The sequence below is a fragment of the Choloepus didactylus genome, chromosome X (genome assembly GCF_015220235.1).
Source record: "Choloepus didactylus isolate mChoDid1 chromosome X, mChoDid1.pri, whole genome shotgun sequence".
NCBI classification, from domain to species: Eukaryota; Metazoa; Chordata; class Mammalia; order Pilosa; family Megalonychidae; genus Choloepus; species Choloepus didactylus.
In genome coordinates this window covers 32,808,106-32,880,194 of record NC_051334.1, presented here as the reverse complement: position 1 = coordinate 32,880,194, position 72,089 = coordinate 32,808,106, and positions in this window count along the sequence as shown.

Sequence of the window (72,089 nt, the reverse complement as noted above, 5' to 3'; positions counted from 1 at the left end):
GTAAAAAGTTTAAGGTTTGCATCTAGATTCATTTGTTTGAATGTAGATGTCTAGTTGTTCCAGCACCATTTGTTGAAAAAACTATCCTTTCTCCATTGAAATGCCTTTGTTCCTTTGTCAAAGATCAATGGAATGTATTTGTGTGGGCCTATTTCTGGACTCTCATTTCTGTTTCATTGATTTGTTTGTCTGTTTCTTTCATCAATATCATACTGTTTTGAATACTGAAGCTTTATAGTAAGTCTTAAAGTGGGGTGGTGCCAGTCTTCCTCCTTTTTCTTCAGCTTTGTGTTGACTATTTTTCTTTTTAATTTGGCAGTCATTTTTCTCAAATATTTTAGCTCTTCACCCCTCCTTTCCATTGAGTATTCAAAATACACATCTATTAGGTTATTTTAAGCTGTCCAATCATTCACTGGTGTTGACATGCTTCTTGGGTAGAGCCTGGACTTCTAAAGTGAGAGAAAGAGATAGGTAAAAGCTTTGATAAAAGGTGATAAGGTTGTTGACTTTCTACAGTAATCCAGATATTGTGGGATCAAAGAAACTTGGAAACAGTGAGGAAATATCTGTGAGGAGACTATCTTAATGAATCTCACCTAATTTGTGAACATACCTAGAGAACTAAATACTGTGGAATTATCTGAGTGGGAATGACTGATGAATTTCTAGAAAGAGTGATGTTTTGTTTTTATTTTCTTTCTGTGAAAATTATCCTATCTTACTTTAAAATTAACATTAAATTATGTAATACACCTGGGACTCTCATTAGCATATTGGAATGAGGGAAATAAAGTTGTATCCAAGTGGAGTGCAATGAACTGGAAAGAGGAGATGGTACCTGTAGAAGCTAGAGATGATATTTAGAAACAGCCGGGAATATAGAGAAAGGTTTAATTGGACTGGCTTGGGTGAAATAGAAGCTTTGTCAAAAACCTCTGATGGCTTAGAATCTTACAGAGTACAGGCATATATACTCCACATTCAATAATAATATCATCTTGATCATAACCAAAGTGAAATTATTAAATTAGGGATCATTTTAAACCAGTCCAGCATAAATGTTTCAAACATTCTCCTTCAAAATATGTCCCTTAGAATTTTATGCATTTCTTTCACTGATGTGACAATTACTCAGTATTTCTGGAATTCCTTTACCGAAACTATTTTTGGAATAATTTTGATCTATATAAGATAAATATTCTTTACTATATAATTACATTGACTATTTATATCACCTCACTTCATCATTTGTGTTCTTCAGTAATCTTTGATTTTTGTCTTTTCCAGTTACAGTCTATCCTTAATGGGTGAATGTTTGGGGCTGTTAGTAATCAGAAGGCAAATAAAGATAAATTCTTTTTTAAAATGTTTGAATTAGACCAAAAGAGTTGAAAACTGTCAATGATTTTCCTACTTTTTTTCTGCACAGTATACCTCATAGAATTTAGAAGTGAACATAACATATACTATTATGTTTACTATTCTATTATGTTCACTATTCTAATTCTGTGTTCACTCTTCTATTATGTTCACTGTTCTACTGAACTATTATGTTCACTATACTATTATGCTCACTTCTATATTCTTTCTCATAGTATTTAGAAGTGAACATAACATACTGTTTTAGGACTTTAAGATCCTGTCACACAGTGGGCATAAAACTTGAATAAAACTCCACTGAAGTTATGTGTTTTGTCTTAAAAAATATCATATGCAATTTTCAATTTATTCTATACCACATTGTTTATTTTAACATATATAACAATGATTTAGATTATACACCTTTTAAAGCAGTAGGGTCGGTTTTCTATGTATACCAACTAGGCCAAAATTTTGATCAACTTTTCACATCGTATAGTTTTAATATAAAGTTTTAAAGTTCCCCAGTGGAAAATCAAATTATCAAATAATTGAATATCTTTAAGGATACATATATTTAGAAACTCCAGGCTTTGAGCATCCCTGATATGGGAAGATAAAACACATGTACCTCTTTGTAGCTTGCTACATAGTACACATTGTAGAATATAGAGTACCAAAGTGACAAATTTGAATGGGGGAAAACTCTGTGTATGTGTTTGGTGATGTTTTTTAGTTCTTAGGGATTTTTTTTAGAAAATAGCACAGTTTTATATTTCAACTTTGTGGTTATTTTTAATATATTTTAATTTTAAAAATGAGTATTAAACTTTATGTATACCTTGAGGGAATGCCTGAAATACTGAAGTTTCAGAACTAATTAATTAAGTTTATAATCAGTTGAAAATATTCAAGAAAATATTCCAAGGGGACTGTCCTACATTCAGAGGATTTACGGAGGTAGATTATGTGGTAGTCTCACCTGACATTATGTGGGATTTCTGAAGAATATCAATCCCTGAAATATGAGTTGTAAAAATGGTACTACCTGGCAGAGATTGTGTAGAAAAGTTGAGGATATTTACTTAACCTAATTATACACTTATGCTAATCAAGGTTGCTACTAAAAACTATAAGAAATCATATTTCTCTTGGAAGGAAACCGTTTATAACACATTATATTTCCTTTTATATTTTAATATATTGATTTTAATTTATATAATAATTCTTAAGGTTATGAAATCTGAGTATGAATACAGTGCAGAACTGGAAAATGAGACATTTGGTTTGCTATTAAGCAAGTAGGGATGCTGTCTTTAACATAAGATTTTTTCTCCTTGCTCAGTGTTTCTGATGTTAACTGACATTGAATTCTGCTTTTCTTCCTCAGTTTGAGTAAGTCTTTCATAGTGGTTTTCAAAGAGAATTCTGAAAACTGTCAAATTCTTTCTAGGTAATTCATAATAATTATATTTTGGCATTGTTAGAGATAAATAATTTATATTGTATCCGCATTTTAAAGTAAATAATTTCTGCTATTTACCCATGCGCAGATATAACCATTTTGGCACAGATATTGCAAAGCATAGTTTTTTTCTCATTAGTAATGCTATATCATTAAAGTAATGAGGCATGAAACTGGAAACCACACTCCAAATAATGGCCTAGGATCTCCACTCAAATAATAGATAAATCACTCCTTGACCTGCTAGCAAACTCCCTAACAGCACAAGCTGCCAGCTCTTGATTTACTTCAAAGGAGAAATGTACAGTTGGAACAAACCACAAAATACTCTCTCTATATTAGAAATTTCCTTGTAGAAAATATATGCATAGGACATTAAATAATTTGAACAAGTATTGCCAGTTTGGGATTTTCTAAAGAGTATTTTTGTTTCTAGATTGCCTGATTTTATATTGAGAGCTGCAGAAATTCAAAATTGATGGAAAATTATGTTATTCAAGCTGAATACATACATTGTTTTCTGCAAGATGGAACTCATTCACATTTAATAAGAAGTTAAAAAGATTGGGTTCCTGTTTAAAATAGTGGGCAGTTACAGATAGGGACTTCTGCTTGCCAGTCTTAAGAAATATAGAATATAATAAAGAAAAGGGAGATACATAAAATAATTCCATAAAATCCTTGTCCAGAAGGATCATCAAGACGGACTTTCCTATTCTTTTTTTTTTTTCCCCTGAGGGAAAAGGATCACCCCAGTGCCCTTTGTTGTAATGGATGAGACAAGATGGGCAGAGAGTAAAGAATGATAGCTGCCCTGAGGAATCCTGACATTTCATCTAATTTATCCCAAAGGCAACCCCAAGTGTGTTGTTTAAAACAAGATTATAAATAGATTTTGGCTTGACTTTCTTTATCCTAGAAATGATGTTCAAAGAAACCTAGTTGTGATAGAATATTGTATGTCATTTCCAAAAATGTGTGAACATAGATAGGCCATAGAGAACACTTAGAAGTAAATCTGGCAATGTTTTCTGGGTATCCATTACTGCATAAGAAACCATCTTCGAATTAGTAGTATAAAACAACAATTTATTGTTATTTGTCACAGTTCTGTGGGTGGACAAGACTCTCTTGGTTGCCTCTAAGAAGGGTAACTCATTCAGTTGTACTTGATGATTGTGATGAGACGTATGGAAAGGTACTGAGAAGAACTCGGGAAACTCTCACTTGGAAAGGTGTCTATTAAGCTGGTCAAGATTAGCAAAGTCAATCATCCACAGTCTCTGGAGACTGAGCAAAAGGCTTACTACAAATTGAGGAGCATTTATTAAACAAAATCTATGGAAGCTGGGTAAGAACAGTGAGAGTCCTTGGCATGCAAACTGTACTATACCTCTGCAAGTTTGCTTTACAGAATTGCTGTTGCCATGAACTTGGTGGCCAAGTGGCAGTTCCAATCCCCAAGCATCTTGGGGTGGAAGAGCTATTCTGAGTGGTTTCAGTAGTCGCTGAATATTAGCAGATCCCATTTTCACATCTTTGTGTTGGAGGAGCCCTATTTTGAGTAGCTAGTAACAGCTGGGCAGCTCCCAGTCCTCCAACCCAGCTCTGGCTATGTAGGATGGATTTGAGCAGGGAAGCTAGTGAACAGAAAAGATCCATGTCCCATATAGCTCTCGTTGCAGGAGAGCTGCTCCAGAGACCATCTCTCCCAGCTTTCTATGATTGAAAAAGCATTTCAAGTAGATTAGGTGAACATCAGCAGATGCCATACTCTGTGGCTTTTGGCCATGGAAGATCTGTACTGGATTGTGGTAGCAACCAGTGACACCATCCCCACCCACCCACCCCCGGCACACACATGGCTGTTGCTCTATGGGGAAGACCTTGGTGGGGCAGTTGGTGAAAAACAAGTTTCCCATCTTCCATCCTTCCCACCCCATCTGGCTCTATAGCACACAGATCTCTTTTGGAGAGGGTTTGAGCAAGTCTCAAAGGCTCCCTGCCCTGGTCAAATGGCTGGAATTAAATGCGGAGCAATTTATGCCTGAGGACATTGTTGAAAACCTTAGAGCAATTGGCAATTAGTGAAGACTATTATCTGGGTGTGGAAAACTAGCCCGGGAACTTAACAGATGATCAAGGAAAGAGATAAAGGAGCCTAGTTAAAATCAGACTCATCCCTGTTGGTCTGGAAGACTGTGCCCAAAGATTGCCTGCTGCCTGCTGCCTGGGGTGGGGGGTGATTGTCTTAGTTTTTCAAGCTACTGAAGTGGATATCACATAGTGGGTTGGCTTAGTACCAGGAATTTATTAGCTTTTGGTTTCTGAAGCTAGGAGGTTAGATGCCTCATTGGTCAGGGATGGTGTTCCTGGTGGATCAGCAATCCTTGTGTTCTTTGGCTTTCCAGTCACATGAAGATGTTCTTTTATTTCTCTTCTGGGTTCTGTTGATGTCTAGCTTCTCCCTATGACTTACTCTCTCTATGTCTGCTATTCATTCTGCTTATAAAGGACTTCAGTAACCCAGATTAAGACTCTAGCTCAATTCATTTTACCACACTTTAACTAAAATAAATCTCCAGGAGATGCTATTTGCAATGAGTTCTACCCACAGGAATGGAGGTCAAGAGTAAAAACATACATACTCTTGGGGAACATAATTCGATCTACCACCTGGGTAAAGGAAGAAATCACAAAGTAAACTGGACAGAAATACGTAATTCGACTTACCACCTGGGTAAAAGAAGAAATCACAAAGTAAGCTAGACAAAAACACACTTTGAGGTGAACAAAGACAAAAACACAGCATACCAAAATTTATGGGATGCAAATAAACAGTGCTTAGAGAGCAATTTATAGCTAAAAACATTTGTAGTAAAAAAGAAGAAAGAAAGCAAATCAATAACCTAACCTTCTTCCTTAAGACACTGGGAAAATAAGAGCAGATTAAATCCAAAGCAAGTGGAAGGAAGGAAGAAAGAGATTAGAGTACTGATAAATGAAATATATAATGGAAACACAATGCAGAAAAATCAACACCTCCAAAATTTGTTCTGTGAAAAGATGTATGAAATTGACAAACTTTTCTCTAGACTGACCAAGAAAAAAGGAGAGAAGATGAAGATTATTAAAATCAGGAATGAAAGAGGGACCATCACCCTTGACCTTACAAATATAAAAATACTTATTATGGCATAATACTAACAACTGTATGCCAATAAATACAATATTTGGATGTAGTAGACAAATTGCTAGAAAGACACAGGCAATTGGCACCAACTCAGGAAAAAAGAATTAACCTATAACAAATGGAGAGATTGAATTAGTAATTAAATACCCTACACAAAAAGAAAAGGCCCAGATGGCTTCACTGGTAAATTCTACTGAACATTTAAAGAACAATTAATACTAATCTTTTGTAAACTTTTTTCAAAAGATAGAAGATGTGGGAATACTTCTTGTTCTGGTTTGCTAAGGCTGCCATTATGCAAAATACCAGAAACGGATTGGATTTTATAAAGGGGGTTTATTAGGTTACAAATTTATAGTATGAAGGTCATGAAAATTTCCATACTAAGTCATCAACACGAATATACCTTCACCAAAGGAAGGCCAATGTTAGAAAAACCTCTGTTAGCTGGGAAGGCATGTGGCTGGAATCTGCTGATCCCGGGTTGTGTTCCAGCTCTCCTCTCAGTTCCTATGCATTCTTCAAAATGTTGCTCTTGGGGTGTTTTGTCCTCTCTTAGCTTTTCCAGAGTAAACTCTCTGGCTAGCATAAGTCTGCTTTCACCAGCCATCTCCAAAATGTCTCTCTCAGCTTCTCTCCAAAATGTCACCCACAGCTGCTCTGATTTCCTTCTGTTTGTCAGCTCTTCTATATGGCTCCAGTGATTTAATTAAGACCTACCCAAAATGGGTGGGGTAACACCTCCATGGAAATTATCCAATCAAAGGTCTGCCCACAGTTGATTGAGTCACATCTCCATGGAAACACTCAATCAAAGATTCCAACCTAATCAACACTAATATGTCTGCCCCCACAAGATTACATCAAGGAACATGGCATTTGGGGGGACATAATACATCCAAACCGGCATACTTTTTCCTACTCAGTACATTAGGCTGACATTACCCGATACCAAAATCAGACAAAGATACCACAAGAAAAACACAGGCCAATACACCTTATGAATATAGAAGCAAAAATCCTAGACTAAGTACTAGCAAACCAATCCAGCAACATATAAAAGGAAGCTGTATACATCATAACCTCATGACCAAGTGGGAAAAACTACATGATCCATGATATTCTCAGTGGAAACAGGAAAACATTTGAAAATATTCAACTCCTTTTCATGATAAAATCACCAAACAACCTGGGAATAGAAGGGAACTTCCTCAACTTTGTAGAGGTTGTCTAAGAAACGCTAACAGGTAACATCATACTTGATGATTAAAGAGTCAGTGCTTTTCCCTTATTATCAGGACCAAGATGTCCACTCATTCCAAGGTGGTTTGGCATAAGAAACAAAATGCATCTTTACTTGAATGGAAGAAGTAAAACTATGTTTTCAGATGGCATGATATTGTATATAGTTAACCCTAATGAGTCCACTACAGATCTTTTAAAACTAATAAATAAGTTCAGCAAAATTGCAGTTTACAAGATTAATATAAAAAATTGTATTTATTTACATTAGCAAGAATATTATCCTCAAAAAATAATAAAATACTTAGGAATAAACTTAAAAGGAGTGCAAAACTTACACTAAAACCTACAAAACATTGTTGAAATAGAAACTATCTAAATAAATGGAAAACATGCCATGTTCTTGTATTGGGAGACTTAATATGATTAAGATAAGACTTAATATATTTAATATGACATGACTTCCCAAAGTAATCTACAGATTCAGTGCAATCCCTCTCAAAGTCCCTGCTTCCTTTTTTGCAGGAATTGAAAAGCTGATCCTAAAATTAATATGGCCTTGCATGGGATGCAGAGTAATGAAAATAATCTTGAAAAGGCATAGACTTGGAGAACTTATACCTCCCAATTTATTAAGAAAGAACTTATTAAAAAGATACGGTATTCAGAGAATGTGGCACTATATAGACTTATATGACTTATATGCCACTGGAATTGAATTGAATGTCCAGAAATAAGCCCCTACATTTTGGTCAATAGACTTTGACAAACGTTCCAAGACTATTTAATTGGGAAAGAATTTTCTTGTTAAAGAATACTGCTGAGACATTTGGATATCCACATTGAAAATGATGACGTTAGAACCCTACTGTGCTGGTTTGAATCTATTATGTACCCCAGAAAAGCCTATGTTCTTTTAATCCAATCTTGTGGGGGCAGACCTATCATGGGTGGAACATTTGATTAGGTTGTTTCCATGGAGATGTGACATCAGCCATTCAAGGTGGGTCTTAATCTCCTTGCTGGAGTCCTAAATGAGAGGATAAAAGGCAGAGACATTTTTGAGATTGCTAAGAGATGTAATCCAGAGTTTGTCCCTGGGATAAGCAAGAAGGACCCACAGGAGAAGCTGAGAAGCTGAGACAGAAGCCCAAAGATATTTTGGAGAAAGATACTGAAACCAGAAGCTAAATCCGGGAGAGAAATCAGCAGAACCAGCCATGTGCCCTCCCATGTAACAGGAACCCCAGATGCCATTGCCCTTTCTTCAGAGAATGTATTGTCCTGTTGATGCCTTATTTGGGACATTTTCATGGCCTTATAACTGTAAATTTATGAACTAATAACCCCCCATTGTAAAAGTGAATCCATTTCTGGTATATTGCATTCCAGCAGCTTTATGAAACCAAAACACATACCCCAAAGTTTATGCAGAAATTAACTCTAAAAGTATCATAGACCAAAGTAAGAGACAAAACTATAAAACTCAGAAGAAAACATAACAGAAAATATTTGTGGCCTTGGGTGAGACAATGGTTTCTTAGATATGATACTAAAAGCAAAAATAACAAAACAGAAAATAGACAAATTAATCTTTATCAAAATAATTTTTTGCTTCAAAGATTATCTTTACAGAGTGGGAGAAAATATTTGCAAATCATTTTTCTGATAAGGGATTTGTATACAGAATATGTAAAGAAATCTTACAACTCAACAGAAACAACTCAACAGAAAAAAGACAGTAATCCAACTGAAAAGTGGACAAAATATATGAAGAGATTTTTCCCCAAAGAGGATACACAAATTGCCATGAGCATTTGAAATAATGTTCAAAATCATGATTATTGAGGGAAATGCAATGTAAAACATGAGAAACCTCTTCACACCACCTACTAGGAAAGTTATAATAAAAATGAAGGACAGGTGTTGGTGAAGATGAGGAGATATCAGAACCCCTAAACAAGTCATTTGTGGGAATGCAAAAATGGTTAAGCTGCTTTGGAAAACAGTTAGACAGTTCCTCAAAATGTTAATCATGTAGTTACCATATATCTCAGCAATCCCACTCCTAGGTATATAGCCAGGAGAAATGAAAACTTGTCCACAAAAAAAAGAACTTGTACATGAATGTTTATAGAAGCAGCATTCATACTAACCCAAATGTGGAAACAACACAGTATCTATCAACTAATGAATGGATAAACAAAATGTGTTATATCCAAACAATGGAATGTTATTTGGCAGTAAAATAGTAATGAAGTACCGATATCTACTCCAGTATAGATGAATCACGAAAACATCATGCTTAGGGAGAGAAGCTAGTTACAGGACCACATGTTGTATGTCCCCATTGATAGGAAATGCCCAGAAGAGGTAAAGGTATAGCAACAGAAAGTATATTAGTGATTTCCTAAACCTGGGAGTAGAGGGAGGAATGGGGAGTGACTGCCAATGGGTCCAGGGTTTCTTTTGGGGTAATGAAAACGTTGTAAAATTTGATTGTGATGATGGTTGCAGAACCACTGAATTGAACACTTTAAAGTGGGTGAATTTTATGGTTTATTAATTATATCTGAATAAAACCATTCTTTTAAAAAATGAAATACCAGAAGAAGCAACACCATAAAAGATGATGCAACTGGATGTTCTGTCTTGAATATTGGATTTTTCTTGGCTCTCCTTCCCTGGCTGATAGTGTATGAGACATCCTTCTGTACCCTGTGGCTGCTTAACTGCCTTTGGCCTTAACTGCTTTTCTTTGCTGATTCACTGGTTCTTGACACCTGGCTCAGCAGATCTGTTAGCTGACCCCAGAAGGTAGCAAGACACCTGCACTGTTGCCAGGAAAGACCCCACTGCCTTTTGGTGCCAGAAGAAGATAGATGAGACTCAGGGAGGATGGCTGAACATCCCTTAATTGTACCGTTTGGCATTTGACAGCATCAGTCTTTCCACCGTTAGACCAGCTTGCAGAGTTTTATGAGTGAATCGTAAAAATGGATTAGAATCTGAAACTTGATGTATGTCTTTTATCATCCAAATATCTGTCCCCCTCTGTGGTATCTAATTTGTTTCTAATTTTGAAGGGAGATGGGGTAGTAGGGGAATCATTTAGCAATTTAATAAAAAAGAATGGAAAAAATGTAGGGGTTAGGGCTAGAAACATAGGAAGACTAGACAAGGCAGAATGTCCAAGATGGTTACTACACATTTGTGATGTTGATGCTGTCCATCAGCTGAAAACTCCACTATGGCTGTCAACAAGAACACCTACTCGTGGAGTCTCTATTTAGCTTGAGCTTCTCACGGCAGCCTGGTGACACATCTACCCATCTGTCTGCATGCATATTATCTACTCACAGTGATGTGTCTATTCTCCTCTACCTTTGGTCTGGTTCAATCAATCTCAGTCTCTCTCTCTCTTTCCTTTCCCAACCTCCCATCCCAAGTCATTCTTACCACTATAAAATAAGCTCTCTGACAAAATAAAGAAACATTTTCTTATATCCCACTCTAGCTATTGCCCTATTTTCTCTCCATCTCAGTTCCTCTTCTAAGTGTATCTTATAAAATTAAATTTATGTTTTTATCTTAGCATAATATAACTCTTTGTAATAAAGTATCTGGAGTCTGACCACATATACTTCTATGCTTTCAACCAGTAACCAATACTTCATGACTTGAGGTGAGTCAATTCAATTGTATATATATGGTTTACTTTTCTCACCTGTTAAATGGTGACAATGGTTAGTACATGATTCATTGCTTTGCTGTGAGTATCAAATGCATTAATGCATGTAAAGTACTTAGAATGTTTCCTGACACTTAGTAAGTGTACAATAAATTATATTTGTGTTTTAGTTTGTAATGTTAAATAGTGATGAAAAGGCATTTGACAAATAGTTATTTTTCCCCGTCTGCTGCTTCTCCTCCTTTTCCCTCCATTCTACTTCCCAGAGGCAATCATTTGTTTCCTTTAATTTTGTTTTTTTAGGTAGTTACATCTACATTGTTAAATTTTTTTTAAAAAGTATGCTAGTTGCTCTTGATCATTTCTTTTACATATTTTTCTTGATTTCCGGTAATTGTATATGAGGATTTCATCTATCTTTTACCCACCACCTTCTCTCTGTCCATCTTCCCTATTTAATTACATGACACTAAAGAGTTAAATCCATATCCAGTAGTTTATCATTATTATATGATTATTTTCCCTGTTGTGCCAAGTTGTTTATGATGATTTTATTCCTTATTGTCAAAATTTAATTTTCCCTTAAGTTAATAATAGCTCCACTTTAACAACTGGTTTTCTTCAAATTTCTGGATAAATATTTTCTAACCTCACATATGTTCTTACAATACCATGGAGAAGCTGTGTAAAAAGTTTCATTATATAAGTTTTCTTTGGATTTAATCTGCTAAATTACCAATGCCATTCTTTTCATAAATACTTCTCTCTTGAAGCTCTCTATTTTTTAGCATATAGATTTTCTAGTATAATAGCATTGTCTTTACTTTTTTTGTCTTTATCCTATTTGGTATCTGCAATTACTTAAAGTTTGAAATAAAAAAAAACCACATTTGTTACCAACTAAGGATTAATTTCTCTAACAATATCTACTAAACCATCCATTCTCTTGCCAGTTGATTTGTAGTGTCATGTATATAATAAATTGACTAGCCTTAGATACATGGATCTGTCTTTGGTCTTTATTTCTTTAAAGAAACACTTTCTATTTGAAATATTTATACACTCACAGAAGTTGCAAAAGTAGTATATAGAGTCCAGTCTATTCTTTTCCCAGGCATCCCTTGGAGCTTTCTCTTTTGTTTCATTAGTATTTTACCTGTTCCTGTGCCAGTATCATACTGTGTACTAAGTAAAATTCTAGATTATTTATAGATTGTTGCTTTTGTAAGTGGTATCCTATTTTCTTTTATACTTTATTTGGTTTTACTAATGTAGAGGATTATTAATTTTTTTGAATTGATTATACATATAGCAGCTTCACTGAGCTCTCTTAGTAATGCTGGTTTCTTGTCTGTATCTTTTGCAGTTTTCTATGTACATGATTGTAACTTACACAAGGATCACAGATCCTTACCTTCAAATCCTTACATTTCTATTCTTTTTTTTTTGTATCTTATATCAGAGGTTAGGAACGTAAGTACTATGCATTTTAGTTTCCAAGGCTGCTTAAAGCAGATACCATGAAATATGTTCACTTAAAGCAACGTGGATTGGTTAGCTTCCAGTTTTGATGCCATGAGACTGTCCTAATCAAGGAATCAACAAACTGAAGATAGGCTGCCGGAGATCCTTGGCTCCTCTGCCACATAGCAAGGCACATGACGGTATCCATTGATCTCTCTCTTCTCTTTCGCATTGTGTTGCTTTCAGCTTCTTCATTCCATGGGTTTCTTTCTCTCTGTTTATTCATCTGTCTATAAAGGACTCCAGTAATAGGATTAAGTCCCATCTTGAATGAGGTGAGCCACACCTTAACTGAAGTAGCCTCACCAAAAGATACTACTTACAAGGGGTTTACACTCAAAGGAATCGATTAGATTTAAGAACATGCTTTTCTGGAATACATGCAGCTTCAAACCAACGTACTATGTTAAAGAATAATGATGATAGAAATTATCCTTGACTTGTTCCTGACTTAAAGAGAAAGAATCTAAAGTTTATTAAGCATGAGTCTTGCTAGATGTTTTCTTGTAATTCAATTTTATTGAGATATATTCACATACCATACAATCATCCAAAGTGTAAATCAGTTGTTCACAGTGTGAACTTATAGTTGTGTATTTATCACAACATCAGTTTCTTGAGCATTTTCTTTACTCCAAGAAATAAAAATGAAAATAAGAATAAAAATAAAAGTATGAAAGAACACTCAAAACATCTCCTACTCCCCCCCATATTATTCATTTATTTTTTGTCCCCATTTTTTCTACTCATTTGTCCATATACTGGATAAAGGGAGTATGAGCCACAATGTTTTCACAATCACACAGTCACACCATATAAGCTATATAGTTAGACAATCATCTCCAAGAATCAAGGATACTGGATTACAGTTCAGCAGTTTCAGGTATTTCCTTCTAGCTCTTCTAATAAACTAATAACTAAAAAGGGATATCTATAAAATACATAAGAATAATCTCCAGAATGACCGCTCGGCTCCATTTGAAGTCACTCAGCCACTGAAACTTTATTTTGTTTCCTTTCTCTTCCCCCTTTTGGTCAAGAAGGCTTTCTCCATCCCATGATGCCAGGTCCAGGCTCATCCCCAGGAGTCATTTCCCTGGTTGCTAGGGAGATTTACACCCCTGAGAGTCATATCCCACATAGGGGGGAGGGTAATGAGTTTATCTTCAGTGTTGGCTTAGACAGAGAGACCACATCTGAGCAACAAAAGAGGTTCTCTGGGGATGACTCTTAGCCACAATTATAAGTAGGCTTAGCCTCTCCTTTGCAGTAATAATGGTAGTCCCCAGTGCTTGCGAGAATATCAGGAATTCCCCAGGTGAGGAAGCTGAACATTTCCAATTTTTCCCAAGTGCCTCAAGGGGGCTTGCAAATACATTTTTATTCTCTGCCCAAATCACTCTGAGATGTATTGGGGCTTCATGCTAAACTGTACAAACCAACTAGATCTCACACTCTGCTCAAGGTTCCATGTAATTATGGTGTTGGAATAAACTGACCATACAAGTTGAATTATATCGCATGCTACAGAAAATATAGCTTTTCCACCAAATAAACATATCTTCCTTTCGTCTCGCACAGATGTAGAAGTTTTAAAACACAGCCAATATCATCTTCTTCCCTTTAATCTGGTTTACCTTGGTCCTAATCAAGTCCATTTTGTTCATATCTCTAATTATAGTCTGATCTCTTTTTCAGCTTCTTTAACATTTGCTGTATGGGGTAATGCTGATATTCATAGCTGCTGAACTCTGGCTCTGAGTCTCAGGTGTTACACAGATACCCGGAGTTCCAAGGACTGACCAGGTTATAGAGAAACAGCTTATCTCAGAATTTAGAAATAACCATTATAACTCATGAATAGCTGTGGCTACTCTAAGAGCTTACAATCTAGGAACCTTTACCATATGCCTTCCCCTGATAACCTATGCTCTCAGATTCAATTCTTAGAGTTTGCAATTATACTTAGTCCATATTAGTGAGTGTTATAATATTTATCTTTTTGAATCTGGCTTACTTCACTCAACATACTGTCCTCAAGGTCCGTTCATCTAGTTGCATATCTCACAACTGCATTTCTTCTTGCCACTGCTAAGTATTCCATTGAATGTATATACCACAGTTCACCATTCCATTTATCAGTTGATATACCATTCAGTCACCTCCATCTGTTATGAATCATGAATACTGCTGCCATAAACACCAGTGTACAATGTCCATTCATGTCCCTACTCTCAGTTCTTCCAAGTGTATACCCAATATATGTGGCAACCCAGTAGTTAGCATCCTGTGGAACCACCACACTGCCCTCCAGATGGGCTGCACTATTCTACTTCCCTACCAACAGGGAATAGGTACATCCTTCTCTCCACATTTTCTCCAGCACTTGTATCCCTCTGTTTATTTTTTAAACAGTTTTATTCACACATCATACAATCCATTCTAAGTAAACAATCAGTGATTCCCAGTATAGTCACATAGTTATGCATTCACCTCCACAAACCATATGAGGACATTTCCATTTCTTCCAAAAAGAAAGAGGAAAAGGAGAAAAAAATGAAGAATAAAAATATAAAAGATAGAAGAAAATAAAAAATAAAGTAAAATACAATGAAAAGGTCAGACAACCACACCACCACCAAGAGTCCCATATCACTCCCTTATAACCCCCTCTAATAGACATTTAGCTTTGGTATATTGCCTTTGTTAAAATTAATGGAAGCACCTTACAATATTACCATTAACTATAGACTCTAGTTTGCATTGATTGTATTTTTTCCCTTGTACCATCCAATTTTCAACACCCTGCAATGTTGCCATTCATTTTTTCTCCCTCTTTTGAAAAGACATTTATATTTGTGCATTTAATCACCATCATTGACCACTCTAGGCTTCACTAAGTTATACAATCCCTGTGTGTATCTTCTATCTTTCCTTCTGGTGTAATACATGTCCCTAGCCTTCCTCTTTCTACTGTACTCACACTCATCTTTGTTCAGAGTATTTACAACATTGTGTTGCAATCGCACATTATTATGCTACCCATTTCTAGATCTATAGTCAATCCTTTTTATCCTTATGTACTGCTTCAACATCAAATGCCCAATTTCTAACCTCTTTCTATCTCCTGATAACCTGTGTTCCCAACTTTACATCTCAAATTTTGCTCATCAATGTTAGTTGATATTAGTGAGTCCATACAGTACCTGTCCTTTTGCTTCTGGCTAATTTCACTCAGTGTAATGTCTACTCTACTGTATACTATTTTGAATTTTGGAATTTTATGTCATATTTTATTTTATTTTCCCCCTCTCTCTTTTTACTCTCACTGATGGTCTTCATTTCTACTCCTTTCTCCAAACCTCTCTCTTCTGTCTTTTCTTACCTGCTTGTATTGGTCCCTTCACTATTTCTTTTAGAGCAGATCTCTTATTCACAAACTCAGTGGCTGTTTGTCTGAAAATATATTTTAAACTCTCCCTCATATTTGAAGGACAGTTTTTCCAGATATAGGATTCTTGGTTGGTGGTTTTTCTCTTTCAGTATCTTAAATATATCACCCCACTTCCTTCTTGCCTACATGGTTTCTGCCGAGAAATCTGCACATAGTCTTATCAAGCTTCCTTTGTATGTGATGGATCACTTTTCTTTTGCTGCTTTCAGAATTTTCCCTTTATCTTTGACATTTGATAATCTGATTATTAATTGTCTTGGCATAGGCCTATTTGGATCTATTCTGTTTGGGGTATGCTGCACTTCTTGGATCTGTAATTTTATGTCTTTCATAAGAGATGGGAAATAGTCATTGATTATTTCTTCTATTATTGCTGCTGCCCCTTTTCCCTTCTCTTCTCCTTCTGGGACACTGATGACACGTATATTGTTGCTTTTCATTTTGTCCTTCAGTTCCTGGGGACATTGATCATATTTTTCCATTCTTTTCCCTATCTGTTCTTTTGTGTGTAGGATTTCAGATGTCCTGTCCTCCAGTTCATGAATCCTTTCTTCTGCCTCTTCAAATCTGCTTTTGTATTATCTCCATTGTGATTTTCATCTCTTGTATTGTGCCTTTCATTCTCATAAGTTCTGCCAATTGTTTTTTCAAACTTTTGAGTTCTTCATTATGTTCAGCCAGTGTCTTCTTTATGTCCTTCATCTCTTTTGCCGTATCTTCCCTCAACTCATTTATTTGATTCTTGAATTGATTCAGCATATTAGTTTGAAGATCTTTAATTAGTTGTTTCAACTCTTGTATATCATTTGAAGTGTAAGTTTGTTCCTTTGACTGGGTCGTATCTGAATTTTTCTAGTGTGAATCATAAGTTTTTGTTGTCTAGGCATCTGGTTTCTTTTATTACCCCAATCAGATTTCCCCAGACCAGATAGGCCCAGGTCTCAGGAAGAAGTTGTAATCCATATCAAGTTTCCTTGAGGATGAGACCCAGAAAGTTGTCAGACTTTCCTGTGAGTCCTGTAGATGCTGTGCTTTTTCATTCCTGCTTAGCAGGTGGCACTTGTCAGCCCACTGCTCCCCACTGGCATAAAGAAGTGTTGCCTTTAATTCTCAATAGACCCTGCCCCTTCCAGGGGCTGAGAGTGTCAGGAGCCAAGCTTAAGCTGTTTTTTTTTTTTCCTCCGAGGCCCTATGGTCAGAGTTCTCTGAGGGAGGGTCGACACTTGAGCTGGGCCCTGCCTCCCCTTTTTCTTAGGGTAGGTAAGCCCTTTAGGAAATTATCTTCTATACTTTAATTTTTCCTTTGACTCTAACAATCTTATCTCCACCCTTGACTGTGTTATGGTTCACAATTGAAAATGCTGATGCTTTCTCTAATGAGCTACTTAGAATGAGAGGGTAAGAAAAGGGAAAGAGAAAGAAATTCCCTTTCCAGAGCCAGTCCCCAGACCCCCAGTTCTCAGTCAAGAGCCAGAGTTGATGCCCAGTTCTGTGTGCCCCTTTTCTTGGGACACAGCCCTTTTTCAGTATTCTGAGCTCAGGTGATTTTAAAAGCCTCTGTTTTTATTTATGTATGTATCTTTTTTCCATCAGCCCTGCCTCCTCTCTGCCAGGAGAAACCTCCAGGTTCCTTTCCTGCTTGCTCTGGGTTTATCTGTGCTCCTAGCTTGTATTCAGTAGTCCAGATTCGTTAACGAAAACCTCAGTTGGAGTTTGGTTGAGCTACCTTCCCTTTCTCTTAGTAGACTTCTTTCTCCCACAGGGATGAGTTTTAGCTCAGCCTGCTATGCCCGTGGGGGAGGAGCACCAGCTCCACAGTTTGGGGAGCTTTACTTACAGTTTGTGCTATGATCTCAGCCATTCCACCCATTCCAGACAAGTGTACGATGTTTGTTCAGTCATAGATGGCCCTCAATAGTTCCAGAAAATGTACTAGTTGTTCTTGGCTATATGCTAGTTGTTCCAGAGGACTAACTAAATTCCACACCTCCCAAAGCCTCCATCTTGCCCCGCTTCAGAACTATGTTTCTTCTAGAAGTTTTTAGTATGTAACCATCAGATTAAGCAAGTTCTCCTTGATCCAAATTATTAGATTTTTTTTCTATTGGGATAGTATTGCTATTTCTTCTTTAGTCTCTAATATGTTGAATTATATTTATAGTTTTCATGTTGCAAGTATATAGATTTTCTTACGCATTCCTGAGAAAATCTGGATTTGAAATTATATTTCTTCAATTTTATCATTGGATTCAGTTAAGTAAGATATTTTTTCTGTGTTTATGAGTAAAGTAAGCCTATACTTTTAAAATTGTCTTTATAGTGTTTCAGAACCAAGGCATACTAACCATTTAAAATGAATTTCAGCTTACCTTTTGTTAAATTTGTATTTATTTCTACCCCTTACTTTTTTCACATGATATTTTTTTTATTTTATTTTAGCAAATTTCCTGCCTTACATTGTATAGATAAAATTTCTTCTGCTGGTAGAAAATTAAATAACCTATTTTAATTATTTCTGATGCTTTTCTCCAAATTATTAAGATATTCAACCATACACTCATGCTTTCCTAAGAGTTTTATTATACCACCTTCTATATCTAGCACCAAATAAAACTTTCACACCTGTACCCCACCCATCTCATATGCATTCCATTGATTAATGCCCATGTAAGAACCAGGGCATGAAAGGTCTTAGAATTTTTATTTCTTTTTTTTTTATTTCTAAGTAGGTCATGATTTATTGAATAATTTTTAAAAGGAAGAAATAAAAATACATCTTGATTTTATAAGGCTCAAGTTTATGGCAATGTTATAGATTGATTCAAGTGAGAGAAAAGACCTGAAGCAAGGACATTTGGTACTAGATTTTTCTGTCAAAGCAAAATAATAGTGGAAACCTCAATTTAAGGCAGTGGCAGATGGTGTACAAAAGAGAGAAATGTTTTGAAAGGTGTTTCGAAGAGTTAGAGGTGATTGCAATGTTGAATTATATAGTAGTCTAAGAAAGCCCAGTCTGAAACCTTCCTCTCTCCCTTTCTCTTTCACCTCGTTATTTAGTTACTGTTTCTTTCACTTCCTTTTTCTGTATTTCTCCCTGTCTCTATGCCTGTCTCATTCACCTGCTACTTAATGCATAATGCACCCCACCACACATATAGTTTTGGTGTTTGTAATCCTAAATTACCAGGATGGCACATCAATCTTGCTTTCTGCATTAGTATGTATGACTAAGGATATAGCCCTGGTTCCAAACATAAGAGGGATTAGAAAATTATCATAGCAGATGTTAAAGGGCAAGATGTTTTGTTTCCTGAGAAATTTCTCAACAAGAATTTATGTTCCTGTGATCTGCTTGTGTTAAAACGGAAAGCAGCTACATCTGCAACCAATGAAAGCATTCAAGTCAATAGTTATTTGACAACAATTGATGAAGCAGTGATATATTATTCTCAAATTGGATATTAAGTATAGTGGCCACTTTCTGTGAACCCCCTTTCCAAGATCCCTGATGGCCACAAATTGAGCAAATCAATACTTGAGCTAGAGATTTGACCTCTGTGTGCTATACATAGGGCACTGACCTCTCGTTCTTTTCCTGGCTCCACTCAGAGGTCCTTTAAGGCCTGAGATGATTGCAGCCATGAAGGAGCAGGATGCATTTGGGGGAGGCCCATAACTACAGTCTCAGAGCTAGATGTTGATGATGGGAAGCTTACTTGTTTTTAGCAAGTATCTTTTTGCTTAAAAATAATAATAGTCAGATTTTGGTTGAAACCCATAAAAGTAAATGTTAATGTACATTTACAAGAAGAGAAAAATGGGTCCCAATATGAATTTTTATATGTATTGTCTTTGCAGCTGAGCAGAAGAAAAGGATCATTATGTTTGAATAGAGACCTGTTGTATTTTGGATCCCCCGAAGATATAATTATAGCTGAAGAAGAAAGATAAGACAATAAATGATCTCCATATTTAAACACAATTCTTAAAATGATGGTATAGTTCACTGAGATCCAAAATACACAAGAAAGAGGCAGTTTAAGGGAGATGAAACTCATTTTGGAATATTCTGAATTTTGAATGCCTGAGGAGAATTGGCTGGAGCTAAATGTTTGGGCAGAAGTGTTATTGAGCAAAGGCTCCCTTTGCACAGGAGCTAATTCTATGACATGGGGATTTTAAGAAAAGAAATAGCTTTATTGTCATGTTCACCGGTAAGAAGACAGGGAGGTAATTCTTAAATCTCTCAAACCCCATAAAGGGTCTTTTCTACTTCTTAATAGGGGGACTCTAACCCCCAAAAGCAGACCTTACATGAAAAGGTAGGACTCAATCCCACAATCCTATTGGGCACATATTTGACAAAGGAGAATAGGCGCTCATGTGAGGTTACTCACCCAAAAGATGTCTGTTGCCAGAGCCCTTTCTTTACTCAAAATTAAGCGTAGCACCAAAGGGTTTGATGTGCTGGGTCAGGGCGTAGCAGGCATCGCTCGTTGAGTCTCTAGACTAAACTGGTCTAAGTGATCACTTAGGGTCAGCAAAGAGGGTTTGTGACCCACTGGGGCTACAGGGCCTTAGACATGCAGTCCTGGGACCTAAGTCCCTTCATGGTTATGAAGATGTGTTACTGAGCAAGGGCTCACTGCTTGACATGCACAGGAGGCAATTCTATGACATTGGGATTTTGAGTAAAGAAAGAGCTTTATTATGAGGCCAATCAGCAAGGAATCGGGGCAAGACTCAAATCTATCTTCTCAACTTCAGGGCTAATGGAGATTTTATGGGTGTGGTAGGTGGGCATTGGCGTGGTTTGATTGGCTAGGCATAGATTTGCCCATATATGGTAAGGCAGACTTTCTACCATATTTTCCTTGTTGTAGGGCCTCTCATATTGGATTTGCCTGGGGTGTCAGAGGTCATCTAAGGATGCCAGTTTGGGTTTCTGTGCATGTTCGGGTTATATTAGCTTGCAAAACAAGCTCAAAAGGAAAAGAAGCTGTGGAGGAATTAAAGGGTAGCTAATAGGTTTTGGGTGGTTGCAGAAGTATAATTTGGAGTTTCATAAAATATAGGTGGTACTTAAAACAATGGATGTGGATGAAATCTACCAGGTGCAGTCTTTGAGTGAGGAATGCAAAAGGTCCTCAGAGATATTGATATGCAAAAAGAAAAAAAATAGATGAAAAGTCAATTAAAGGAAGCAAGTAACAATGATGAAAATGGTAATAATAAGGCAACAGGGAAGTAAATAAAACTAGAGGATAGTATTTTAAGAAGAAGAGAATATTGGTCTAAAATAGCAAATGCTAAAGTGTTGTCACATAATATGAGAAGTAAAAGGAGTACATTGTATTTTCTAAGTAGGAGATCTTTGTTAACATTACAGTATTAGTTTAATATATAGCATCAGGATCAGATGACAAATTGTATTGTATTGTTTAGAAATGTTTGGCTGTGAAGAGACGGGGTGAGGTAAGGCTTAAGATGTTTTTGTGTGAGATATGTATGCATATTTAAAGGCTTAGAGGTGGCAAAAGAGGTGAGGTTACCATGAAGCTAAGTAATCAAGCTTAAGTGTCAAGACCTAGAAGGTTCCTTGCAAAGTATTCCTTTGTTCAAATGCTTTTGCAAAAGTAAGTTTTTTAACATATTATTAAGATCACCATCCCTTTTCATTCTGAATCCTCCTACACATATGTACAATTCCAATCATATTGGAAAGAGATGCTTATATTTGGGATGTGGCCACGGAGTAGTACAGTTGCAAATATGCCATTTTACCTCCAAATTGAAAAGATGTTTTGAAAAAATCAATGTTGAAAAAATAGGTTCCTGATTTGGAATATTTCATGTGCATTTCATTTTTTCAACTTCAAATTTATTTATTAAAGAAATGAAATAGTCGAGTAAATATCTGATGGAATATTAAAAAAGCAATATACAGCAATGAAATCAAAGAAAATAGAATTGATATTAGAAATGGAGAAATCTAAAAAAAATAACAAGAAGTAATGAATTCAGATCATAAATCAAAACAGTAATTTATTAACAGGAAGAGAGAAATCTCTATTTGAAGTAACGACTAAGCACTTTGAACCAACTAATGAAGAGGAGTGAATTACATGATTTATATTAAAATATAGTTGAGTTTTTTGCTGGTTTGATTGGAACTGCTGATATGCTGACAAAGATAACATAGGATTATAATATGCCACCACAGTGAGATACTACCAATGAGTTAGTTAATGAACATCATCAAATGAAAGGATATTTAGTATCACTCAAAGAACAAGAAAACTTGAAATTCGTGAAATCTTACAGTTCCTATAAAAGAGACATTTCCAAATTTGACAAAAATTTTAAACATTTAAGTATTACCAAGATGATTTGTGAAGCTGAAAAATCATGTTTTATACCCTCTGGAGGAACAACTGAATGCTCATGCTGTTATCTCTAGAAAAGGATACAAAATCCTTGTCATATGAGAAGGAGATCAGAATATATAACCAGAAAACATAGGAAAGAGTGCTAAAGATGTGTGTAAAGCAGTGAATAAAAACAGTTTTTTTTTTGATTTGCCAGTTTTTTCATGTTTGTTGTGATTTTCTTTCATTGTATGAATAAACATTTTGTCTTTAATTAATCTTGCGTTCAAAATTTTACACAGAATTTTTTAAACAAGGCAACCAAAACTTGGTAAATTTCAGGCCCCACAAAACGTTTACCTACCCCTGGAAGTCAATAAAGAAGGACAGATTGGTGACAAAGCCAGGCAGGATTACTTGAATGTATCCTGTTTGTCTACAAAGCAAGGCTTGAGAGGGGGTTATAAGATAGGAGAGCCACAGAGGTGACAAACTTCTCTTTATGTGTTGGCTCCTCAACAAAAAGGTGTCTTTTGTAGGGGGTCGGAATCACCATGCCGAATGAAGCAAGGAAAGACAGATGATGGGCAAAGGCCTCTTCATACAGGCAATAAATCCTTATAATTATGACCGTAATGTCAGCCATTATTGACTGAATCAACTATATATTTCCAATTAAGTGTATCCCAGAAAAATCTGTATCACTTGGTACACTATAGACAAAATAATCTCTAATCATCACAGAAAGCCGATAGCATAGCTGACAATATTCCTTTTTTTTATGTCTAGAGAAACCGAAGATATCAGGATTACTTGAAGGGGCCAAAATATCACAGTAGCAATTGGCAGAATTCTTTGGTCTCTAATTTTCCTCTGTACCATATTGTCTGTCCAAGTGAGGTTAAGTACATTCTGAGAAATATACTAGAAGTACATGCACCTTAAAAATTCCTTTTCAATTCTTGCTACTGTATACAACTTTCTGTAATGTTTTCTCCCTCATTTGTGGTTTTCAGTGTTTTGTTTTACCAGTTTTATTACCTCATATACCAATTATACAAATTATGCTAATAAAATAGGGAAGAATAAAATGGTTAAAGTAAGAATTAGTGACTATGGTCACCTTTATATTTACTGATTTTGTGTTAGTCTTACTTGACGAACAAATCATGTCATATACCTTTCCCTTTAAGTGAATTGTAATGTTTGTGTTTTAGTTTTTAGTTGAAAATAAGCATTATTCCAGAGTGAACACCTGATCATAGTAATCATTTAGACAGGCTGAAAAGAAGGTAGCCAATGTGACTGCCCTAAGTTGAAGAGTCCCTCAAGAGAAAGGAGAAGGAGCTACACTTACACTAAACCTTCTTTTATACTGCAGGAACACACACTTGTTTTTAGGTGAAGTTGTGGTCCTTAACATTCTTTATTATTGTAGCCAGTAAGTATCCCTTTAAATTGTATTTTCCCACATCTGATTTTTTTGAAGTGCTGAATTTTATCTATTTGCCATCTTCACCGAAGTGTTGGCACACATGAGAGAATACTTGATTGGGATTTGTGAGGAAATGGCTTAAATCCCCTTTCCAGAAAAAGTTATTACTGTAGAGGCTTTCGTTTTTTGTACTAACCAATGTCTTTTGTCGGAAGGTGCAGCTGACATACATTATTTTTAGTAGTAGGGTTATTACTGGGTCCCATTCCATATTTGTTTTCAACATGTATATAATATACTAATTCAGTTTTCCATTAATGTGATTTTACTGGTGATGAGGCTAGGTAGGTAATATCATTAAGGGGCATGTAAATGGAAGACATAAAAAATATTTACAAATGATATAGAAAACTATAAAAAGGAGATGTAATATAGAGAAAAATATTCTCAAGCAATCCTTTCCTGATTGTAACTCTTGACTATATTATTATAGAAGTCTGGTTTTGACTGAAGAGTCTGAAAAACCAAACCCCTGCAAGTATTATGGGGAAATGCATTTGGTATGGGATTTAGAGCTTGTGATATACCAGAAACTCTTTCATTCCCTGTAGCCATGCCCTCTCATACTGACTTGGCTTGGCCACTTGCCTTAATAAATTCAGCCTTCATTTTGTTGATGTTCAGTTTGTTCTTCTTTGTTAACTTATTTTCCTTCAATTTATTTATATTTGGTAAATATGGGGATTATTTGAATGCTGAGTCCTTGTACAATAGCAGACATGGGAATGCTTTAACCAGTAAGAATAGATAAGTAGCATTACCACTAATAAACCTCTGTGGTACAATGGGGTCTACCGGCCCTCCATCCTTCATACAACAAAACATGTAGTAATTTTTAAGGTTAACCAATTCATAGATGGTTCTGCAAGGCTAGAGTTAAAATATTCTAATATTTTGTTGGCCTTAGGGTTTTAAAGTTTCTTTGATGAGACTTTGCCATAGAGCTTCTTAAAGAATTTTTGAGCTTTCTGGACAGAACATTCACACAAGATCTCCAAATGTTGTTCCAAAGAGTCATTTTACCTTAAGGCTATCTAATGGCCCAAACAAATATGTAAAACCTCTCACTTTTTGGCGGTTTAGCTATATTATGTCAACTGTGTCCATTAAAATTGCAGAGAATGTCTTGGTCCATTTATTTATATTCTCATTTAATAGGTAGAACTATGCAGTAGGCATTCTGTTAGACTCCTATTGGACATAAAGACAAAGACAAAGAACTTATTAGAAAAAGACAATTTCATCAAAGAGCTTATGGTCCAATAGAGGAGTTACATATGTACATCAAGTATGAGGTAGAAACTATCATTTGCTTGAATGTAATGGGAAATCTGAGGAAGGAGAGGCCATTTACCATTGCAAAGATCTCAAATGTATTAATAGACAAGGTGACATCTGTGCTGGATCTTAAATACTGGAGATCATTTAAAAACATGAAACAATAAAGCAATTTTTAAGTTGAGAAAAGAGTGTGAGTATGAGGCAGTTAAGCCTGGAGTTTGCATAGGAAATAGTAAATGACTCCATAAATCCCTACAGAAAGTTCATGAAAGTAAATATGGGAGAGTATGGTCTGGGTTGAAATTTGAAATGTCAAGGTCTTGAATTCTAATCTAACATGTCATTGTAAGGTGAGAGAGCTGGAGCCTGGAGATGACTCTACCAATTTGTTGAGTCACACTCAGGAAATTTTGAAACCTATCTGGGTCTCAGTTTTACATAAAATGAGGCAAATTTACCTAAAAGTTCTTTAATGTCTTTTCCAGATTTAAAATTGTGATTTTTGCATGTGGCAGTGTGATTATGAAAACCTTGTGACTGACAGTCCCTTTATCCGGCATATGGGCAGATGAGTAATAAAGACAAAAAGTAAATAATAAGAGGGGGGATAGGGGTATGGGATGTTTTGGGTGTTCTTTTTTATTTTTATTTTTTCTTTATTTTGGAGTAATGAAAATGTTCTAAAATTGTGGTGATGAATGCAAGCGTTACGATGATACAATGAGCCATTTATTGTATAATTTGGATGGATTATGTGGTATGTGAGTACATCTCAATAGAATTGCATTGAAAAAAAAAAAAAAAAGATACCACAAAGGGATATGCATCGTGTCGGAAGATAGGTATCATCAACATATCTTACTACAAATGATGTTAATCTTGATTACTTGGTTAAGGTGACACTGCACGTTTTCTCCATTGTAAAGTTACTATTTATCCCTTTGTTATTAATATATATTTTGGGAGAGATATGGAAAAAAACAACTATGATTTTTGCCTTTGTTCAGTAAACTGAGCTGAACTGATTTAAGGTTATGAGAGCAATATGACCAGACCTGTTATTAAGGAAATGAAAACACTTTTAAATATTTAATAATAAATTTAAATAATACATTATTACTTAAATTACTTAATAATACATCTAACTTATTACTTAAATTATTTGATAATAAATTTAGTTAGTTTATTTTTACTTAAAGTATTTAAAACAATTGGGCTGGCACAACAATCAGGGAATTCAGATGAGAAGAGCAACATTCTGCATAAACTGTAAGACCCAGGGCAAGTAAAAGGGAGAGATGGGTGGATGCAAAAATATTGCATGCATAGGAATGACAGAACACTTCAATACTACTTTACTATCAGAAAGGTGAATCTGGTAAATACCGCTTTAAAATGTCCCTGCCTGTGTTAAATATCATACACACCACAGTGTCTTGGCATTTAGTATTCTCCATGATTTAAACCTTTAAAGAAAATATAATGCTTTTTTTTTGAAAAGCATGTTGAAAGTGAATTGTTTCTTTCAAATAGAAGAGTTGGCGTTTAAAAATTATTATTGAGAAGACAGGTGTGGGATGTATCTGTATAGCATTTAGACAGCCAGGTACTTTTTGGAAATCTCAATTTTCTCAAATGCCATGTTACCACTTCCACAGTGATTAATCGCCACAACAGTTTGAACAAATCTGCAAAATGGGTTGACTTAAGTGGAGTATGTCCTACTTGGTAATAGAAATGAAGTGGAAGAAATATCAGTGTAAGTACACATAGACTGGCAGGATATTTTTCATGAGATATCAGTGTGTCTTTTTATTAATGTCTCCTATTTGTGTGGTGTGACAGAGTTATGCATAAAACTATGTATAGATATATATGTGTGTGTATAAATACACATACACATATAATTTATTCTACTGAATTTTAGGAATCAAAGAGATCTGTATGGTTATCTGACTTTTCTTCACATTCAAATGGTCTTTCTCCATAGGGGATTTTAAACTTCTTTATACTTTGGAACCCTTTGGCATTCTGATAAAAGATCCAGAATCCATTGCAGATTGATGTTTTCAATGCCTAAAATAAAATATATAGGATAACAAATGGAAATAATTATATTGAACTATGGACCCCAGGGAGAGCCCTGACTCTAAACCATTTGAAACACACACACACACACACAGTCACCATCACACAAACACAAATTATTATTAATGCAAATGTTCAAGAATATCATTATTATTGCTTCACTTTTTTGTTGCATCTTGCACCAGTAATTAGTTTACTCTACCAGTGGAAAAAAATCAACATTCTGATTGATATGTTTGTTGTATTTTATCTTCAGAATTTTTAATATAGCATCTGTTTCATGGTGTAAAGTTATCGTTTACTAAAAATAGGTAGACAGAAATAATTTTGTTTAAATGGGATTCTACTACTTCTGTTTTTACTGTTTTGATTAAGTGATATAGCCATATGATTTAAAATTAAAAGTTACAGATGTGTGATACGAGGGTCCCTACTCCTGTCAACCAATCACCTAGTTCCCTTCCCCAGAAGTAAATAATGTTACCAGTTTCTTCCCTATCCTTTTAGAAATATTTTATGACTACATAATCATACCTAAATTGATATTTTTACTAATTTTACATGGATGTTGGACTATGTTATGTATACTGTTCTGTGCCTTACCTTTTTTTTTTTTTTTTTTTTTAACTTAAAACTGTATCTTGGAGGTTATTCCATATCATTACGTAAGGAAATCTCTCAATCTTTCTTACCAATATTTTGTATTTAATTGTCTGGACATAGCATAATTTATTTAACCAGTCTCATACCAGTGGACATTTAGGTCACTTCTCATCTTTTGCTAATACAAACAATGCTAGCATAAATTTCATCATACAAATACCATTTTACTTTTGTGGATATGTATCTGATGAATTCCTAGAAGTGGAATTGCTTGGTCAAAGAGTGTGTGTGTGTACATGGACACATTTTATACTTTTATACTCTATTCAGTAATGCCTGGGAGTTCCTATTTCGCCATAGGCTTATGTATGTAACATATTACAAAGCTTGCATACCTTTTCCAATCTGATAGTTGAAAATACCCTTTCAATAGAATCGTAATTTTCATTCCTTACTTTTGTATGCAATTTAGCAACTCCTTATATGTGTAATACCCATTTGTATTTTCTTTTCTGTGAAGCATTTTCTCTGCAGTATTTTCTACTACGTTGCTGATCTTGTTTTGTTGTTGTTTTTAATTGTAGGAGCTCTTTAGATAATAGGGAAATTACCACTTTGTGAAATAATGTGTTATTTAGGGGACAGCTTACATTGCTGTACCAAATAGATCCTGCAGTAGTGTTGCTTAAAGAAGATAAAAGTTTATTTTTCTCACACATAAGAGTCCTAATAGAGACACAGTGTCCATGAATCAACATATGGCTTCCATTTATGGGCTCAAAGTGACAGTTCTAGTTCTTACTATACTCAATGATCGAGAAGGGTAGATAGGTCCAAAGGAACCTACCCACAGTGATTTAAGGGCAAGACTTAGTGGTAGTGTATATCACTCTCAGTCAAACTTTATTGACCAGAACTTTGACTAAGGCTATGGCTAGATGACAAGGAGTCTGGGAAATACTGTTTTTAGCTTGGCAGCCATATGTGCAGGGAAACGATACTATAGAACAAGGGCATAGTGAATGGAGAGAAAAGTTACCAAATTATCACAAATGAGTTATTCCTTTGCTTATTTTGGTTTTATCCTGCAAAAATGTTAGCTTTTTAATATACGTGAATATACCAATTTTTACTTTGATGACTTCTGGCATCCCATTCTGGGGTTACTTTTTATTTTAATCTCCCACCATTTCTTCTAGTAAATCTGATGGAAGAGGTAGCAGCAGTCCATTGTTTCTGCCTTTCCTCTTTGTCTACTCCTCTTGATGTTTGAGATTTTTCAGTTGTAAATTATTAGATTTATTATCAGTCAAAATACGTGAAGTGAGAGAACGATTATATTGTCTGATGCTTTAGCATTATATTTCCACACAAGTTCTGGTGTTCTTAAATGTTTTCTAAGATCTTTTCCATTTGTTTGATTGTCTATTGTGATCAAGTTTCAAGATATGCTGACCTCCCCTTGTTTGTTTACTACATTTATATCCTAAATGTACTGTTCTTTGGAAATTGAAAACAGCTGGTGGACTGTAAGGAAGCACGTATTATAGCTTAGAGAAAAATACAGGAAGAAGAGCTTGAAATAGTCATTAAATTCAATTAATTGAAATAAAATTAATTTGTAGAAGGTGATTTAATGACTTGGAAAATGAAATTATGGTGTGATTAAAGAGGCACAAAACATTGGGATCATTGGAATTGATTTGTGAGTACCATTGCTATTTTAGATTGATGGAAGCTGTAAGAGGAGGTGAACATAATTTTTTCCTCCAGTAAAGAGACAGAGGACTAAAGTTGAAATGCAAAAATATGTATGACAGCTGGGCACTATGCCTTCCTATTTCTTTTCTTGTCTTTTCTCCATATCCTTTCCTTCCTATTTCTTCTCTTACATTCTATGTTGGCTGTTTTCCTACTTCTCTTATGTAGTAATTTCTCTGATTCTGGGAATAAAATTCTTCATTTCCCCATTTGTGTTTCTGATAAGGAAGGTGAGAGTGATATTTTTTTTTTTAAATTCAGTTTTATTGAAATACATTCACACACCATACAATCATCCATGATATACAATCCACTGTCCACAGTATGATAACATAGTTATGCGTTCATCACCACAATCTATCTCTGAACATTTTCCTTACATCAGAAAGAACCAGAACAAGAATAAAAAATAAAAGTGAAAAAAGAACACCCAAATCATCCCCCCATCCCACCCCATTTGTCCTTTAGTTTTTATCCCCATTCCTCCACTCATCCATACACTAGATAAAGGGGGTGTGATCCACAAGGTCTTCACAATCACACTGTCACCCCTTGTAATCTACATTATTATATAATTGTCTTCAGGAGTCCAGACTGCTGGGTTGGAGTTTGGTAGTTTCAGGTATTTACTTCTAGCTATTCCAATACATTAAAGCCTAAGAGGTGTTATCTATATAGTGCATAAGAATGTCCACCAGAGTGACCTCTCGACTCCATTTGGAATCTCTCAGCCACTGAAACTATTTCGTCTCATTTTGCATCCCCCTTTTGGTCAAGAAGATAGAGAGTGACATTTTATGTTAGCTTATTGGGTGAGAAAAACTATTTTATACTATGGGTCCACAATGACAGTATAGAATTAAATCTAATAAAAAAGACTTGAATGATATTTAAATAAAGAGGGTAAAACATGAAAGTTGGCCTTAACTGTTTAAGATTTCTTATGAAATTATTTAAAATAAAACTAAGTGTTAAATAAATATTCTAGTTTTACCTGGTCATTAATTTGGATTCTTAGAACCTGTAATTGAGCCCCAGGTGAAATGATGATAACAACTTCCTCTTTCTATTTCATGGATGTCAGAACTCCTCCATCAAATTGTAAGGCACTCTTTTGTTTTTTTTCATATATACATTTTTCTGTAAAGAGAAAATCTATTTCCTTTAGCCAATTTTCATAAACCAAAATGTCTAAGGCCCTCTAATCACTCTTGACAGTGAGAACAAGATATGTTATATATATATATATATATATAATAAATTACATGTAGTTATACATATATCATATATTTCATATACACACACCAACTTATTTACCAAATTACATCTTGATGTAAATTTGGGTATATTCAAATTATTATTTATTTTCATTATCAAATGATTGCTAATCTAAGTTTTGAAGTTAAGCAAAGTATTTTATATTCCAATTTTCCACTTCATATATGGATCAGCAAATATTATAAAATATAAACATTTGTTTAAATATTTATCTTTTGCTTTTCTTGATGTGTATTTCCAAGTTCTATTTTTTATGAGCCTTGTAAGTTGAAGGAAATTCATCAACTGATACAAATGATTTTTTTTTAAATGAATAAGCTTAGAATACAGTTGGAAAAATTATACAAAGTACATACAGAGAAATACAACCTATTTGCCACCCAGATACCCAGACTCACTAACTTGAAACATTTTGCAACATTTTTCTTAAAATTGTAACTATATGCTCATCTATCTATCCAACCGTCCAACAGCAATCCCTCCCTCCATTTATCTATCTATCCTTCTATCTATCCTATCTATCCATTCATCCATCTAATTTTCTAAACATCTGGGAGTAGGTTGTATATGTCATGTTCCTTGAACACTTAATATATCCATGTATATTGCCTAAGAACAAGGATAGTCACCTATGTAGCCCCATTAAATACATTTATCAAGTTCAAGAGCTTTAACATTGATAGATAACTGGTATTCTATATTCCTTTTTTTTCATATGTCACAATAATGAGCTTTGGGGTTTTTCTCCTCCATTATTAGATCTAGTCCAAGATCATGTATTGCAAATAAGTGTCATTTTCCCTTTAGTCTCTCTTTATTAAATTGTGGAAAAATATGTACAACATAAACTTTCCCATCTCCACACTTCTATGCATACAATTCAGTGGGATTAATTGCATTCACATTCCATTACCAGAACCTCCCCATCACTGCAAACAGAAACCCTGTAAATGTTATGCATTGACTCCATACCCCCTTGCCTCTGCTAACCTGTGTTCTACTTTATATCTTTATGAAATTGCATATTCTGTGTCTTCAAGTTTCCTCCATATAGTAGCATGTATCAGAACTTCATTCCTACATGAGGTTGAAGGATATTCCTTTTATCTATATAGCCCATTTTGTTTATCCATTCCTCTTCTGATGGACATTTGGGTTGCTTCCACCTTTTGGATATTGCAAATAATGCTTCTATGAGTATTGGTGTACAAATATCTGTCCAAGGCCCTACTTCAATTCTTTTGGGTATATACCTGGAAGTGGGATTTTTCTGGGTCATATAGTAGTTCTATTTTTAATTTTATGATGCACCACCTGTTTTCTACAAATCTGCACCATTTTACATTACCACCAAGAATGTACTGTTTCTCCACATCCTTGGAAACACTTGTTATTTTCTATTTTTTTTTTTTTAAATAACCATTCTGGTAGGTTGAGGTGATATCTCATTCTGGTTTTGATTTCCATTCCTTAGTGGATAGCAATGTTGAGCATCTTTTCATGTCCTTATTGGCAATTTGTATATCTTTATGGAGAAATGTGTGTTCAAGACTTTTGCCCATTTTTATTGGGTTGTTTGTCTTTGTGGTTGAGTTGTAGGAGTTTATTATGTATTCTGGATATTAACTCCTTATCACATATATTGTTTTCAAATATTTTCTCTCATTCTGTTGGGTAGATTTCACATCGTTGGTAACATCCTATGATGCACAAAAGTTCTTAATTTTGATGAAGTTCAATTTATCTTTTCCCTTTTGTTGGTAATGCTTTCAGTGTAAAGTCTAAAAAAAATCGCCTACCTGAAGATATTCCCCTAAGAGTTTTACAGTTTTAGCTCTTATATTTAGGTCATTAATCCATTTTTAGTTGATTTTTCAATATGTTATGAGGTAAGTGTCCACTTTGATCATTTTTCACATGGATATCCAGTTTTCCAAGCACCATTTGTTGAAGAGATTAGTCTTTGCCCATTGAGTACTTGGAATCCTTTTCAAATATCTCTTTGCTAGCATGTGTGAGTTTATTTCTACACTTTCAATTCGATACTATTGGTCTATATGTCTGTCCTTGTGCCAGTTCCACACATTTTTGCTTACTGTGGCTTTGTAGTAGGTTTTGAAAGAGGGAAGTTTGAGTCCTCCAATTTTGTTTATCTTTTTGTATATGGTTTTGGCTATTTGGGGCCTCTTGCCCTTCCATATTAATTTGGTGATTACCTTTTCCATTTCTGTGAAGAAGGCTGTTGGAATTTTGATCAAGATTGCTTGAAATCTGTAAATTGCTTTGCGTAGTATTGGCATTTTAATGATACTAAGTCTTCCAATCCATGAACGGAATATATTTTCAGATGTTCTTTAATTTCTTTCAATAATGTTTTTTTTTTTTTTGTTTTCTGCATACAAGTCCTTAAAACCCTTGGGTAAATTTGTTACCAGATATTTTATTATTTCAGTTACTATTGTAAACAATTTTTTTTTTTTTATTTTTAACTGTTCCTTGCTGGTGTAGAGAAGCACCACTGATATTTTGGTATTGATATTGTACCCTGATACTTTATTGTATTCATTTATTAGCTCAACTAGCTTTCTTTTAAATTTGTTGGGATGTTTTCTATATAGGATCATGTTGTATGTGAGTAGGTGTGGCTTTGTTTCTTCTTTAACAATTTGGATGCCTTTTATTTCTTTTTCTCACATACCCTAGTATGTGCATAAGGATTACTCTGCTCCCACTACATTACTCTGCTCCCACTACATCGGGAACCAAGGAACTGCATTGAGAGCATGGGCTGGCTCTGCACCAACCCAATGAGGGAGGTGGTGGAGGGGCCGTCAAGGGCACCTCAAGATCCCACCATTTTTAATTTGCCTTTTTAAAAAATTCAGTGCTTTCCCTGTTACTGAAACCCTTTAACTGTTTTCCAGATCTTTGAGAAAAATGGTTCTTCCAGTTCTTATTTGTGGCTTAAAGCTTCTGTGGGGGGACAGGGTCCTGGAGTGCCTCCCTCTCCCATCTTGATGTCATCCAATCTAGCAAGTGATTTTCTTTTCCTTTGTTTTTTCAGAAACTTTCAAAACAGACTTAGAGATAAAGAACTCAATTGAGTAGTAGTAAGTTTTAGACTGAAAACAGTCCATCATTCATTGGCACAGCTCATTATTGACAGAAATGCTTCTCTGGACTCCAATCTTTGTTTCCCACCATTATCTCTAACACTGAATTATTATAAGAAGGTTCTAGGCAAGATAGATGATAGATAGATCAGGCAGACAGGCTGACAATGGGTGTTCTATTATTGATTCGCAGTGCCTTTACCATACATTAGTGTAGAATCCTAAATAGCATGGTTTTTCAGCATCTACTGTCTGAAGAATGGACTTTGGCAAGTTAAAAAACTGTTTTTATTTTTAAAACTATTTTATTTATTTTTACAAAAAGGCATTTCTTCTCATTACTTGCAGAGTGTCATACAGAAACTACTGTAGGCTTTTAGGCTGTACATGTTGTAGGAGCCTTTTTGCTTTGTTTTCATACCATCGCTGCTTCCACTAGAAACAATATTTTGGGAGATGGGGGAGAGGGAATACATAGGAAGCCAGAGCACAATCAGTAGGATGATAGGACATAATAAGCCTTGAATACCTAGGAAATGCTACTGAAGTGCAGCAGACAATCGATATTTAATCTCAAGCATGCGGCGGAGAGGAAAGATTCTTATATAAGTGAGTAGTAGTGGTCTAGAGGATGGTGAAGGACATTGGAGGTGTCTATTATGGACTTGTTCTTAAAGGGGTCTTGGTATACTCTAGGCATAGAGTCCTACAAAAGGCCAAGAGATTAGAAACTTTATTAATCTTGAAAAAAGTTTGATATAAACATTGAAATAATAGACATGTATTCATCTAAAATTATTGCCTGAATCTGAAAGAGGCAGTTTGCAAAGTGGCAGGAGTCTAGATAATTGACTGCAGAGGTCAATAAGATAGAGGATCAATCCCTGGTTATCCTACTCTCTGCCCATGTAACCATGTGTAGGTGCTTTTCCCTTATCTGTAAAATGACAAGTAGCATATTTACTGTACAAGGAAATAACCCAAGATAATAATGCCTGGCCCACTGATAAATGATAATTGCCAATTGATGTCATTGTTCCGGACAAAAAGAATTTTCATTACTGTTGTTACAGGCAATACATTGCATGTGAGCCGATCTTTTAGGTATATAACCCGATCAAGCTTTAAGTGGTAAATCAGTAGAGGAAAAATCTATATTATACACAAGTACAGAAATAAGATCACCCTCATTTTCAAACAGAAGACTGGAAATCACTTTACAAAATAGTGCATAAAAATAACATCGTCAGCTCTTAAGGGACAGAGCTTTAAATATCCCGAAGGATATGTCCAGTTGACTTTGAATGTTACACTGCTTGTCTCCCGTAGGGGCCAGGCCTGCGGATTATTAAAGGTTAATATAAGCATTTCATATTTTCATCCTTTGTAGTACTTTCTACTTCAGATTCTTCTTTCCTGTATAATTTTGAATATCTTAAACATGTCAGTATAATAATTAACCTTTATCAGTTATAAGTATTAAGACCAAATATTTTTCGCTTGTTAGTCCTAAGTCTGTACAAAGAATGGAGAAACCAAACACTAGAATCTTACAAGTCAAATTATAAGAGTCATTGCCAATTTAGAAAAGCACTCTTACCCTTAACTTAGAGTTTTGCTAAAGATTGATATTGAACCAGTTAGACAAACTAACACTGTCATAGTTTTTGGTGCATAGTAAATGTTGCAAGACGAACTTCACAATTGATAAAGGAAATTTTTGAAAAGATGTTTATAAGAAAGTACTCCCCCACTTAGTAACAATTTATGCTCAGGAAAAATGAATATAGACCTCTTGCAACTGTTGTTTATCTAAAGTGGTGGAGAGTATATGTATGTGATAAATGGTCTGATGCCAAACATGAGTTTTGTTCCTTCCAATGAGATAAGCAATTAGGACAATGAGGACAAGTCCCTGAATGGGCACCACCATTGGCAGTGGATCGCAGCATGTTATTTTTATCCAGTTCACATTCTTCCCTAGAACCAAGCTTGTTACTTTCAAACTTGAAAGCCTGAACTCATCCAAACTTTGAATATGTTGACAGAAAAAGGCATTTGTGATTTGAACTTTTTTTCTCAGCATTACAGTTACAAGAATTTCCAGTGGTGGCTTGAAGGGCTCTCAGTTGAGTCATTGGCAGCTTTCAGAGTGAGACCTCTGGAATCATGCAGAGTTGTGTTTAACTGATTTCTTTGTAGAAAAACAGGCTAAAACTTGCATCCATTCTAAAGCTGAAGACAAAAGAATGACTTTCACTGCAGAGTACCAGTGTCATTGAATGACAATTAATAAATCTCATCAACAGTGGTCTTATTTGGACTGATATTGGACAGTATTGTCACAGTTGCCTTACAGTTTTTGTCATAGGTAATGATCAGTTATTAGCCCATGCTGGCAAGCAGACCAGTTCCATTTGTGCCATTCACATTGTATTTCTATGCAGATCGATTTTCTGGCCCTGGAGACTATGGGAGGCTTTTAGGCTTTGGCCTTGGAGCTACTGTTGTTGGGGAGGTTTCATCTTACTTACAGAGCATTTTTTCCCTGCTGAAGTTGTTTGAAAGATATTCCTGGATAGTTTTTTCACAGAGTTTAGTAATTATAATATTCACGTTTATCTTGTTTCCTCTGACACATCTGTATTTTTCATCTATGTCTGCCTTGATATTAGGTATGGATTGCATAGTCTTGATGTCTTTGGAGCTTGCATTTGGGAAAATATTTTTGCCTAACGTTTTATTAAACACACACACACACACACACTACTTAGCAGCTGGATACTGGAAGATGTTGCATTTGCAATGAAATTGAGTGTCAATATATATCCTCCTCCAAAAGCAATAATTAGACTGGGGTCAGAAGGATTCCTATTACCACCACAGCTGCTATTTAGTTTTTCTGCTTTAGATGACAGGTCCAAGATCACATTCTTTGTGTGATAGTTCATACAGAAAGCCGCTTGAGAAGTCGTCCATTGTATAAGCTGTTCCATGGCCAATTTTCATCACAGACACTGAAGATATGAATGAGTTTGGGAGAAGCAGTAGGAGCAACGGCTGCTGCCAAACACTGCTGAGAACTGCTAGGGCCATGAGGGGCCAGAGCAGGAGGCACAGGTTGGTGGTGAGCTACCCACACATCCTCCATCTGCTGACATCTCTTCTATATCTGCCTACAGTTGGGAGGGAGGTTATTAGGCAAAAAGGCAAGTATTCCAGGATTAGGATATTTGGCAGAGATAGAAGCATCCCAGTAAAATCGAGAAGCCCCCATAGCTTCGGCCCCTGTATGCCAAGACAGAGACAGCCCAGTGGAGTAGATAGCTTTGCCTAATTTGTGACTGATGTCATGATAGCCCCTTGTTGTGGAACTTTTGTTATTTTTAAGCTTACAAACTCAAATATGCCTTCTTCTCCAGGGTGTCTTAATTAGTGAGGTTCTCCTTTATGGCTGTAACCTAATATTTGGCAGTGCCATCCATTAAAGGACTCAAACACTCAATTTTGTCTTGATGAAGAGTCTTTGGCAATAATGGAGTTGGTCCTGCAACTGCCAAATCATGCTTCTTCTAATTCATTTAGGTCTTAGAGAATGTACTCTGAGATGGAATTTAGTTTGCAGGATAGTTATTAAGGGATGCCCTAGAGATCAACTCCTGTGTGAGAGAAGAGGAGGAAGCAGGAAAAGTCCAGTTGTTTGGACTCAGCTGTCACCATGGGGAGCTCTGTTGAGCCAGGATCAGCCCATATTGGGCATGAGCGGCCAATACTTGTTACTTCTTCCTCCATCAGTCATTGGATATGGGCTGACCTGGGAAGGGTAAGACTCGAACATTGTGTCTCTGTGCAATAGAGGCATTTCCTGAAGTGGATGACAGGTGAAAACTGGGCCAAAAAGTCATTTCTTAAAGAGAGATCTTGGTGGCTCATCATGTCCATCACATAAGTAATACCTAGAGAATCGTCCACACTACAATATAGGCAAATGACTTGAAATAGCTCTGCTTTATTTGTTTTCAAATATATTTTGGAAACTATTATTGTTAAATTTTGCAATTAAAAAATAAAATTCCCCTTAGGTTAGAGGTAGAGCTATATTTTATTATAAAAGGCTATTTTATCTTATTGTAATATATTTCTTGATATAAGCACAGATATTGACACCCATGATTTAAAATCTACCCCATATAGTCAAACATATCAAGGCTCTGAGTTATTTACAATTAATGTTCAATTAAATATTTGTTGTTGACTTGCTCTTGAATTATATACCACATTTGGAATATGTATATATACATATACATATTTGTTTCTTAAGAATGAGTGCCTGCACATTGCTTTGTTATTCATTTGATGCTTATTAGCAAATGCTAGACTGAGCTAGGTGCTCTATAGACCTATTTATATAAAACTCGTTGCCATGGTAAGTAAGTGTTTTTCATTTAGAAAATAAACCAAATTTGGGTGAAGGAAGGGTAACAGCTAAGGAATCCTTGTCCCTGTAAACAGCCTATTTGCTAAGAGTGGAAGTGGGGAAATATGGGGAAATAATTTTCCAATTCTACAGTAATCCCTATTTGGTATTCCTTTGTCAAGTTATTAAGGGAGCAGATATATAGCAAACAAAAAAAATGAGCATGTCTTAGGGATTTATAACAGTTTATGATATATAAAGTCTCATCTATTAACCAAATAAACTGCACATATAAAGAATAAACATAAGAATAGAGCAAAAAATATTATTCTTTGCCACCAAATACAAACATCCACTGAAAATCATGTAACATTTAAGAAAGATATGGTAAAATCTCTTAGCTTTGTTCAATGGTATTTCTAATGAAAAGTGATTTCAGTTTCTTTTAATTACCTTAAACTTCTAAATTGGTGGCAAATTACTAATGAAGGAAAGAAGAAAATTCCACTTACCAAATGTTGCATGTTAAAAGTATTTTGACATTTGAAATGGAATACTTTAATTTGGTAATGCAATCGTGAAGGATTTTTGAAGGCTGAAATAATTATTTGATTGAAGTTTTTTCAAGCAGTGAAATCAACTGTGTGGCAAGATATGGGTTGTTTTCCTTCAGTGTACACCATAGGCCCTTCATAATATAGTTAATTCTTATGAGATGGCAGCTGAAGCAAGTTAATGATTCCTTTCCACAGCAAATGATTTTTTTCTAGAATGTGTTAGGGGAGGTCATAACATCATTAGTGTGAGGAAAATAATCACCAGGAACCTATTAGAGGGTTACTTAGCAGGTACTAGCTGTATTTTGTGGTGACTGTTTTACCTTCCTTTTCCATATATGGATGATTCAGGATTTGAAGCAATTTTTAGATCGAGTGTTGATCCAAAAATAACTTTTAAAAAAGTTCAGTATATTACATTATGCTTCTAAATGAAAGTGTCATTAAGTCATTTGCTACTATAGAATGACTTTAAAAAATTTAAGATTTGGATTGTTCAGAAACCAAATTGCAGAATCCAAATCTTAAATTTTACTATAGTTTATTGTGGTTTACTTTTTGTTAATTAAGGTGATGAAGTTTATGCAGAAATAGCTAGTTTTTAATCACTTATCTTTGCTGACTGTTTCTCCGTTTTCTGCCATTGTTATTTTCAGTGTAAGCTAACTCATCATCTGAATGTTTTTTCTTTAGTAAATATTTTATATAGCTATGCATATATACACATATATACATTTATATACACACACAGAGAGAGATGAGAGAAAGAATAGATAAAATAAAATTCTCTCTTGATTTTAAAGTTTCACACAACTGAAAGAATTGGTGCCAAGAAATTTAAAATTTGCTAAAAAAAAAAAGTAATACTTTAAGGTCATAGGAGGAAATAGGAAAACCCATGATTCACATAGTTAGAATATTGTTAGATATAATGAATTATATATTTTTTATCAAAAGTTAGAATGTGACTCATGACTTTTTTCATATGTTCATACACATCAGTTTTGTCATTGCTAAATATTTTCCTAAAAAATATTTCATTCCCTACATGATAGTGCTAATGCAGAGATCCTATTATTTCAAGGGTATTGGACAGTTGAGTAGTTAGTTACCTGGAAATTACAATAAACATAAAAACAAGTTTCAGTATATTAAAACAACACTCTGTTCTTCTCACACCAAGTCTGTGTGGTTCAAGGCATCTCTCCGGTGCAGTTACCCTCCTTGGGATACCCCAGAGCTGCACTCAGAATCAACATGTACTTTCCTGAGTATTATGGCAGAGGAAGGGCGAGGTTGAAAATAATATCCATGCATTTCACTTGCATTTCCTTGGCCAAAGCAAATCATACCGCCTCACCTTGCTTCATTTCAGTGGGAAGTTTATATCTACTGTGTTCCTGGGAGGAGGAAAATTGGAGATAGTGGGGTGAATCACTGGTGCCTCCTATATCAGTCATCTTTGGTTTCAGTGGAACACCCCATGTACAGTGTATTAGTTAGGATTCTCTAAGGAAACAGAATCAGCAAGAGATATCTATAAATATAAGATTTATAAAATTGTCTCATGCAACTGTGGGTATGCACGAGTCCAAATTCCGTAGGGCAGGCAGCAGACTCGCAACTCAAATACTTTGCTGGTCAGCTGAAGAAGTGAAAGTCCTCTATCTGTCTCACTTAAAAGTCTGACTGATTGCAAGAATTATAGGCTAACAGGCGTCACCTGCTGGGCAGAAAAGCACAGTGACCCGAGGCATCAAAGGGTGGAGCAATTTTCTAAGACACACCCTCAGGGAAACCAGATACTGAATATTTCTTCCCTCTGGGACCTGAGCCTGTTCTGGTCTGGGAAAACCTTATTTGGATAACCAAGGAAACCATGCCTAGACAACAGAAAATTACAACCTACACTAAGAAAAACAAAGTTATGGCCCAGTCAAAGGAACATATGTACACTTCAACTGAGATACAGGAATTTAAACTAATGCTAAATCAATTCAAAAAGTTTAGAGAAGATATTGCAAAAGAGATAGAGGCTGTAAAGGAAACACTGGGCATGTATATGGCAGAAATCAAAAGTCCAAAAAAACAACTAGTAGAATCTATGGAAATGAAAGGCACAACACACGAGATGAAAGACACAATGGAAACATACAACAGCAGATCTCAAGAGGCAGAAGAAAACACTCAGGAACTGGAGAACAAAACACCTGAAAGCCTGCACGCAAAGGAGCAGATGGAGAAAAGAATGAAAAAATATGAGCAACGTCTCCGGGAACTCAAGGATGAAACAAAGTACAATAATGTACGTATCATTGGTGTCCCAGAAGGAGAAGAGAAGGGAAAGGGGGCAGAAGCAATAATAGAGGAAATAATTAATGAAAATTTCCCATCTCTTATGAAAGACATAAAATTACAGATCCAAGAAGCACAGCGTACTCCAAACAGAAGAGATATGAATAGGCCTATGCCAAGACACTTAATAATCAGATTATCAAATGTCAAAGACAAAGAGAGAATCCTGAAAGCAGCAAGAGAAAAGCAATCCATTACATACAAAGGAAGCTTAATAAGACTATGTGCGGATCTCTCAGCAGAAACCATGGAGGCAAGAAGGAAGTGGTGTGATATATTTAAGGTACTGAAAGAGAAAAACCGCCAACCAAGAACCTTGTATCCAGCAAAGCTGTCCTTCAAATATGAGGGAGAGCTCAAAATATTTTCTGACAAACAGGCAATGAGAGACTTTGTGAAGGGTGATAGAAGACAGGAGTGTGTGGTTTGGAACACAATTTTGGGAGATGGTAGCACAACAATGTAAGTACACTGAACAAAGGTAACTATGAATATGGTTGAGAGAGGAAGGTGGGGAGCATGTGAGACACCACAAGAAAGGAGGAAAGATAACGACTGGGACTGTGTAACTTGGTGAAATCTAGAGTATCCAACAATTGTGATAAAATGTACAAGTATGTTGTTTTACGAGGGAGAACAAGCAAATGTCAACCTTGCAAGGTGTTAAAAATGGGGAGGCATTGGGGGAGGCATGCAATCAGCATAAACTAGAGACTGTAACTAATAGAATCATTGTATTATGCTTCCTTTAATGTAACAAAGGTGATATACCAAGGTGAATGCAGATAAGAGGGGGGGATAGGGGAGGCATGTTAGACACTTGACATTGGTGGTATTGTCTGATTCTTTATTCTACTTTGATTTAAGGTTATTTTTCCTTTTGCTGCTTCCTAGCTGTCATTTTTTTTTTTTTCCTCTTTCTTTTGCCTCTCTACCTTCTTTGACTCTCCCTCCTGCCTTGTGGAAGAAATGTAGATGCTCTTATATAGATAGTGGTGAAGGTGGTGAACACATAAATGTATGACCATGCAGAAAACCATCGATTATTTACTTGGGATGGAATGTATGGGGTGTGAACAAAACCATATTTAAAAAAAATGGGTTGATGACAATACCTCGCGGGCAATATACTGAGTGAAGTAAGCCAGACACATTAGGACAGCTATTGCAGGGTCTCACTGATAGGAACTAATTATAATATGTAAACTCATAGACATGAAATATAAGGTACCAAGATATAGGACGAGGCTTAAGAATGGGGAGTGGTTGCTTAGTATGAGCAGAATGTTCAATTAGGATGAACTTAAATGTTTGGAAATGAACAGGGGTGTTGGTAGCAAGATGTGAGAATAACTAAGCGCCGAATGGTGTGTGAATGAGGTGGAAAGGGGAAGCTCAGAGTCATATATGTCACCAGAAGGAAAGCTGGAGGTCAAAGATGGGAATGCATAAAACTGAATCCTATGGTGGGCAGTGTCCATGATCAACTGTACAAATACTAGAAATCACTTCCATGAACCAGAACAAATGTATGACAATACAATTAGAAGTTAATAATAGAGGGGCATATAGGGAAGAACTATATACCTATTACAAACTATATACTACAGTTAGTAGTATTTCAACATTTTTTCATAAACAGCAACAAATGTACTATGTCAATACTACGAGTCAACAATTGAGGGGGGTTGGTTAGGGATAGGGGAGGATTAGAGTTTCCTTTTCTTTTTTTCTTTGTTTCATCTTTCACTTTATTTTTTTGTCTGGAGTAATGAAAAGTTTCTAAAAATTGAGCAAAAATTAAGTGTGATGGATGCACAGCTGTATGAGGGTACCCAGGGGCAAGTGATTGTACACTTTGGATCTTTGGATAATTGTATGGTATCTGAACAATCTCAATAAAAATGAAAAAAAAAAAAAAAAAGTCTGATTGGATTAAATCCAGCTGATTGCATTCTCATTGTGGAAGACATGCCCTTCGTTGAGTCATCAGACACAGCTGCAGCCAGTTGAGTGATGATTGATTAAACCAGCCTTCTGGTTTATTAACCAGCCACACATGTCCTTGCAGTAGTGGTTCGGCCAGTGCTTGCTTGACCAGACACCTGGGTACCATTACCTGGCCAAGTTGACACATGAACCTAACCATCACATACAGGAACTTCCAAATAATGGAAATTAACCTCATGACTATCTTTAATATAAGTACTGTCTAATGATGGAATAACACTCATGGTCATTTCTTCAAACTCAGTGTTTTATTAGTTTCTGCTGTGGTGATAATACAGAGAACTGAATACGTATAAGTTCCTGATCTGGAGACAAGAATTATTAAATGGTGTTTTTATTATATGACATGGCCTATTTTGTTTTTCATGGAGAAATAACTATTATATTGAAAATGCATCAATCTGGGAAGTACCAAAGTGGAAATCATGTTTCAACAGTGTTGTTGTGTTCTGTTTTCAACACAACAGAATGTCTCTATGTTACAAATAATAACTTGCATAGAGGATAACAGGAAGCACTGACAGTAACCCAAAGTTAATGCAAAATCACTGTATGCTGTATTGTGTATTTGATCAACTTTTGTAGGCTACCTGCAAACAGACAAAGCAGAGATTTTTAAGTCAGACAGATGTCAGTTGCTGCTTAACAATTCTGGTCTGAGGCTTGTTACTAAAGCTCTCTGTGTATCAGAAGTTTCATCTATAAAATACTGTTAAGAATTTATTTGCATAGATACTGTGAGGATGAAAGAAAATGACATATAAAGCTTTTATTAGTCTCTGCAGTACACACAGTATCTCACATAGTATAATTTATTGATGGCCTACACATAGTAGGCCATCAAGAAATTGCATGGCAATTAATCATGGCAACTTACAATATTTTTATGGGAAATAATATTTGGACTTCTATAAAAGCTTATGGCAAAGGAACTTGAAAGATATAACCTGCTTAGGTAGTTCCTTTATTTTAGGCAAATTTCCTCTTCATATGTAAAGGTTTAATGCCATTCTAGACAAGGGGGACAGAAACATAAAACTTGTATGTAATAAAATACACCCCAGGTTTTTGTTTTCCTGTTATGAGCCAGGCACTACACCAAGACCTTAGCATATAGTATCTCATTCCATCCTCAGAAGACTAACTTGAGGCAGTTTTCATTCCTATGATTCATGGATGGGGAAATTGCAGTACTACCCTGTAGTACAGTAGTTAGTGAAATTCTACCCATTGATCTGGAGTCAGATCTTAAGCAGGCGTTACATTCTAGGGTCAGAGAGCAATTTGTAAAACAAGTAGAGCTAAAATTACTCTTGAAAATCTTTAAGTCACCCCAAAAATATAGCAAAACAAGAGGTTCACACTCATGGATGCACACTAGGACAGAAAAGGCCCAGAGACTGAACTCCCCAAAGAAAGTACAAATTTTTTCCTGATTCCATTGAGAAAAGAGACTTATCTAGTGGTAAGGTGGAGGGAATTAACAGCACTCTGTAGATTGCTTTCTATCTCTTTTTTTCTCTTCCTTTCTCTCTCTCTCCTTCCCTCCATCTTCACTGCATGAATTAACTAAGCTATGTTGAGACTATACAATGCATTAATGATGCATCAAAGATAAATTATCATTGTGCAATCATAAAATACCTGAAATCCCTTTCTTTACACTAGTTTTTATCTGTAAGAATTCCAAACCAAGTCCACCCAAACAGCAAGTTGCTCAGAATAGTAAAATAAAAAGTTATCATGTCATTACAGTGACAGTAATGTCTTATATCACAAAATGTAATGGATCATGAGGTCTCCTTTTCTTACTTCTTTACCCCCAAACACTAATATGTTGTATCATTTATCAATTAAATTATTTTAATAAACATAAACCCTGAGAATTGCTAAAACTAAAGTGGGTCCACTAAATATGTGAGAAATCAGTGGGAGATGATGGCATTGGGAAGACTATTGCTGATTTGACAAAAAAGAAAATGTGTTTGGAAGAAATATGTTTAAATTTTAATATCCATGCTCAAAATGAAAGTAGAAAAGCTTTTGGGTATCCTTGCTGCATATCATAAAGAATAAAATTGCCATTGAAGTGTGAAAAGGGCAAAACAAAATATCATCTGTATTTTATTCAGCACTTTGTGTGTTTTGTTTTAAAAAGCAGCAAATATATATATATAATGGTTTACTTCCAGTATTTTCTCCCCAATTCTATTTATCTTATGAAGACCAAAATTTATCTATGATTTTTGCTATTTTGTGTTTCTGAATTCGGCATTTATGACAGGGAAGGAATAATGTCTAAACTAGGAATCAGTCACTACAATTCCTTTATAGAAAATGTAGGTAATATGGATGCTTTAGGTTGGCCTGGTGCTAAATTTTTGGTGTTACATTGCCTTTGAAAACACTTGGCAGGTAAAACAAAATTCGGCAATTGCTCTTACAATAATCACCTATAGGATGCCTTTGGGCTCTCGATTCATCACCTCCTGTCAGGAAAGGGACTGTTTAGGAAATGTTACTCAGAATTACGTAATTAAAGCACAGTAAAATAGCATTATTTATCACCTGTATTGTGGATAAGAGTGAGGTCTTGAAAACTTTACTGGAAGATGTACGTAACCAACAGAAATAACTTACATATACAGGTCTCTGATCCCTTTCTCAACTACTTTTTATCTGTGGTCATGTTCTAGGAAGTGATTGCTTATTGGTTGAAGATAGCGTCCTCTCCACCCACACGTATTTATTGAAAGTTCATCAAGTAATCTCTTTTCACTTATATACCTTTCATTTATTCTTATTGTTTTGTATTCCTATCTCCTTAATACATAGTTAAGTGAAATTGAAAAATGCATTAACTTCTTATTTCCTGAAATAAACTCTGAATAACAATGTGAAATTTAAGGCATTGCACACAACAAATTGTGTGACTCATAAATGTTTGGTTTATTTTTGTTCTCTGTAGTTTTCTCTCCAAATTTGTAAAATATGCAAGAAAGTAAAAAGTATGAAATATATTTATGTATCTGTGCAGTTGTTTTCTCTTTTGGTAAATTTAGAAAGTTTATTTCTGTTCTGGCCTGTTCAGAACCTCTTAAAGCACCATGCTGCTTAATAATTTTATTTTACTTTGTGGGCATTTTCCCTTTATTTCTAAGAACTAATTTTTGTTAAGATATGTTTTTGATATTTGTGTCCAGCCTGGAAGAAATTTTCTGGGGTGGAAAAGTATTTTTAGGGAGTATTTTAGCAGAAAAGGAGTACATTTTAGGTGCCATTGTAGATAATGTCAAAATACTTTGATTTTCTTTTTAAGTTGACTCTTCAATAAAAATCTTTTGATAGGTAGTGACATCTGATAGAAAAGTAGCAAAATACTGCCTGCATTTGATACACCAAGTGAACAGAGATAATTCTCAAGTATATGAGTTGCATTCAGGGAAATAGCTGTCACAATATCTACTCTCATTCTTTTTCCCTTACCTTTATCCTAACCTAAGATTAGCAAATGTTTATTTAACAGGTATTTACATTTTTTTGTCCTTCAATAACATTGGGAATTGAAACCCAGGGTCATCTAATAAGATGCAGAAAAATCTTTTACTTCTCTTTCTATCTCCCTCTCCCCTGCTTTCCCACTCACCTTCTCTCCCTCTTTGAGTGTACGTTTATATTTGTGTGTGTATGTGTGTGTGTGTCTTGACAAATTGCAAAGGACAGTGGTGCAAATAGAAAGTGGGGGGATGTTATTTATTGGATAAATTGAAGTTGTCATAGTATCTAGTTCAAAATTTCGTCTCAATCTCGAGAAATTCATGATAGAGCTTATTCCTACCTAGGGAGTAAGGCTTCCCTAACGGCGAGATTAATGAACTTTACCTTGCATACTACTTGTGAGACCAGAAGTTTTACATATGTTCTCATTGTATCTTCACAACTGCAGGATACGAAGTATAATGGAGGGTTGAGAAACTATGTAACTTCCTCCTGTGGCAAAATTGTGCAGTGTCCCTTGTGTCACTGGTGTAGTTCAAGTCACTAGGGATAGTGCAGTAAACTAAATTGAAATAAAAGTACGTTCCTGCTTTATGGTGCTTTTGTTCTAGTTGAGGGTTATACAAAATAAAATCAATAATATTTATAGTATGTTAGATGGCAATAAGTGCAATGGAGAAAATCAAGCAGGCAAGTCAGGTAGGGTGTGCTGGAAACTGGAGAGGTCCATTTTAAACAGAATGGTCAGGGAGTGAGTATTATTTAAGATAAATAACCGCCAAAACAAATAAAGCCTTGAAACACAATGAGTTACTGCAGTCAAGTTGTATTTGTCTGATTGTAGCTTGGGTGGCTCCTTTCCATCTTTTGGTTACACTATTTGTTATACTTTGTCCCCAAATCACTGCAGGAAAAAAGGAATGAAAGAGGCCCACTAGCTCTTTATAGTCTGAGCCTGGAAATGACAGGCATCCCAACCAGTTAAGAGTCCCTTGGGCAGAAGTAGTCTCATGACACGAACATAACTGCAAGGAAGGCTGGAAAATGTAAGGGAGTACATCAGCTACTACATCGCACCAATTATCTGCTCCAGAAAAGGTTTCATGGAGAAGGTGCTATCTGAGCCAAGACTAGAACCATTTTTATCTGTATTTTAACATGAAAGTATATAAAAAGTAAATATTAAGGGCTTTTAGGGTCAGTCGTCAACATTATATATTTCATTGACCTTTTTCACAAACGATTTCAAATTCATATACTATGTGCCTTGTTAAAAAGAAGGATATACTTGTTTCTAAAATGTGTTCTCTTAAAATTTTATAGATGACATTTAAATTTCCTAGCATAAGAATATAATATAGCAGGGCAGCAGAGTAATCGAGAAAAGAGAAAAAGATAAAAAAGTATTTAAAGCATTTAAAGCATTATTTGAAATTGCCACATATTTTTTGTAATTGTCACTACCAGTGTGACTATGAAGAACTTCTTCCAATGCAAAAAAAAATAGTAGAATATAGTCAGTTGGTGACATTACTTAAGGAAGACATGTTACTAATATCTCTAAGTATTCACTTAAATGTTGAATCACCTTGTCATCTAGATATGCAATTTGTTTGGGTTTTTCTCAGAATTTATCAGTTAATTTACTGACCAATTTTTGTAGCCCTTGCAAATAAGACAATTTCTATTATAGTACAGAATAATTAAAAATGAGTCATATTTGATTTATTTCACTGTTTGTGTTTAATCAGTGCTTTAACTAGAGAAGAACCCAAATAAGATTGTCTTTATGACAGTAGAAAGTACAGTGAAATACTCTGTCCTATCTCCCCATTTCTCCCCTGCTGCCACAAGATTGTAGAAGCCAGAGGATATTCAGATAACCATTGATTGAATGCCCTTGCCATTATGCAGACTGTCAAAATCGAAGCCTATGTGGTATGGAGACTAAGAAGAGACCAAATGATTTCTGAGCACTTGCTTTCCTGGTCCTATCGAAGTCAGTCCTGAGTGGGAAAAGTGGCGTGTGATAAAATCTAGGATTGAATATTCACTTTTCAAAGTAATTTGACAAATACTGAGTATCTATTCTGTTGAAGGGACAGTGGCAAACATTTCAGAGATACACTCATTTGAAATTGACTCTTCAGTGAGGAAACTTGCATTGACTCCAAGAAAGGGCAGAAGTATGTAAAGCATTATGACAAGACAAAGAATTCTTTATATGGGAAAGGTAAACACACCTGACTGGTTAGAGAAAGGGGGATGCCTTTAAGTGTGGGGAATCAAGGAAAATATCAAGTGTCATATGGAGACATGGAAAAAGAACCTGAACAGTTAGGATGTTGCTGGACAAAAGATAGAGAAGCAGAAATAGAGAGAATGGCTCACTTTATTCATTAGGAAGAAAATAGCCTCAGTGGCTTTCCTTACTCTAATAAATAAAGACCTTATTTCCTCATTCAAAATGCCCCATGATCCACTTACCATCTCTTCAACCTCTCTGACCTTATTTACCACTGCAAACTAGGCAACCTCCACATCAGACCTGCTTTGTTACCAAACATAATCTGTAATTTTCTGTACTCTTGGAGCAAGTTGCTACGACTGTGCATTGTGGGCACACAGGTTCAGGGCACAACCATTTTCAGCAAATGATCCTTTTATTACTTGTGCAGAATAAAGAGTCCAGAAAGGGCAAATAATCTTCTTGTCATTTCCACAGCATGGTGGTGGTGGTGGGGGGGTAAGCTAAAAGAGCAGGAGAAGAAGTGCCATCTTAGCCAATCCCCCCCACCCCACCCCCAGGTGGCCAAAAGTGCTCCAAGAGCCGGGTCGATGGCTGGCAGCACACGCACCTCTCTCTGCCTCAGAGAAGAGAGAACAATCTTGACTATTTGCCTGTGGTTTTTATCCACCTGCCACTGAGAATTCCTCTTCTGATAAGCATCTGAGGCTGCTTGTTCCCAGTTTCCATGTTTAAGGTCTGACAGGGCCTTTTCATTAGATTTAAACACCCCTCCTCCCCCAAGTTGTGGACAGGCACACAATAAAGGAGTTGGGGGTAAGGGAAGGCCAGGGGATGGCCTCTTAACCTGTGTTTGTGACTTCCCCAGAGAAGGAGGTGAGGGTAGGTAAGGTCAAGGTGAAGACTGCTTAACAGGGGTCTGTGACTTTAAACACTCACAATTCTCTCTACCTTCAATGAGGAAGTTGGAGAATTAGGGTAGAGAATGGTAAAAAACAAAGCAAAGTTGTAATTTCAGGTGAAGTCCCAGACTCAGCCTGATCACGAGAGGACCCTGGGATTGCAATTTGCACTTCAGGGGCTGCTGCTCCTCAAAATAAAGGAGCTGGACTTTCATATTCCCTTTTCATTCACCCAGTGGGTAAGGGCCCTCAGGGAGGTGTGGGGATGTCCAGCTCACCCCTCTATTGCCTGCAAATAAACTTCAGAATATCACAGGGGGAAGCCTTTAGCAGGAGCAGCTGGGGCATGGATGCCCAGAGCCGGTAAAAGCAATCCAAGGCTATCTGAGTGAGGCATTAACAGTGTCCTCTACCTATCTGTTTCCTAGGTCAGAATTAATTTCAATCTACATTTCTTTTCTTTTAATGTACTGTTTGTATTTGTCTTAGCATTTAATATGTACTGTTTCATATTATCATTACTCACCTACTAGATGTACTATGCAAGATAAATTCCTTGAGTCGAAGATTTTATCTTCAGTTAAATTCCAGTGACTGTTTGAGTTTCTATTATGTGTTAGATATAATGCTAGGTGGGTGGAGAGGTGTAAAAAAAGGCAGTAGGAAGTAAAAGGATGGAATAAGATACACTCTGCAAATACTAACCACAAGAGCCCTGGAGTGACTATACTAATATAAGCCAAATTGGACTTTAAGCCAAAAATTATTTAAAAAGGACATTTTATAATGGAAAAAGGGTAATGTATTAACATATATTGACCTATAAACAGAGCCCCAAAACTTGTGAAGCAAAAATTGGCAGAACTTAAGGAAATTCAGCAGTAATAGTTGGACACTTCAATATCACACTTTCAATAATAGAACAATTAGGCTGATGCTGATGCTTAGACATGCTTGGAGTTACAGACCCCTGATGTTGGTTGCAGCCAATAGAGGCATTTTGGAGATGGCCATTGAAAGCAGACTTTTGTTGACACTTTGCTCTGGAGGAGCTAAGAAAGGACAAAACACCCCAAGAGCAACATTTTGAAGAATGCACAGGAGCTGAGAGAGGAGCTGGAACACAACCTGGGATCAGCAGATGCCAGCCACATGCCTTCCCAGCTAACAGAGTTTTTCCAGACACCATTGGCCTCCTTTTGGTGAAGGGAGCTTCTAGAGCTTCCACCAAAAGAAAAAAGTAAACCAAGGAGGAGAAAGATAGAAGATACAGGGCACAGGAAATCTAAGAGAAGGTACAGCAAATATGTATCCAGTCATCAACTTTTCATACTGACTCACAACATGGTTTTGTTAACAAGTTCATATAAAGAGAGGAGCTAAGATGGCGACATAGAGAGGAGTGGAAGACAGTCAGTCCCCCTGGAACAATTCATAAACGACAGAAACATTAGTAAATAACCTGGAATAACTGCAGGGAGACAAACATGACTGTCCACTCATCATACACCAACCTGAATTGGGAGGAATGCCCCAGATCACAGTGTAAAATTTGTAAGTAAAAACTGTGGACCCACGCAGGGAACTGAGAGCCCCTCCCTCATGGAAGCCTCACGGTGCTAGAGAACAGAACTCTCTGAACAAGCGAGTATACCTCAGCCCAGATCCATCTGGGGTTTTAATGTTAACTGCTCAATACAGACAGCGAATCCCCAACAAGCAGACAGAGGCTTTTGGTGAGAACTGACCTTGGGAGACTCAGGGGATGTATCTGTCTCAAGATGGGGAGCCCAGAGGATCGGGTGCTATCTCTTGCCGATGGGTGAATCTGGGGGCTTTCTGTCCCTTTCTCTCTCTGTGCACCTGGGCAGCTTAGTGACGAAAGCCTCAGTCATTTTCAGCTCACAGTGCTTTGCAGTAGGGAAAGCCTCAGCCATTTTAAAATTGCAGCACTCTGACCCAGACAAGGGTGGAGATAGCAGAGTCAGAGAAACAAAGAATCTATTTATATGCAAATGACCTCTCTGGAGGGGGCATAGCTTCCCAAGAGGAAAGAGGGAGGGGCCCAGCTCTACTACCTGCCTTACATTCAGAACCAGGCCCCAGAGCTTGGGGGAGGAGAGCTGTGGGCCACACCCCCTTACACCAGCCTGTGACAGGCTGACAGGCGCCACCTGCTGGGCAGAAAGGGACAGGGTGTGTCAATCCTTTAAGAAAAACCATCAGGGAAACTGGACACTGAATATTTCTTCCTTCTGTGACCTGAGCCTGTTCTCCTCTGGGAAAACCTGATTGGGGTGGCCTAGGAGGTCAGATGCCCAGACAAAAGAAAACTACAACCTACACTAAGAAAAACGAAGCTATGCCCCAGTCAAAGGAACAAACGTACACTTCAACTGAGATACAAGAATTTAAACCACTAATGCTAAAGCAAGTTTAGAGAAGATATGGCGAAGAAAATAAAGGTTATAAAGAAAACACTGGGCATACAGAAGGCAGAAATTCAAAGTTCAAAAAAACAACTGGCAGAATCTATGGAAATGAAAGGCACAACACAAGAGACGAAAGACGCAATGGAAACATACAACAGTAGATCTTAAGAGGCAGAAGAAAACACTCAGGAACTGGAGAAGAAAACACCTGAAAGCCTACACACAAAGGAGCAGATGGAGAAAAGATTGAAAAAGTATGAGCAACGTCTCTGGGTACTGAAGGATGAAATGAAATATAAGAATATATATATCATTTGTGTCCCAGAAGGAGAAGAGAAGGGAAAAGGGGCAGAAGCAATAATAGAGGAAATAATCAAAGAAAATTTCCCATCTCTTATGAAAGAAAAAATTACAGATCCAAGAAGTGCAGCATACTCCAAACAGAATAGATCTGAATAGGCCTACGCCAAGACACTTAATAATCAGATTGTCAAATGTCAAAGACAAAGAGAATCCTGAAAGCAGCAAGAGAAAAGTGATCCATCATATACAAAGGAAGCTTAATAAGACTATATGGGGATGTCTCAGCAGAAATCATGGAGGGAAGAAGGAAGTGGTGTGATATATTTAAGATACTGAAAGAGAAAAACTGCCAACCAAGAATCCTATATCCAGCAAAACTGTCCTTCAAATATGAGGGAGAGCTCAAAATATTTTCCGACAAACAGACAATGAGAGACTTTGTGAACAAGACACCCGCTCTACAGGAAATAGTAAAGGGAGCACTACAGACTGATAGGAGAAGACAGGAGCGAGAGTTTTGGAACACAATTTTTGGAGATGGTAGTACAACAATGTAAGTACACTGAACAAAGATGACTGTGAGTATGGTTGAAAGAGGAAGGTTAGGGGCATGTGGGATACCAGAAGGAAAGAGAGAAGATAAAGACTGGGACTGTATAACTTAGTGAAACCTAGAGCAGTCAATGATTGTGATGAAATATATAAATATGTTTTTACATGAGGGAGAACAAATGAATGTCATCCTTGCAAGGTGTTAAAAATGGGGAGGCATTGGGGGAGGGATGGAATCAACGTAAATTAGAGACTATAATTAGCAGAATCATTGTATTATGCTTCCTTTAATGTAACAAAGGTGATATACCAAGGTAAATGCAGATAAGAGGGGGCGGATAGGGGAGGGGTGTGACACACTTGACATTGGTGATGTTGTCTGACTCTTTATTCTACTTTGATTTAAGGTTATCTTTCCTTTTGTTGCTTTTTAGCTGTCATGTTTTTTCTTTCTTTTTTTCTTTTTCTTTTGTTTCTCTACCTGCTTTGACTCTTCCTCCTCCTTTGTGGAAGAAATAGAGATGTCCTTATATAGATAGTGGTGAGGGTGGTGAATACATAACTATGTAACTATACAGGGAACCATCGATTGTTTACTTTGGACGGAATGTATGGTACGTGAACAAAACCGTCTTAAAAGAGAAGGTTTGATGAAGAAAACTTGAGGGCACTGCATTCAGTGAAATAAGTCAGACATGTAAGGACAAATACTGAATGGTCTCACTGATATGAACTAATTATAATATGTAAACTCATAGACATGAAATATAAGTTACCAGGATATAGAACGAAGTTAAAGAATGGGGAGCGGTTGCTTATTATGAGCAGAATGTTCAACTAGGGTGAACTTAAATGTTTGGAAATGGACAGGGGTGATGGTAGCACGTTGTGAGAATAACTAACAGTGCTGAATGGTGCGTGAATGAGGTGGAAAGGGGAAGCTCAGAGTCACGCATGGAGGTTTTGGAGGTTAAAAGATGGGAATGTATAAAACAGTTTTGGAGGTTAAAAGATGGGAATGTATAAAACAGTGAATCTTGTGGTGGACAATGTCCGTGATTAACTATACAAATATTAGAAATCTCTCTCACAAACTAGAACAAATGTACGTCACTATAACTAGAAGTTAATAATAGGCATATAGGGAAAAATATATACCTATTGCAAACTATATACTACAGTTAGTATTTCAACGTTCTTTCATAAACAGTAACAATTATACTATACCAATACTATGAGTCAACAATGGAGGGGGGGTTGGTTAGGGATATGGGAGGATTTGAGTTCCCTTTTCTTTTTTCTTTTTTTTTTTCTCTTCTTTCACCTTATTTCTTATCTGGAGTAATGAAAAGTTTCTGAAAATTGAACAAAAATTAAGTGTGATGGATGCACAGCTGTATGAGGGTACTGGGGGCAAATGATTGTGTACTTTGGATCTTTGGATAATTGTATGGTATGTGAACAATCTCAATAAAAATTAAAAAAATAAAAAAAAGAACAATTGCGCAGAAGATCAACAAGGAAATAAAGACTTGAACAACAGTATATATCAACTAGACCTGACAGACATCTGTAGAACACATCCACCGTACAACAGCAGAATATATACTCTGCTTAAGGATAGGCTATCTGTTAGGCCATGAAACAAGCCTCAATAAATTTAAAAGGGTTGAAATCAGACAAAGTATGCTCTCTGACTACAATGGGATTAAATTAGAAATCACTAACTGTAAGGCATGTAGGAAATTCACAAACGTGGAAATTTAAGCAACATACTCTTAATAAGCAATGGGTCAAAGAAGCTATCACAGGGAAATTAGAAAATACTTTGAGATGAGTGAAAATGAAAACACAACATACCAAAATTTACAGAATGCAGCTAAAGCAGTGCATGGAGGGAAATTTGAAGCTGTAAATGCCTGTATTATGAAAGAAGACAGATTTCAAATCAATAACCTAAGCTTCTATCCGTGAGAAAGGAGCCAGACACAAAAGGTCACATCTTGTTTGATTGTATTCATATGAAATGTCCAGAATAGGATATCCGTAGAGACAGAAAGAGGTTCGAGGTTACTTGGGGCTGAGGGAAAGGAAGAAGGGAGGGTAACTGCTAATGGGTAAGGAGTTTCTTTGGGGAATGATGAAATGTTCTGGAATTAGATAGTGGTAATAGTTGCACATTTGTGAATACACTGAAACCCACTGACTTGCATCCTTTAAAAATGATGACTTTTTTGGTCTGTGAGTTACATCTCAATAAAGCAGTTATACCAAAAGCAATAGGGATTTCCCTTGCTCTTGAGATCCTGCATTGTAGAGCTCTATACTGTTTGAAATGAATGGGAGAGGCAGCATGAAGAAGAGAAAATCCAAAGGTTTCAGGTACAGACCTTGGATCAAATCCTGAATCCATCACTTTTTAGTGGAATGGCCATAGACAAGTCACCTAGTGACATATTCACAAGTGACCTGTTTCAATCCAAGTTTCCTCATCTCTCAAATGAAGATCTTAATGTAGTTTTCCATAGCATTACTATTATTCCTCCCCTCATGTGGTCCATAGCAGATTTTCATTTAATGTTCTTTCCTTCCCTTTAAATTCCTTAACTATTGAGCACAAGGCTTTTCCCTAAATATATTCATATATTGCAAGTTGTTAATTGCGTAACAAGCACGAGTGGAGAAACAGGGAGGACAGAGCACAGTTGTGTTCAGTGAATAGTGATTAATAGTGATTAATACAGTATGAAAAGAGAATAAGATATACATATCAATATGTATATACCCCCTATATAACATTTTATGTTAAAGCTGAAATAGAAAATGCCAGAGCAGACTTTTTATATTTAGTTCAATATATTATGGAGAGTTTTCTAAGTTCTTAAAAATAAGTAATCCAAAATCACCATAAAGTACTGAACATCTAGGAGAAACTGAACCTTTGGGGTCTGAGAGGTTCTCCAACATTTTCTTCTTCTGGAAAAATAACAGTATAACAAACGAAACGTTTTGATCTTCCCTTGATATTGGTCACAGAAAGGTTAAGCACAAGTTGTGATGCCAGCTCTCTCCTTTCTACTCCAAAGCTTCCAGTGTGTTGAGACACTTGACTTAAGACCATGTTTGAGAACTGACAATATAAGGCATTCTTGTAAAAGCCTAGGTGAGAGTGGTGGCAGTGAAAGGAAGTAGTATAGACAATAAAGCCAGAATGGAAGACCAAGCTGAGGAATGTGTACATCAGTTGTGTTTTCTGTCTTTTAGTTCTTTCTTCAGAAAATTAAATGATATTTATGAGCAGAAACTTATAAGCCATTAAGCATGTTTCCCTAACTCTGGATTTACTGTGAATATGCATTACCATAGTGATCAAGAGTCCCACTCTACCATCTGAACACCATCTTCTAGCGATTAGTACAAATACAAACCATCCTTCCTGCTTTTTGTCCTAAGCAAGCTTTTTGTCCTACGTCATTGCCAAAATCTCCAGTGTAAAGCCAGTGGGGTGCACAGAAATATGTTCAGTCAGTCTCATGTACTTTGGGGTTGTAATTAAATCCCAGTGTGCTGAACTCCAGTGAACAGGAGCACTGTATTCTGCATGCTCTGTAAGTCGGTGCAAAGCCACCCCACAGCCTATGCCCTTTGGCATGTGGCCTCAGCTCTGAATATGCCATGTGATCGGGTATTCTTGCCTGCAGTGTTCACTTCACTATTTGGTTAGTTTGGATTCCTCATGGTTTTATATGTATGTCACTAATGAAGTCAGTCCATTTTATTCTCTCTTCAGAAGGCATCTAAAACACTTGCCTTTAATCCTCATTGAGATTTGATGAATTTGTAGAATGGTCTTTAGTCACCAAATGTTTTTTTTTTCCCCAGATCAAAAAGAAAATCTGAGTGAACTAGTCTTTGAGAGTGGAGTTTCTTTCTCTACGTAAAGCAGAAAAGCAAACAGAATATGTATTTATCACAGTCTGAAAACATTGTATTAGACAAAAAAAAAAAGTTTATATAGATTTTTCATGTGTATAACGCACATACATATACAAATGCATATTTATGTGTGTTGTAAATGTTTTATTGTTTTAAGATTAATCATTGTTTTAATTCTGTTTCTTCAAATTTTTTCTTCCAACAAAGTGATTCTCTGAAATATATTTTGAATGTAATCACAAGTAGAAATGCAGACCATCAAATCAGCGAGGCTTTCCCCAGTGGATTTATTTTTGGTACTTAGATTTCTAGAATCTTCTTGCTTTTCAGCTGTCTGTTGTGACTGATTATGCTTTTAGCCCAAAATAGCAACTCAAAATATTCAGGATTTTAGTCACTTCTCAATTTTACATTGTAGTCTGTGGCACCCATTCATTAAGTACAACTCATGTTGATTTGGGGTTTTCAGGTTTTGTTAATGTAGATGTCCATCACTGGTGAAACAAGTGTCTTTAAAAAATTTGGAGAAATGACTTTCTGAAAATCTGCAAAGAAATTGTTTGTCACTGATAATGAGATTATTAAATTTAACTATTTTTTTTTGCATGAAAGAGTGCCGGCCATTTAAATTAAAGCTTGAACTAAGTAACATGATACTGTATTATAAACAAATCATATGCCAGCTGCCATATTTCCCTTGTTACCATGTCCTCCTGTACAGTCTTCTGCTTATTCAGAGGTTCTCTCAGTCAAATTTCCCATATATACCCGACAGTCAACCATCCTCCGTTAGAGTGATAGTAAATCTTTGGCAATCAAAAAGGAGTCTCTCTCTCTGTGCACACATACAGTTAAGGACCTTTGACTTTCATTTCAGGATTGCTAATTCTTAAATTATGTATTCCCTCTTATTTGTGGCTTGCATATTTAAATTCTGTAACATTCTGACCTGATACTCCATTCATTAGACTTTAAGCTGTGAAATAGTGACATAGATAGAAAAGTAATTGTCAGGCTGAAGTTTCCTCATTTCACATGAGAATAATACAGTTCCAGAGCCAGAAAGATGTTTGCAAATGTTACTCTGTGACTATTCAGTCAGGACATGGCCTGTTTTGCATGATTTCCTCTTGATCACTGCTTTCATCAAGGAGTGTTGTCCAAACAGCCAGACCACATTGTGGGATGTCCATCAGAAGATACTTGGAACGTGTTTTTGCTACCAAATTCCATAAGGCAAAAGCAAGCAAGTTTGACTGATAATAATTATAGAATCAAGAATAAAAATATTTTCATTTCTTTTTCAAGAGCTTTTACTCTGTTATATCTTCCCAACCAAATGTTCTGACGCCTGAACTCGTCTTCCTTTGCCTCTACTCTTACACAGTGATTTGATTCATTTTTCTCTATAAATTAATTTAAATCTCTGGTCTTGATGTCTTTCCCAACTTGAGCCCCATAGTTTAGTTTCCAGTGTTTATGTCCCCTAGAATGCCCAAGTAGTTTCTCAAATCCTTGCCAAAACTGAACTTACCATCTTCCACCAAAATAATCTCATATTCATAACCTGGTTTCTGGTAAGGATACACTTATACTTTTTTTAATGCATTTTTATTGTGAACTTTAACATATATATGTAACAGTGATAACTTTCAAAATATGATTTAACAAGTAGAGAGCAAATTTCAAAGAATGTCATTGGTCACAGTTCCACAACTTCAGCTATTTCCATTAGTGTAAAATATAAAATACATACAAGAATGGTGTTAACTTTTGATGGGCACACTTATTCTTCCACCTGTAAACATAGCATTAGGAAGATATAGAGGGGCATGTTGGTGGAGTTGTTAGGACTTGTTAAAGAGTGAGCATTTTATGTAATTTATGACATGTATAATGTGTCTATTTCCTCAACCATCATTAAAGTCATATGATTTTCATAAAGATAGAAAAGAAAAAGAAAAGTTATGAACATTTTGGTAAAACACACCTGATAATTCAATTTCCATCTTCATGCAACATTTTTTATTCACGTTGACATTTGCTAAGCCTCATATACTTGAAATGCAAACGCCTTAATCTCTTTTAATCATATATTTTCAGCCATTATTGTTTATGATTTCTTTGGTCAGTAAAATAGTTTGAAAACTATAGCAAATCAAATATACCTTTCATGTTTGTTTCCTGGGAATATCTTAATATCTGTGTTCTCTCCAACAGCCTGGAATGTGTGTATAGAGGGGGTTCTCCTTCTGTCTTCCTTTCTTTCCCACCAGAGTCTCATTTGGTTCAAAATTCCTGGAATATATATGACAGAATTAACTCTTATCATAGAGTCAGAAGAATAACTCTGTTTTAGTACACAGTAATGTGTCAAGAACAGTGATGGTGGCCCACAGACTCATCATATCTTAATCCCTTACACCTCTGCTTTTGCCTTTATTCAATTGCCAGAGTCAATAGTCGGCCTTACTATTGCTTTCCCCTCTTCCTTCCTCACCATTACCAATAGGATCAATATTGAATTGTGTCTTCAAAATCTTTTAAAACCTTTTGAATTTGCAGTTTGAAAATGTCAAATATAATTTCCATCTCCTATTAAATATATTTACTGCAATCAAATCTGTGTTTACAAATAGTGGTTCTAATAGTGTGAACCTTCTGTTCAGAAACTTTCAGTGACTTGCCATTGTCTATATTATTAAGTAAAAATTTCTAGCTTTAGTGTTTGTTGCATGACATCAAACTGTACTTTCATCTTTAGGTGTTGGACTCTCCATGATGCTTTCTCAGCATTCTAGTTGAAATGGACCACATATAAGCCCCTCATTGCATTATATTGTTTCTATGTATATTTTTGTTCTTCCCTCAAAATAGATTGTCATTTTCACAGTTGTCTTTTAAAAAAAACACTTTTTGAAATGATCATCTCTCATTCAAGATCCTGTCAAATGTAACCTCTTGCATGAAGCTTTTCTTCATTTCACCTTAACTAGCCCAATCTAGTGACCTCCTCCTGTCCTTTGTACCATCATGACTCTTTGCTTGACAGTCTACATTGTTAGATACCTTCTATCTTGCATATATTATATAGGTATGAATCTATTTTTACATACTTTCATCCCTCATTACACCTCAAGCCCCTAAAGGGCAATGATATTATCTTACATACGTTTATATCCAAAAACAAGATGTGTTTAGGCTTTGAAATTAAGCCTGGTTTCCAACCCAGTCATCATAAATTACCATTTGTTGGACAATTAGACTGGATTTTCTGTTAATTATATTCGAATGCAAGATTCTGTGATATCATCATTCAAAATTACTGTTGCATGTATGATATCCTGAATTTTTCCATTGTAAAAAAAAAATCCAAAGGCAATTCCTGCCCCAACCCCATGCATATGTAGCCACATAGTTGTATTTTCCCTGGACATGTTGGTCTTGTTCATTTAAGCAGGATAGTTCTGTCCAGTGATCCTAGAATCCAATTTGGAATGTTACATTAGTATGAACTGACTGAAGTGCTAACTATTCAAAATCAGAGTGATGCAGAACAGATGGAAGGGCCTACAGCATGAAGCATGTAACACCTGTGAATTATATCCAGCTCAGTTACCAATCAGATTCTGGGCTCCGTTCAAGGTGTTGACTTTGATCTTTTTCCAATTGTAAATGTTTCATCCAAAACAACTATGGTCTTGGCACAACCTTTTTCAGGAGTTGCCCAGGACAGGCATAACAGGGTTTCCAGGGCAGAACTAAAGCTTATTATAGCCCTGGCACTCAGTATATGGTGAGAGAAATCCCCAAATTCAGAGTTCTAACATAATATTAGAAGTATGAAAAATAATACCTAAACTTTCTTTGTAACTTTTGGATTATGACAAGAGCCTGGATATTGAATTTTGAGATAAGTTACTGTTGACTCAGAATTCATAATACCTTGGACAGGTGCCATCCTAACAGCTATTGTAAATGACCCAAATCAAGAAGCTAAACTGTGAGCCTACCTCTATGAAGAATCCATCTTATGTTTGGTCAGTTTATTCTTGACTGATCTCATTGTATTAGCAAGAGGACTTCTAATAGTGTGGGACACTATCATTCATTGTATCCATATTTGAACACCTGCTGAAAGATCTGTGCTCAAATTGATCTTGGGTCTTATAGCTATCCTGTTACATGACTTTGTGATGATGCTGCATCTACTTGTGATTATCATGTCAGTACACAAGACGTTAAAACTTAGGCCCCATATGACTTGGAAGGCCTTAATTTTCTCCTTTTTCTCATGATTCCAGTATCTAAATTTTGCATGCTCTCATTTGAAGGGAAACAGTAGATTTAAGGAGAGTCTCTGGATACAACATGTGCTATCCCTGTGATTGCCAAGGCCAATTTGGCTGACATGGCCAATCTGGCAGTCACTCTGCCCTCCTTCACGTCTCCCTGTGCAATCCCTTCTTGGTCAGAGTGCATTTAGCTTCCGACTGTGAGTCAGTTGTTTGGAACTTATGGCAGTTAAGTTCTGGGTCATCTTCCAAAAGGCTGCATAGCCAGAATATTATATTTCTCAAAACAGATAATACTAATTTGGTATTTGCTTCCCTGATGAATCTGGGTGGTGTGGAGACTGGGAATGGAGGGGAAGCAACAGGAGAATACTTTGGGAATTACTAAACAAATTTAGGGATATGCCTCAAGAATACCCATTCTAATATTCTCTGTATTTTCACATATTTTTGTCTTCTGAGTATAAATACATGGATATCTCATATCTCTCAGATAATTTATTTTTAAATAAATCAACAATGATTACAGAAATTGCTCTTATTTACATAGAATCTAGGGGTAAAGAAAGATGTGTTAGGACATTTTTATGAGTTGTTAAATCTTGATTTGGAATGGCACTTATTCCTATGAATTTTAGAAGTTAAAGGAAAGAAAACAATTGATTTCTTCCTATAACAAGAGGATATAGCAGGTATTGGTTATAACCAGCGGTTTCTTTCACATATAAATGCTATGATTGTAAGATTAATATAAGAAAACATTTGACTTAAGTCAAGCTACACTTTTTAAAAAATGGAAAACTGAATTTTTGAATAATTCTTGATGCAGTGTGTCAACTTGCTAACTAGATTCTTGAGATCTATGTATGTGCTTTAATGACCATACCATTTTAGTTCCCTACCATATGAGACTATTTTCTAAATTGGAAACCAGGCCAGTCTCTGACCAAGAGATGCATCTTGTAATATTCTTCTTCCACAACATCAACTCTGGCTATAAGAATAGAACTGCATAGATTCATACATTAAAACCTAAAAATAGTTTTTAAGTATATATCCTAATGTACACAACAGAATAAGTTGTGACTATAACCATTAATGGAATGCTGTCTGACTAGCAAAGCTTGTGCATGCACACACCTTCTTTAAAGACAAACACACCTTCTTTAAAGACACACACAGTGTCACATTAACACAAATATTCCTCTCTGACCTGCCAATATTTAAGTCATATGCCCTGGTCTGACTTGGTAGGCAATCTAAAAGGTAGAATTTCTCATGCTGTGGACTCCCTCCTTCCTCAAGTTTCCATTATAGATGTTACCTCTGTGTGATTTTTGGCAGCTGCCTAATCACAGCACTGAGAACAAGTACAGTGTGGAAGCAGTGGCTTGTTAAATATCGGGACTACTTAATTAAGGAAATTTGGGTTTCTTGTAGCAATGTAATAATGATTATTAGGATCAGTATATTCTCTTTGCTTTCATATATGTTATTGAATCAGTATGACAAAATGTCTCCTGTTCTCCAGTCTTCCCACAGACATAATGATTTCATGATAGCTGTGAAAAAATATTCTGTACAGATATAGCATTCTTAAATATAATGCTTTAGCATCACAAATGGCAAATCTCATGTATATAGTAAGGTCCTATGACTTGCCCTAAAATTGATATTAGGAGATGTGTGTACCTGTATGTGTATCTTCTTACATTTATAATAAAAATGCCTGTTTTTTCTTACGTATGAGACCAGTGTTATTTGTATAGAGCACTTGTCATTAACATTAAGCAAAGTAATCTTCATTGGGCCTTTTATATAATTTTAACTCTGGTTATTCCCATATTTAAGGTGTACAAGTAAAATAAATGTATTTCAATGACGTATTTCAGAACAGCAAATGAAACAGATTATAAAACGATGATCTTCCAAGAGTCTAACTTAGTAAACTTCAGCAGTGTTTTAGTTTGCTAAAGCTGCCAAAATGCAATATACCAGAAATGGACTGGCTTTTAACTATGGGGATTCATTAGCTTACAAGTTACAATTCTAAGGCCATGAAAATGTCCAAATTAAGGCATTAACAGAAGGATACCTTCTCTGAAGACAGGAGGCAGGCATCCGGGGTTCCTCTGTCAGGTAGCAAGGTACATGGCCAGCATCTGCTACCCCTTCACTCCTGGGTCTTGTTGCTTTTAGCTTTTGGTTCCAGTGGCCTCCTCTCTGAAATTCTGTGGGTCCTCTCTTAGCACCTCTGGTGTTTTTCTCTCCATGCTCTCACAGTGTTTCTTTTATCCTGATAAAGGGCTCCAGGAAAGGATTAAGACCCACCTTGAATGGGGTGGGTCACATCTCAATTGAAATACCCTAACCCAAAGATCCCACCTACAATAGGTCTATACCCATAGGAATGGAGTAAAAGAACATGACCTTTACTGGGGAACATAACGGCTCCATACCAGCACAAGGAGCTTAAAAGGCACAAATACAGTAACAAAGAAGATACGAAAACCCAAGGCCTGAGCATGGCTTCTTCTTTGTGTAAGCAATGGAGGCAAGAATGAGAAGTATCCAAAGCTAGAACTCTGTGGCATATCATTAGAAACCTTCCTCCAGGTTTCTTTGTTATTTTCTTCATTCATTCATTCATTCCTATTTATTTCATTAACATTTATTGAGTCCTATCATGCCATACAGCAAGCAAATTCTAATTAATATAACTTAATTCAAACCCATTTATTAAAAACAAAATGAAACTGTATATCCATTCTACACCTGGTACTAAATTGAAGGCTGTATTCTTCTCATAACAACCATATGAATTTTTTTTCCCGTTTTACATTTTAGGAAATTGTCTGTCAGAGTGGTAAAATAACTCACCAAGATCATGTAGCTAGAAAATGCTGGAGCATAACTTTTATTCCCACAATCATCATTTTCCCACTAGTCCACAATGTTTGTGAGCTTTGTGTACCCCCAACATCTGAGATTGTGAGAGAAAATGAAGAAGATGGGAGAGAAACTCATGAATGTAGGATTATGTAACTTCTTTAAAGACCTGCACTATCACAGCTTTTGCAAATAATTATTTTATCCAGCCATCCCCTGACTGAGTTTTATAGAAATTTTGAAATGGGATTAAAGGGCCAGCCTGCCACCCACATGACACTGGTTCAGGGATGTGTAGAAAGTAGCCTGGTTAATCCCACAATACTTCACAACTCCCCCCCCCCAAAAAAAAAAAAAAAAAAAAACCTGGTCTCTAATTCTAATAAGTCTAGTACTATGATGGTCTCTTTTTCTGAGAGAAAAATTAACATAAATGCATACTCTGAAGTCCAAAACTTAATCTAGGTATTTTTTTTTTTTGTATTTTGATTGTCTTAATATACTTGATCTCTTGTGAAATTATTCTTTTTGAATATATTTTAGCAGTCTACCTCATCTTACCTAGTATTTTACTTCCTCAGAATCACATATTCCACACCCCTAGGTAGATTTCCACATTGTATTGATACTACATAGCCCTTAGACTACCTAGTTCATCCCATTTATAGCCAGTTATTTAAAAAGGTAAATAGATATAACAGGAAAAAAGACATATTCATGGAGAGAGAACCAAGGTTTTTGAGCTAATTTTTTAACTTCATCTCATTTGATCTTCAAAAAAATCAATTTACGGCAGGTATTATTATTATCCCTTCCTTACAAATAAGATATCTCAGATATTCTTATTTTCAAATTGCTCACCTATATGTGGGAAATGATTTTGAGATGGTAGCTGCATTTTTTAAATCAATAGAGTAAACCTGTGTTTGAAAGATCCTAGCATAAGTTTATGCATATTCAAAATACATGGTTCTAATAAGTTTACCAAGTGATAACTCTTCATTTTGTGTGAGTTGAGGGTCATTTGTAAAGTTAAGGAATGTAATCCTTCCTTTATGTGTTTTGGGTATGGGATCAGACATGGCAAATGAAAGTGACCTTAAACCACATCATTGGTTCTACATATTCTTCCATTTGGACATCCAAAATATGCAAGTATGTAGACACACTGTTTTGAAATCTGCCATATTCTTTCGTTTTCACTTCCGATTCAGATTCAGACTTCTCATCAACTGGTGTGAATTACTTTCATCATATTATTACACATGCTTCACAGTAAATGCTCCTGAGAAGAGGTGAATGGGAGTTTTGAAAGGGTTGAGTAAAAAGTAAGAGACTTTTTATCAAAGGGCATAGCTCAGACAATTATTGAAGCAGGGGGAAGCATGGAACAATAATTGTGATTCTCTGTGTCTCTGTATGTATATTGCAGAATTTGCTAAAGCAACAAACTCAGTTATGTTAAAAAATACCTTTCTGTCATTTAACATAATCTCTGTTTCAAGTCCCTTTCCTTCCCCAAGAGCAGAAAATGTAATTTTGTGACTTCCAGGTGAATTGTGATAATTAAAGTTTTGGGGTTTTTTTGTTTGATAGGTTGGTTGTTTTTTTTCCCCTCAGGCATTTCAGATGCCATTTTGGTGATTTCCCCTCCTACCTTCTTTGTAGGGTTGGCCATGGATTGGTGGCAGGTGATTAGTAGTAGGAGAGAGGGGGTAGTGGTGGAGTCCTCACTTTAATGACACTTTGTTGATGGGGAAAAAGTATCTGCCCATCTCTTAGATATTTCTGCACCCCTCTTGGATTGCACAGGAAATTTGTGGGTGCTATCTGGGACCATGGGTGCTCTTTGTTGTAGGGCACTTTTATCTTTAGCTGTGTTCTACCATCAATGCTACACATGATCTTAGTCAAAGGTTGAGAATGCCATGCCATACATGAATGAAGAACTTCTCTTCCTCCTTGGAATACCCCAAGAGAGTGAATCTAAATTCTCCTCTACTGTCAGATTTCCCCAAACCTGTCTGTAATTTTTATCATTCTGGGGTGAAAGGAAACCAGGCCCCCTCTCAGGAACTCGTGCATATCATGCCTTCCTAAAGTCATCTTTTCTCAGTCTCATCAAACTTTATCTGATCTATGAGGATGTGATAGTTTTGTGAGAGTGATGCATGATCATAATTCATTGCTGCTTTTATTTAAGATTGACAGTAAAATATAAAAAGTTACATTTGTACAACTACTTTATGGGGTTTTGGAAAGGATCAAAATATGTGAAAAACTAAAAAAAAGAAATAACTTTTTGGGGCTGAATGATTGTCTTCTAATTAGGCTTAGAGGTAAAACTAATGCCCAAGAAAATGAGTAAGGTAGTGAATACCCCATACTCCTTAAGGTCTGTGTAACTGCTGCTATGAATGTCTGCCAAAATCCCAGCATATGAATGGCAGACACCCATGTTATTTTAGCCCTGGGCATCCTCTAAGCCTATGCTGCCAGAGATGCTAATTCAAGCTAAATTAATTTAATGATATTATTTTCAAGCCTCTGTCCCCTAACTGTGAGTTATTTCCAACTCATATTCTATCTCTGGTTCACCCTAAGGGAACCACTGTGCTCTTTTTGACCTAGATTTCTTTCTGCTTTTGAAGGTTCAGTTAAAAAACAGAAGGCAAATATACAAGGTCTAAAGCATCATTAAAAGTTTCAGGTGGAAGAAAAAATAAACCAAGACTGCTAAATTTATGTCAACCTTTGATTGAAAGAAACATGCTACTTTAATATCTGATTTTCCTGAAAGGACTGCATTTTGTAGATATCAAGGTGATTCCCTTATCTTACATAGGCCACATTAAACATCTGGAACCAAAGCAAGCTCATTTGGTATTCTAAGTAAAACAGTTCAAATACCCTTGTTTATAACTATGATGGGGTAAAAAAATGATCATATTGAAGATACTGATTATCAGGTTGAGAACCCTATAATTTGATTTTAATGCCTAAGAAACATTAATTGTTCAGAAAATATCAAATGTGAGTAACATGGATATTTTCTTTAAGTCATGACCTCATTTATAATACAAGATAGATAGAGGGAATACTTTAAGATTTATGGATGAGTACTTAATAGCTTCCATTTGGGGAGGGTTTTGGGTGTGGGGCATGGGAGATAAAATTAGATCCTTCATGTTTTGTTTATTAATTAAACTTGGTAAATGCATAATACGATAATGTTCTCAAGTACCTATGGAGATTCCCACAATATTCTATCTGCTAAATGTGCTAGATATCAAAATTCCCTATACATCTTTACTTGAGAAAAATAAGACAGCACATACACTGGTGATTATTAACATTAATTGAGCATTTACTATGTGCTTGGGTTTGCTAAAGATGCTGAAATGCAGTATACCTATTAACAATGGGATTTATTCAGTTATAAGTTAAATTCTAAAGGCCATGAAAATGTCCAAATTAAGGCATCAACAAGACGATACTTTCTCTGAAGAAACACTTCTGGCATCGAGGGTTCCCCTGTCAGGTAGCAAGGTATATGGCCGGCATCTGCTGTTCTTTCTCTCTGGGTTTCGTTGCTTTCAGGTTTGGCTCTCTCAGTTTCTGTGGGTCCTTCCTTGCTTCTCTTGGGCATTTCTTTCTCTGTGCATGCTCACTCTCTCACTCTGTGTGTGTGTGTGTTTCTGCCTTTTATCGTCTCATAAAGGGCTCCAGTAAAGGATTAATACCCACCTTGAATTGGCTGGGTCACATCTCAGTTGAAACAACCTAATCAAAAGGTCCCACCCACAATAGGTCTGCCCCCACAGGGATGTATTAAAAGAACATGGCCTTTTCTGATGTACATAACAGCTCCAAACTACCACACTATGTATTACACCCTTTAAGTGATTTGCACACATTATCCCATTCAGTTTTCATATCAACTCTATGAAGTCTGTTGTAGATTGAATGATGTACCCTGATTTAGACATGTTCTTAATCTTAACCTGTGTTCCTATGGGTGTGAACCCATTGAAGATATTATATTTAGTCCAGGTGTGATCCAACTGAATGAGAGTGTGTCTTAATTCAGATTAGTGGAAGCCTTATGAAGAGAAAGAAACCAGAAGCCAGAATATGAAAAAGCCATGGGGAGGAGCAAGAAGCTGTAAGTCAAGGGAACCTAGAAGAAAAAAGAGAGCTTATAACAATGTCCTGAGGCAGGGATAGAAGCCAAGGAACCCCAGGATTGCCAGTCATTGAGCACCAAAATACTACAGACCCTGTGAGAAAGGATAGCTTTGCCAACATATCTCGATTTGTACTTCTAGCCTCTGAAACCATGAGCCAATACAGTCCCATAGTTTAAGCCAACCTACTTTATGGTGTTTGTCATGGCAGCTCATGAAAACTAAGTCTATATTGTTATCACCTTTCTTTTACAGATGAAAGAAACTGAAGCCTGGAAAGTTTGTAAAATGACTAAAAGCTAGTGAATTTGTAGGATCATAATAAAAAACAGATGACTCACTCAAAATAGGATAATTCCAGAACATTTATTTATATAGGGGCTGTTGGTAAAAGTATGCAGTAGGAAACTGTAAAAACCAGGAGCCAGTAGAGCTGTTACCACTTCTAGTAATTAAGGGATCATGGGGGGAGGTGGAGAGGTAATGAGAACCTAAAAGTAGAGATAATTCTGTAGAGTTGGCTGCCTTGCAAGAGGCATTGACTTTCATTAGAAGGACACAGTCAGCTTGAAGGGAACTCTACAAAGAGGGATTTAGGAAAATAAATACTTAGACCACACTGTCCTCTTTCCCTTCAGTCTCCTCACTCCTCCCAGTCTCTTACCTCTCCATTGGTCAAACCCAACAAACTCAACTGAACGCCTAAGGGCATGGTTGCCCACTGATGTAGTCCATTCAGGTCAGCCTCCCAGAGTAGAAGGCAGAGTAGAGAAGGGGTTAGAGTGGCTCTGGAGGAGCAAAGGAAAAATATTAGCCACATCTGGTGAATGGCATAGCTGTTATTCAAATCAAGGTCATCTAACTCCAAAGCCCAATGTTTTAATTTCCTAGGCTCCTTAAAGCAGATACCATGAAATGGGTTGGCTTTTAACAACGGGAATTCATTAGCTTACAAGTTTATAGTTTTGAGGCCATGAAAATGTCCAAATGAAGGCATCATGAAGACAATGCTTTCATCCTGAAGACATGCTGCTGGCCATCCTGGACTTTTCGGTCACATGACAAGTCACATGGTGGCATCTGCTGGTTTCTCCCTTGTCTTCCAGGTTTCCTTGCTTTCAAGTTCTTGTTTCTGTGGCTTTTTCTCTCTTTGACTGAATTTCATTCCCTTATAAAGAACTTCAGTAAGAGGAGTAAGACCCACCCTGAGCCATGCCTTAACTGAAGTAACCCTATCAAAAGTCCTACTTACAATGGGTCCACACATACAGGAATGGATTAACTTTAAGAAATGCTTTCCTGGGTTATTTATAGTTTGAAACAACCACCTCTAAGTTTTTAACAATTTTGGTATATATTTAGTCTATTTTGTTCACTGTTCCCCAACTTGTATGACAGTATCTGACACACAAGCACTCAATAAATATTTGTTGAGGGAACGGTGTACAACATGAAAACGTGCACAAATATGAGGTTTAGCCAAGTCCATATCTGCAAGGTTGAATCAAAGCCAATTTTCATATATTCCTTGTTTCCTGAATTTGTATTATTAAATTTATTCAGGATTGGTTTTTATAAATTAAAGTAGTTTGATAAGGATTTTAATTTTTTAACAAAAGCATTCCTGCCTCCTCCTGTCTTCTCCTCATTTCCCGTTCCCTATAGGCCACAACTTTTTCTAATCCCTTATGTCTAAATAATATATGTATGATGCTGTCTCTTGGTTTTTAATTTTAAGCTTATCTATTGACATCCCATTGTTGAAAATCAGAATTCAGCCTTCTTTTATAAACATTTCCCCCACACTGTGCACACATACTTCTTCTTGATCCATCCTCTAAATATAATTATATCAGAACAGTTGTTTCAATCAATATTGACAAAAGTGGACCAGGTAAGCACAATTCACAGCTGGGCCACACTTATTCCATGGTTGCATTTTGTTTTTGTACACATCTTTTTTTCTTACTCCTCCCCGGAGTTAATATTTATATTGTTTTCATTTATTTAGTTTGTCTATGCAACTCTCATTTATACATCTCTCTTTTTCTATTAGGAGTTTATATCACCTTTCAGAATTGAAATACAAGGTATTTGATAGGTTGTAATTCTGGAGATAAACACCTGCAGTTTGTACAATGTTGGCATTCTGCTCAAAATATTTATATCCCCCCACCACCACCATATACATCCTATCTCATATGACTTCTTCCCCTGAACTACATCCTCTTAAGTTGTCTATTATCACTTTGCTATTTGTTTGTTTGGGTGGTTGTTCTTTGCAGTAATTCTGCTCTCTTATATCAGTCATGACTCTAGGACATTAAGCAAAAAAAAAAAAAAAAAAAAAACAAGAAAGGATTTTGTATATTATGTATAATCATTGGACGTCTTGGATAATCAGGCTCTAGGCCATACTGAATAGTGATAGGATGAGCTCACCTGGGCCATCATCACAGGCTACTAGACTGAAGCTTATAGCACTGATTTTTCTGCAAAGGAACTATATATTTGTTGCTCTTAGTACCACTGAGTGCACCAATGCCAATGTGTGCCAGAAATTTTACTAATAATTATGCTGTGACTGGCAGAGAACTCTGGCATCCAGTTTCTCCTTTCTTGTGTTACCAGCTTCTGAGTCAACATGCAGCCATCTTCCAATAGCAGTCCATATTGAGTACAAGAAGAATGGAGTACGGACCCTCAGTTCAATGGACGGACTCCGATTCTTTGAACAGCTTTTGCTAACAGGGAAGCTAGGGAAGCTTGTATCTGGCCTTTCCATTTCTGAATTGGGAGGAGGCCATGGAGAAAGGTGTTGGGAATGTTGATTGATTCAGCCAACAAATAGTGTCTGCCACACTTCTTTTCTTTGTTTTTAATTTAATACTTTTGAACATCCATTGATAGTATATGTGCAGGAGTAAATAGACATCTTAGGCCTCAGGAACAACAAATAGGGAATACCTTAACTATGTACAGGGCAGAAAGAGTCAGCTGATATATCCACTTTGGCTAACAGGTTTTCATAGTCAAGGTCTTTTCTGATTGATTGCTGCCCATGCCATAACAGTTGCCCGATACTTTAAATATCACTCTTGGTTATATATAAAATATTTATTCAATCATTTTTATTTGAACAAATTGGGTTGGCAAAGAATTGGAGAATCAGAGAAGAGGTCACTGTCCATCTCTCTTATAGTCAGTCAGTCCGTCTCTCTTATAATCAGTCCATCTTAATTTCCATGTTCTCTTTTATATTTTCTTTGTGATGAAATTCAGTAACTGCTATGATAAACTGGTCAGTTTCTCTATACTTTGGATACATCAATAACTACTTCAACCATTACTATTACTATTAGCGTTCTCTCATCCTTTGAAAGTGCTCCTAAAGGACAAGGCACTCTGGACTGGGATTCAGAGTTCTTGTCTGAGTACTAACTCTTCTATTGTGAACGATTCTGTTCTCTATAGGCCTTTGTTTTCTCATCCATAAATAGAGAAGGTTGAAAGTGATTATCTGAAAGGTCAGTCCCTTCTTTTTTTAATATCCTCTGATTCTATCTTTATGTATCAGAATGATCTGAAAG